This window comes from Diadema antillarum, unplaced genomic scaffold, assembly GCF_040938485.1.
Source record: "Diadema antillarum isolate AM-2024a unplaced genomic scaffold, OU_Dant_1.0 scf00000163, whole genome shotgun sequence".
Classification (NCBI taxonomy): domain Eukaryota; kingdom Metazoa; phylum Echinodermata; class Echinoidea; order Diadematoida; family Diadematidae; genus Diadema; species Diadema antillarum.
In genome coordinates, this window is record NW_027271052.1 from 2,043,827 (window position 1) to 2,115,915 (window position 72,089).

At 37.6% G+C, this 72,089-nt stretch overlaps 1 protein-coding gene across 1 annotated transcript; it reads left to right on the top strand.

Annotated features, from left to right (window-relative positions):
- Window positions 1–28,440: 28,440 nt before the first annotated feature.
- LOC139722312 (proton-coupled zinc antiporter SLC30A5-like) lies at window positions 28,441–54,479 on the top strand. The gene is made up of 17 exons (XM_071633621.1): window positions 28,441–28,573; window positions 29,989–30,091; window positions 34,767–34,889; window positions 35,482–35,548; window positions 37,011–37,096; window positions 38,045–38,132; window positions 38,714–38,798; window positions 40,141–40,217; window positions 42,506–42,676; window positions 43,367–43,655; window positions 45,703–45,914; window positions 46,107–46,264; window positions 47,591–47,720; window positions 48,410–48,758; window positions 50,912–51,138; window positions 51,892–52,020; window positions 54,283–54,479. The coding sequence occupies exons 2-17, from the start codon at window positions 30,048–30,050 to the stop codon at window positions 54,460–54,462; spliced, it is 2,415 nt and encodes an 804-aa protein (XP_071489722.1). The 5' UTR covers window positions 28,441–28,573; window positions 29,989–30,047; the 3' UTR covers window positions 54,463–54,479.
- Window positions 54,480–72,089: the final 17,610 nt, after the last annotated feature.

Genomic DNA, 72,089 nt, shown 5'->3' on the forward strand with positions numbered 1-72,089 from the left:
TCGGACACTGCTTGCCATTACCAGTTGGATTAATGACTCATGCATGATTATGATAATTTATGTCATTGTAATTTGACTTTTTTTAAAAACATGAATATGGATTTTCTGTAACAGAATGTGCGAACAAATCTTTGGGTTATCTTCTACCTTTCACGTAAACAAAGAAACAAGAGAAAAAAAAGAATGCTGAGTGATAAGAAATACGAGCAAAAGAGGATATTGTAATCGTGTGGTAATGCAGAGAGAACATTCATTGCCTATAAGAATCGAATCTTGTTTGAAAGAAGCAGATTCTTTCTTTCTCAATCTTCCATTGGCTCTTTAATAGTTTTCTTTTGTTTTGATAAAACGTGAGAAATCAGCTACAGCATAAAGTCAGCAATTTTGCTTTCACGTTATATTACGTTTTGAGTGTTACGGTCAATCATATCAATTCATATCAAGAAGAGCACGAGAAAGGAAAACATATTTCATTTTAAGTATGATATATCAAATAATATTAGATATATTGGGATGATATAAAATATATTGCCATATCATTGATTACTGACACTATGCCAAGCTGGTGGATGTTGTAACCTACATTGAAATTTGGGTTAATATCATATTTCATCAGGCGGTCTCTGACCAAGGGGGCATTTCATGAAGGAACTTGTCAGATAAAATGTCCGACAAGTCAATTATATCCGACAAGTTCAGAGAAATCAGCCAATCAGACTAAAGAATTTCTCAAAACTTGTCGGATATAATTGACTTGTCAGATATTTTATCCGACAAGTTCCTTCATGAAACGCCCCCTGATGTATCAGATTTATCTCGTTGCCCCTTCACCGTGGACATAGCATTAAATCTCATGGCTGCTACATTATGCCAATTACGCTTTTGAAACAATATTCATTTTTCTTATATTTGCAGCATCACTGACAGTGACATTGTTGAATAATTGTGATATTTTTGAAACGTAACTATTTTTTCTTTAGTATCCATTTCTGTTGTATCTATTTTTTCATTTCGCATAAATGTCACCCATGTTGAAACTTGATGCACTTTTGAACGTGTCAAGGACGTGCTAGAAAAAAAGTGTATAAATATGCTTTTTTTAAAGATGCATTTGTAAAACAACAACAACAACAACAAAAAACAACAACAACAACAACAACAAACGAACATAGATTGAATCGCATTTTTTTTTGGGGGGGGGGATGTTAAGGCTTTGTAAATGACATGGGTTCAGTAAGTGATGTGTATTGGAAAAAAAAGAAGCGTGGAGGGTGTGTCGAACATGCGTTGATAAATTATGATGCATACAGCAGTAGCTCAGATATTCCACAGTCCTCTTTGTTGCTGTCGTTGTGCACTGCTTTTTTTTTCACATGACATGGCGTTTTGGTTATCGGTATGCCTGCTGTTGGTCACAGCAAGTAAATAATCACACCTGCATACACTATATTATGCAACCTGAAATTTCAGTGTATGAACTTGGCTGCCGAGGGTGCTCGTACAGGTTACCGGGCCGGTGTCTTGATTGTTGATTGTGGCAGCTTAACACTGACGTCATCTACCTATAAGGGTGTGGCATTTTTCTTAGCAACTGATTGCCAGCGGCAGACTATTGGTCGTTAAGGTACCCAAGAGATGGGACACTTGATCTCGATTTTATGATGGTCCTCCTAAGTACGGCATGGTACCTGGCCGTGATTTCCCTGTTTTCACATTTTGCCCCACTATTTTTCTCCTGTCTTTATGCAAACAACCTATGCCAAGCTAGTCGATGCAATGTCGTATTTCATCAATAGATTTTTCAGCCGTAGGCATTTTTTAATCAACAATATTCAGCCTTTTCATGGAGTCAACCACATACGTTTTTCTGTCAATATACCAGGAATTTTCAATATAATTTGTAGTGACATTGAATGCATCGAAAGGAAAGAGTTTCATTTGAATTCATAAACAATGTATCACAAGTTCCTCAATTAAATTGCCTTGTCTCTGATAAACTTTAACCTTGATATGAAACTCGGCATTTCCACCGATAAGGACAGATAGTCTTCTTGTTATATGTCACAAGGCCTGAACATATCGTATGCTGAGAACAGAGAATGAGAAGGGCGTTAAGTTGTCTTGAACACTATGGGTTTAGTGGCAACTTAACGCCCTTATCATTTACAACCAATGATATGGTCATTTCAGTATGTAGTCATGCATCTACATTGATCCGGATCGTTTGTTTCTGTGACTTAATGGTCTGCCAAACTTGGCAACATCTGTGAGTCATGAGTCGCCGAACTAAACATAAGCTTGAAATGTCAAATAGTAAGACAGCTGGATCATCATGGTAATTATAGCACCCCATGCCTTCTCTTTGAGTGTTTCCCATGCAAAAATCAGATCGCACAAGGAATTCAGTAGATGATTATTATGATTTGAAATAACACTCTTATCTTTTAGAAAACAGCCAATTAGAATATCACTTTCGTATATCATCATGTCAAGAATTATATTAGATATCTTTTAATGATTTTGTGATAACGTGCATGACGTGCGTATACTGTACGAGAATGAAGTGCAGTAGTAAATGAAAAAAAAAATCCTGAAGCACAAACTTGTGAACTGCTTATTATATAGAATGTGACATATGGACAGATGATGGGGACATAGCTGACATGAGACAGTACATGTAGACAGGGACTATGTTGGTACATGAAAGCAAGCAACTCGTCTCGAGACCGCATTGGCAAACCTGGTAAGCGCTTTAATTCTAGAGCTGCACTTAGAGAATCTGCTGACTTGTGAACGAAACATGCTGCGGCATACACAGAAGTGTGGAATCTTAACTCAACATTTGGTATTCTGCCTTCACGGCATCTAATTCCAAACATCGCACCATTTCCTGGCAACACGCATGCGTACTACAGAGATTTTCAAAGCAAGATTCTAACCAACGCTGAAGAGGATTTCATCATGAGAACACCTACCAGTGCTCGTCATACATCTCACAGTCGTATCACACAGTGTAACCATCAAAGAGGTGAGGACACAGTGTACAATACCTGTAGTAGAGACATTAAATCGTAAAATGGAGAGTATAGATGGTCTACCTGTGATACAATAGGAAGGTGGAATCGGGAAGATGATCTCGACAAATTAATGATCATCCTTTATTTGGAATGGAGAAAAAAAAAATGCTACTAGAATACCTTTTTGTTGGGATTGGTTAGGATGACTTGGGCTTGGTTTTATTTCTGTACTTTTATGTTTATCATTTTGCAGAAGAGAACAGTGTATGAAAATAATGTACAGTGGCTGCTATTACTAATGAAACAGCATTATAGCAAGTCGCAAGTAGCAAATTTCATACTGCGCTATGGCGTTCTGGCGACTGGTATGCCTCCACCCTATCGCGTTGTTTTCTCAATAGGTCTGTGGTAACTCTTGATAGTGTGAGACAATAGTTACATGATTAATTGAAAAAAAAAATGAAATGACGTGTTTGAAAGTTTGTGGCACAAGCCGAAATGTGGCGAGTGTTTAAGCATTCCTTGAACCAGATTTCGTTTGGCTGGCTAAACAACTTGACCTTTGACCTTTGCCTTTGAACCCATGACCCACATCTTTCTTCAAGTAGTCATCAACTGGTATAATAACTCATTTTCACGATAATACTTTGAGTGATTTTCAAAATATGGGAAAGTAGTGACATTTTAACACCATCATTAAAATAACAAGTCCACCTTCATATACATGTGGATTAAAATGCAGCAATATTAGTAGAACACATCAGTTGAAGTTTTGGGGGAAGTCGGACAATCCATTCAAAAGTTATGAATTTCAAAGTAAACTGCGCTGTCACTGCTGGATGAGAAGACTACTGCAGTGTATGATGTCACATGCGTAGAACGATATAAGGAAAATAAAAAGAGAATTTCTCTTTTTTGTTGTTGAAAAAAGTGCACATTTTCTCGACTTGTCACTGACGTATGTTAAGGGTAATATTGTTCCCCCTGTCTCCTGAAAGAGGTAAGTCAAGCGTTCTTTTATTATGCGAGAAAAATGGAAATATGTTGAATTTTCTTCATATTTGCTTTTTATTGTTCTACACATGTGAAATTACAAGCTGCAGTATACCCTTCTCATCCAGCAGTGACTGCGCAGATACTTAAAAATTCATAACCTTTGAATGGATCGTCCGATTTTCCTCAAACTCTCATTGATGTGTTCTACTAATACATTGTATTGCTGCATTCACCCAATCCACACGTCTATGAAGGTGAACTTATCCTTTAAGCTTTGACCCCATGACCCAAATGTTTCCTTCCAGAATCATTGTGCAGTAATGCATATATATAGTTTAAGTAAGTTTATGCAATGAATAATTCTCAGGGTATGGGGAAAATAGTGTAATTCCAGCATCATACAACATAATTTTAATAATTATGTTCACCTGACCTTTCACTCTTGACCTTTGACCCTATGACCGGAAAAAATTCTCAAAAAAAGTCATTGTTATGTAGTACATTCATAATTATATACTACATTTAATCAAGATAAAATAGGCCATATGAGACATGGAGAAAAATGTAAAATGTTTTAAATGCTTTATATCTTTGAACTTTGACCCCATGGTTAAAAAAAACTTTCCCTAGTGAATCTCTACCTGGTTATTAGGTGCCTACATGTATGTAATGAATTTCATGAAAATACCTTCGGGCGGGTGCATTGCAGAGATACGGGGTAAAGTGAGATTTTAAGAATTTGATTTTGACCTTTGACCTTGACCTTGTGCACCCAAAAGTTGATAGGCACAACTTCGTCCATTTATACACACACATATGCAACGTTTCATTTGCATACTCAAAGGTAAGTTATGCTGCCCACAAAATCGATTATGGACGGGGGACGGATGGAAGGACTGGAGATGGAAGGACAGACGGACGGACGGACAACGCGAAAACATATGCCTCCGGCATGCTTACATTTAGTGTGGTCCGGCAGCATTGATGAGTTTGATCAAGTTTAAGTTTATTACATAAAAGATATATGGATACATGTTTGTAAGTGTTCTTGTAATTCTTTCTTTGCATGTTAATAATTTCTTTCCTTGTAATCAACCAGAATCAGTGAGTGGAAAACCAAATGTATTATCATACATTTGTTCTATTTGTTTCTTTGTGAGAACGACGTCTACAGAATTGAACAAATTCAAATAAAGAATACGAGAAAGAAAAGTAAGTACTAGTGCAAAGTTATGTAGTCAATAGATTTGGAGCAGTATTCCTGAAACTCATTTCAGGCTATTGCGAAGGACCATGAGGACAGAAAACATTGCACCCATACCTTGGAGATCACCAAATGTCTCCATCAATGAAGGGACTTATCGATCACATGTCAGTGGTAACGAGGTACAGACCATAATGTTGTTGTTGTTTCACGGTGCAAGATGCCTCATCGCAACATCAATCAGCATCAAATCCACATTATAGCCACAGTTCAATTTGACCTCAACCTCACTGCTCCCATTTTTTCCTCACAGCCGCCTTTACAAATGCATGGAATAATTTGTCGGATACAAGTGTAAAAAGTTCAAATAAAGTCATTGAGTTGAACATGTATCTTTATCAGTGGGAAGCAAACAGGAATAAAATGCCACTTTGTATATGTCTTTGATTTGTTGTCATTCTCTGTAATTGGAAGGAAAATACTAGTATACTGTATGTCTCAAAGTCTCATGGGAATATAATGCTAGTATTAGTAATACTATGTTAAATCATTTTTTTCATGCGATGAAATGATATGCAACTAAACAGACGAAAGCACAAAAGTACACAAAGCCTGCAGGAGACGTACATCCGAAAGAACCTCTCCCCTCCCCACGACTAAAATTGAATATGACTACATACTCTGCAATCAAGCAAGCAATCACATTACGGTCGGTAACCTTCGTATGTCTTTCTTACTTTCGTGACGTAATACAGCAGGTGAAGGGTAGGGCTCAACATCCCGAGAGAGGTCCTCGTGTACAATCGTGATGATATTGAATATCATTGTCAGATTAAAAAACCTCATTATCAATACGTGATTTGACGTCATAAGTGCGTGCTTGTACAAATCACTCCTTCTCATCTCAAACAAACAAACAGCGGCACTACAATTATTCATCATTGTTACACATTAACATGAACTGAACTGTTTACCTGACTTTGTGTCGACAAATTTAAAGTTCAACGAATAACTCTTACAAAAATCAATGACACATTTACAGAACAAGGATAGTCCCTGACAAGATGGAAGTGATAAGTATCATCTACCGTTTGCTGTAATGTTCATCGTGATATTTTGTTTGTCATTAGTATTGCGGAAAGAAGTACAACGACAATTAGTAAACAGACCGGACTTGTTCTCAATTGGCTTAACATTCAGCGATGTATTTAAGTGAGGTATCGATGGCATCCATGTCACACTAAGGCGTGGAAGGTAGATGCATTTTGTCTGGGAATTGAGTTTCAACACACTCTTTATTTTATTTAAGGACACGAGGTCAGTGTAGATTTCACCTGCTCGAGAAAATAAGATGTGGAGGGAAAATAACTTCCAAGCGGCATCCTGAGGGCTTGAATTGACACGCCTAACCCAATACTCAATGATACAGATGTCTCCTGGACTAGTATATTATTATGTTTTGGTACCCTCCATTAAAGATACATAAGTCATCGAAACGTCATTTATTTAGAGAAAATTGTTGAACAGTTCTCACCACCAAGCGAAGCAAGCAATTCAAAAGGAGCATTCTCTGCATAATTGAATTGCTGAAAAGGTGTGTTCCGTCAAATTCAAGTCATGTGCCATGTGTAAAAATAGACACATCTGAAGTGTTTGCTGTCAAAATTTTATCATTAAAGAGAGAGGAAATTCTAAGGGATCAATACCATTTCGTTATGGAATATTATTGCAGACGTCAAGATGACGTCATGTCTCTCCACCATCAAACAGTTCTTCCCAGCGTCTTTGCAGAAAGTAGAAAGATGAGAAAAACCTGACCTGGAGTCGGGTTCATCTTAAATCAGACGAGTAGTCCTGTTAATATCAACCTTACTTATGAGTCAGTAGGAGTAAATATTCTACGCCTCGCATGTAGAATGTTCCACTCATTTCGATCTCATATAGATACACTATCTGAAGGTCTACCGACCTTATCCTGGTTTATGGTCTGTGGACAATGACTTCCGGCTGCTCTCAAGGCAAAGAAGAAAGTGTTGAATGCTTCCAGGAGCTGTATACCTGATGCTCTGTGGTCGCCAAATCTTTCACAAAATGATGCAGTAAGAGTACACTTTCTTGCTTCCATTCTTTAGACACACTTGTTATACTCAGCTTCATATTTCTCATAGTGTACGCCATTTATGCTTTATATTAGTCACATATATTTTCCTGTAGTTTGAAGCTGTGTTGGTGTGTATGTCTAGTGTTAGTGTAGTGTAGTCTTATACATCAAAAGAGATGATTTTCATTCGTTTATACTTTTCTTTTTCATTTACACACCTACATATCCGTCTAACATACAGGCAACAGGCATAGATTATTATTTTTTTATTTTACTTGATGCAGCAAAGTCACATTTAAACCAAAAGATTTATCTCTTTACACAAATTGAATTGTTGATGGAATATAGTACATGTGACGTGTAAGCAGACCTTGATAGAGACGTTGGTACAAATGAAGGAACGAGTTTACTGTGAAGGGGAAACAGACGTATGAAATGAACGTCATGGGAAACGGGCTGAGGATGGCTTCCAATAATTGTTTTGCAGCAAAACTTCTTTAAAATATAAGTAGGCCCCCTACTCGTCACACTATACTCCTAAAGAAATGAAGTCTGAGACAATTTCAGCTAGAAAAGTAACTTTCCTGTTACTCACGGTGGTACAGACAAGTGGCCAGAGGTATTGATAGAAGTCTTTTTCATTTTTTAAATGGTTTGTTGTCGTTGTTGTTATTTTTGATGTAATATTTTCGAGATATTCCGAATAACATTACCTAATCCACACAGTTCCATCTATTTCTTGAGTTTTCCATTTACTTATGAAACCTAATCTTTACTAATTATGTGCAATGTGAAGGATAATGTAGGTGATCAATTACAGGCATAGGTTACTCTTGACAAAGTGAAGAGTTTCCATTCTGCTATAGGCATTGGTTGCGAGGAAGGCAAAGGATTAATTTAGTCTGTATGCAATAAATGTTTGCAAGATAGTGTTTATTTTCGCACCGCTATTTAGGCTGAAATCATATTAAAGCTGAACCACGTTTTCACCACACGTTAGGTCGAAAGAGAACTTTTTAGTGCTCTATATGTATACTATTCACTTTTTCTCATCATTGTATTCACTGCAATCGCTCTGATGGAAATATGAAATGTGTCTAACTACCAAACAATACATCTAGTCACCAACAGCTTCAAAGAAACTGGTATTCTGTAACCCAAGCATTTACAGTGAAGAGAATGTTGAAAACATATCTGTGGTGTTCGAGATGAAAGGTTGTCACTTCACCGTCACTTGGGCAGGCGTGAAGACAGGGGAAGGGGCAAGTGATATCCTCACTCTCACTCGACTATCGATCATTGCGTGAAAGGGTGTCATGCCGCTGCATGAGGTAGGTACAGGTCGCCAGGAGAACCAGTGGAGGTTTCTCGTTACACGTGACCTAATTCAGCCCCTAGTCATCTTCTCCCCCGTAGGGTTACCTCCTGTCTCTTTATCAAGACCAAAGTACAGCTTTTCATCTGATAGAAAGAGTGCAGAGGATGCCCAATTAAAACATGAAATATCAATTGAAATGTGTTATACTATCAAACGCATCTCGTAAATGATTGATATCAGTAAAATCTGACACCTTAAACTGTTCATTTTGATGCCGAGCTCCGGAACAAACGGATAAAAATATTTGCACAGGACCTACCAGCTGACTGATGTAGATATTAGGAGAGAATGCGTGTGAACCAAAATGCTAAAAGAAAAAAAAAACTAAACAAGACAAAGTTCAGATATTATATAGCCATATATACGGCCCAATCACCTAATTTTTTCACGTGGTTTAGTAATTTGGCAGTAGCTTTGAGCAGCTGAAAGCCTTGATTTTCAAAGTAGAGTAACTAGTATACAGGAAATACATTAGCGGGAGGTTACATGTCTCTGTATCCTATGACGGGGCCAGTGATGTGTCAAAATAACGGCTGAGAAAAGAGAACAAAAGCACAATGTGTGTCCTACTCAGAATATGCTCTGTCTGTCTCTGTTCAAGTACATGTCTAGCTCCCCGGTGTCTGGCTTTCACCCCATACAGTCACCTTGTCATATGTGAAATGATGTGTTACCTGATATAAACATGTGAGTGTGTGTGTGTGTGTGTGTGTGTGTGTGTGTGTGTGTGTGTGTGTGTGTGTGTGTGTGTATGTGTGTGTGTGCGTGTGTGTGTGTGTGTGTGTGTGTGTGTGTGTGAGTGAGAGTGTGTATTCGAATGTAAATATCAATGAATTATACTTTGTTATTGGGGTCCATCTTTGTATAAGACAATTAGCTTTCGATGTTAGAACCTTATACATTCTATAACTGTCTCTTTCCCCTTTGTTTTGCTTGTTCTCTGTGTGGGGTTGTATGGCTGAAAATTTGTCAATGTGCTTTAATTTTCTAAACCCTTCATTGCATGTTGTTACGTGAAAGAATTTGAAGTTGAACATTAAGAAAGTTAGACAGACAGAGCACATTCTGAGTACACATATTGTACTGTTTTCTTTTCTAAGCCATTTTTTACACATCACTGGCCCGTCACAGGATACTGAGGATGAATAAACCCTCACTCAGGCAGCTTGAATATCGTTCTGTTCTGAGCTGTCGAAACACAGCGTTTTACATGAGTGATTTTCATGAATCGATGCATAGGATATCATGCAATCCTTTGGAACCACAAATCGATTCTAAAGGATGAACAACATTGTCAGATATGATGAAATGAAGAGTTAGAAAAACAGAGGGATGGGGGAGGAGAGAGAGAGAGAGAGAGAGAGAGAGAGAGAGAGAGGGGGGGGGGGAAAAAAAGGAGAGAAGATACACTACGCGATTAACATAGTGTTCCTATACAGATACCTATTACGCCGTTACTGAATCACGCAAGTGCTACATGACCCTGTAACGTTTTTGAAGGATATACTCTCTAGTTGATGGGAAGAAGGCATAACAGTAAGCTGTCCCAAATTTACCAAATACGTGCAATCTCTGTGTCCCACGACATAAATTATAACATGTCCGTAATGATATCATAATTTCTATCATTTAGACACACAGAAGTTATCCTGCGAATCGAACTCTGGTTCGAACATGGTAGTTTGGTCAGAGGCGAATTGCAGTGCCCATTTTTCCATTTTATTATTGTTATGATGATGATTATTATTATTATTGTCGGAAGTTTTGGAAGGGAAGAGATGAGTCGAGTGATTTTACCGCACACCGCGTTTACCCATCACTGGGATGAGGGCAGAACCTGTGGGCATGACACGCTGTGAACATGAGTAATCCTCTCCACAAGAAGATATACTTATAACGTTGTTCCGTTGATCCGCCGAAAACAGAAACCAGGAAAGAACGTTGTCACAGTTTTTTCTCGCTCTCCCTTTCTCCTTTTCTATTCTTTCTCTCCTCTCTTTATCAACCCTTTGTGCGCCAACAAGTCAAATTTGCACAAATTTCACACACAAACCTACGAGGAGGAAATCAATGTGCCATCTAGGGGGTTAATCTCTTCATTGCCATATATATATATATATATATATATATATATATATATATATATATATATATTGGAATTCTCTCCCTCTTTTCTATTTTCCCTCTCTTAGAAAAAAAGACCGACAGCTTAAGATAAAAAAAAAATATTGCTGCCAGTCATTTAACAAGTCCATCTGTTGGGGAGTAAAGAGTACACAAGGTGTGGGAAATCTAATAAGATATATGTGTGTTTTATAGCTGCTGACCTCTAAGACACATGTCTTGCAATTCGCCATAGGTCACATGAGAGAATTCAGCACAATAGAGACGGCAGTTCAGTCCATGATAACCAAGAACACGTATGCTTACATGCCCATACGGTGTGTACCGAAAAAAATATTTTCGTAATTACAATCTTCAATAAACGATGGAGGTTGACTCGATTATTGATATACACCAGAAAGCCATGCGATTGAGAGATGTCAGTGGTCATGTATTATGTGTATGCTATATGTGGATAACATGACATGTTTTTCAACATGATATTCTTTTGTCTTACATTCTGACTATGAGTATTAGAAGTTGGACGTGGAACCCCTTGATAGAGCTTTCCTTCATACGCCATTATGGCAGCCGGTGACACATAAACTCATCATCTAAGAACATTAACTTATGACGGGAAAAAACCGAGTGACATAAATCACTCGGTGAGTGACAATTCCTGACTCAGTTCAGAAGTTTAAGCATGTTAAGTGCCTATAGTGTCATGAATGTACGTTCATGAGAATGTATGCATGTGCACGTATTGGATTGATCGGAATAGTGGAGAAGTTTTTATGTTAAGCTACAGTATCGATGCATGTGAATTTGGAATACATGTAAACGCATGTGAAATGCATGTAGAAAATGCTAGAAGTATATTCAAGCACAACCCTCGGGGGTAGGGGAGGGGTAGGAAAATTCGCTTCAAACACAGCTTGTAAAAGTCAATACAGTGCATGTTTAATTGTATAGTGTGTGGTCCTATAGGTGTTTTGTTCAGGTCATGCACATAAATAATGAGTCAGGTTGTGCGGAAAGCTTTTGAAGTATAAGAGGTTGGATATCCTCATGGAAAGTTCCAGAGGGGTTGAAGGAACCTTCAGCTGTATATAACCCACAGATATTGTCAAGTTAGGGAGAGTACCTCAAACACCTTTGCTCTGAGAGTTAGGTCACATCTGGCTCTAAAGCGACTTATTAGTCCCACATTACCTGTAGACTTGCTAATTGTAGAGATAAGGCCTGGGGACATAATTGCCTGTTGAGAATTGATTCGTCTTCAATGTTGTGGCCGGCCCCATTTATGATGACATTGCTACTTTGAAGCTCGCTGGATAATCACTGGTTGGATTATAAGTAGCACTGTGAATGGGAGCGGCCATCGCAACCTTTGAGTTCTAAACGTATCACCATGGATTTAGACATTTTGGAGTGCAGCAACCTGTGCGCACTGACATACATCTGACATTATCTGAGTAGATCTTTCATCTGTGCATCGAGCATCATTTCCCGGACATGTCCTGAGGATTACACGATCCATCAGCAGACATCGAAACATGAGACTTTGATAAGGGATCAATTGTATCATGTGTAAATGATCACATTTTAAATATATCATTACATAACTTTGGAAATCAAATAAAAGGGAGGAAAACCAAGATGAAAAAAAAAATAAACTGTGATCACTCCTAGATTATAATGTTCCAACATATCTTTGCTTGCTACTATATTTTTGCTTTTATCTATATTATTCCTATTCAATTTCATGTTTTGATTCTCCCCGTCGCTTTCCATTCATTACTTTTTCATTCAGTAGGCCTAAATGAATAATAAAATAACAATACCATATATTACTATGTCTACATAACAACCCCGACTTTGAGCTTTTATCTGTGTGCTTTCTTTCAATTGTGTTTTTTTCCTGAATGAAGCAATGTGAGAGGATGTCTTAATTTTCTGCGCCAGGAGTGCCACTGTGTGACAGACATGTCACATTAAAAGACTCCATTATTATCTCATCTGCCCCGAAGTGGTCGTCCCGGTCTTCCCTGTCACTGCCTGTCGCCCATGTTGCTAGCCAAATCCTCTTCTGCAGGGCTACCTAAAAATGTCAGATAGAAGCTGCAGCTACATGTTTGTTCTTTGTAAGGAGAGAGGTTGGTGGGGTTTCCTTGCCTCTATCCCTCCCACTATACCTCTTCCAGTTTGCCTTGTCAACTCTTCCCTATCTGGTCCCTTGTTTTTTTTTTCTGTGCTTTTGTCATTTTTAGTTTTACTATTCTTGTTCCCTAAATTGCTCGATTAGGTCGGTGCCCGGACGGTTGCCGCTCGGACACAGAGCGTATTTCGGGCAGCGAGTGAAAACTGGTCGGTTGCCGCTAAAATATTAACTCCGCGTAAAACTTCAGCTGGGACCGACCGATGACTAAAAATCAGTGGTGCCCGGTCGGTCACTGGTCGGTCACCCGTCGGTGCCAGACCGAAAATGGCTCAAAACCGGTCTCCGAGTAGGCTGATTTTGGAAGTTGTGACCGTAGCCTAACACTGGTTGTGCTGTACATAGAGATCCTTCATATTCTCGCTTTTCCTGCAAAAAATTCCGGCTTTGCCGCCATTTTCTTACGAAGATGGGGGGGGGGGGGGGGGGGGTGCAGACTGGATGAGTGATGCGCTTCCCAAGTCTATCATGTATTATACTTGTTCAAATGTTATTTGTGATATTTATCTCATTTTCCTATAAACATGTATTCTGTTTTTGTCCTTATACAGTAAGTGAATCGCTCTTCGGGGGACTTTCTCTGTAGACTAATCTTTGCACGATGACATCATTGCTTAGTAAAACGATCATTATTAACTATACTTTCTCGTCCTTGCTGTCATTCAGGGAGTCTAAGAACACACACGAGTCATGAAACTATGCCTGCAAATCATCATCGACTTGTGAAAAGGACTAAGCTGGTAAACAACTATGTTGACGATGGTGTATATTCCATTTGTTGTAGGCGCAGATGCCGAAATTCGGTCATTCGTTAAAACCTCCATTTTTACCGCAGGCAATAATGCTCACGAATTTGTTGCCTGAGTCTGCGGCACGGCCTACACGCTTCGGCAACCCGTTCACGCCGAGGTCCCTAAACACGGTCTCTTAATTGCCCGAAATCGGCACCATCTTCGTGACTTTGACGACAACCAACATTGTGTGACGAGCACTTTCTACTCCTTTGAGAGTTGGGATCATATTTTGCAGCGGAATAGTTCATGTGAAATCAATTCTAACGATCGAAGCCTACGCTGCGTCAATGATGACGAACTTGCTTGATCATCTACCTCTTCTCTTAGCCTAGCCCCTTGAATGTAATCACATTACACAACCCCTTTCCTTCGTTTAAGAGCCACAATCCATTTTCTCCCTCAGACGGAATGTTAAAGACAGAATTCAATATGTAGACGGGAGAGATGTGCGCTGTGATTATGCCATTATGCGATTATAGAGTACGATATGATTATCTTGTAAGTCTCATAAAATCAAGCCTTGGAATATCTTATTCATTTTAAGATAATGGTACAAAAACGGACCATTCATATTCAAATAATTAGCAATGTTATGCAGAGGGGATTGAGAGGGATCTTTCGACACTATATCTATAAGGGTAGCCAAATAAAGTACACGGGACACAATAAGATGTGTTTATCTTTACAACAAGATTTGTCATAAAACTCGTAAATATTAATGGATTCCCTTGCGTCAGTAGGTTCTACAATATGAAAAGGAGATTAAAAAAAAGCTGTATTATGCTGTCTTTATGGCTGTTTCCAGGAGTTTGCTGTTTTCATTTGTATTCAGAAGTGAATCATGATATCATTAAAGATCTTTGTTCTCGTGTTCAACGCCGATTATGATTTCTAACGTAGTCATGATATCTATAAACAAAGTAATAATGCAAATGATTACTCTAAAACGTTAAATTGCATGTTAGGAACGCATTAGGTGAAAACATTATGAAATAAATACTACACATCAGGTCTCGGTCCAAAAAAACAAAAAAAAAACAAAACAAAACAACAACAACAACAAACAAACATACAAAAGCTGGATGTTATTCAACATTTTCAAAACCTGAACGAAATGACTCCAAATAAATCCAAGACGAAATTGTGATAAAAGACATCGAGTGAATATTGAAAGCATGCAATATGAATTCCAGTGTTGTCGAAAAATCACTATGATGTTTCCACAGCATTGTTTTCGTGACAAAGTATACGAGACCCAATACGAGCACCATACATGTACTAGGCTACTGCCAGCAACAGTTAAAACTACCTAAAGTAACATGAAACTGTTGCAGCTTCAGTTATCAAATCAAATCAAATCAAATCAAATCAAATCAAATCAAATCGAATCGAATCGAATCGAATCAAATCGAATCAAATCAAATCAAATCAAATCAAATAAATCAAATCAAATCATCTCCATGTCAAGACTATTAAGTTTTAACTAAAAGAAAAAGAATTATGAGAATGCAGATGTAATAAGGTTAATCTTCCACTTACGTTTTGATTATCTAATCTGTTCCATGTTCCAAATGTGTTTAATAAACAGTTTATTTTTTGTTGTTGTCAAAGATGAATACATAGCCTCAAACCGAGTCTGACGAAGTATAGAATCACAACGGACTGTCTCGAAGCCTGAATTCAGTGCCAAGTGACGTATAATGAACGGTTACAGTTCGTTATTCCGAAGGTTCGTTAATCTGAAAATGCAATAAGGTTTGTTATTCCGAAGGTTCATTAATCCGAAAATAAAGTAAGGTTGGTTATTGCGAAGGTTCGTTAATCCGAAAATGAAACAAAGCTCGTTATTCCGAAGGTTCGTTACAGACCCTATTTCATCTTCGGATCAACGAACCTTCGGAATAATGAACCCTATTTCATTTTCGGATAAACAAGCCTTCGGAATAGCGAACTATATTTCATTTTCGGGTTAACGAACCTTCGGAATTACGAACGTTCGGAATAACGCCACAAATGTTCGGATAAACGAACCTCTAGGTATAGGGAATTTGTGTATTTCGGATTAACGAACCTTCGGAATAACGAACAGCACCCGCTATGAACACCCGTCCAAATAATATTAGTGAGGTATACTCTGAGAATAAATACCAGTGTACTTCCATGCATAATGTACATTTTGTTATTTCCATTTTCTCTGTTCTTGGGTATTTCGAAGAAGCAGCAACAATGGTCCTATTTGGCTTACAACATCTCAATAAAGTATGTATGAGCCTTCTGATGAAAAGTAGTAGAATTTAGGCATTTGTTTGTGTGTCTACAGAAAAAGAAGTGCACAAAGCTGAATATTATACTGTTGTTATCCATGTTATTGTTCAATATGCATTGAATTTACAGCAGACGCATATACATACGCAACACGTACTCTAAGCTCTATTTTACTTTGTTATGACATTGTGTTATGTTGTTGTTATTCTGTTTATGAAAGTCACGAAATATCCGATATGACAGGAATTCTGCATGAACCATCACCAACAAATGGCGCTCTCCCATGGATGTAACTCGATTCTTGCTGCGGATATGAACTGCACTCAGTTAGAGACGAAAAGAAGAGATGTGCTGTCTAGGCGGAAGATACGTGTTTTATTTTGCTTTTTTTTTCCTCCTCTCGACTTTGCTTTCATCAAAATATGTTGAACTTTTGATTTCAGAATCTCAAAATATAGTTTCAAATATAGTAAAACGATATGATAGGCATGACGTGAGTAGAGACATCACTAGAGAATCTGTTCTACTTGCCGGATTTTGTCACACTGATGACAAACCAATCAATGCTAAAGTCTAGTAACGTGACATTCGACAATGACCTTCTCAAATTTCCTAACGTGATACCAATAACTGCACGTCTTTTCAAATAAAGAACGTCATAGATTAGACTGATGGTAAGTTTCAGCAGATAAAGATGCAGAAACACACAGTTTTCGTATTAAAGATTTGAGATGGCAGATATACAAAAATGTATACGGAAACATGTCGTTTGTAGCACAAACTTTCTTTACTTCTTACTGCACAGAAAATGCATTTTCACGAAATTATGGGCATTGTCTTTCTTTATTCTTCTCTCTCTCTCGTCATTAAAGTTTTTAGGAGGAGGGGTCGACAATGCCTTAATACACAACAAAATATCTTTGATCGGTTTTAAGTTTGTCAAATTTTCCTTCCTCTTGTTTTGTTATTAAACTTGTGCCAGTTACTGCCATGAAAACACGAGATGTGTGCGGTGTGCCCCCTTATACGTGTCTATCTCACATTGGCTATTCTCAATGACATTACTGCACTAACGTAATCTTTGTGCTAATAATTCGCAACGGTTTGCGACGAATATTAAACTACAAAGACCACAACCAACCGACAAATAAAAAGGATAAGGAGTAAGAGGAAATACCTCATGTACCTTTCTGTAACTGATTTTTCGAGTCCCGAAGGCTGAAAGCGTGTCACTGCATGGAATAACTGCAATTCTTTCTTGTACCAATCTATGTTTTTCCCCATCGCTTCAATCTTTTCCCCCATTTTATGAGAGGTGGATGTCCTTTACTACAATAGTACAGTGACATCCCACAGTCGTGTCCATATGAGTTCTCACACGTGTTCTCCTTTACATGGATTGATCCATGACTATGAAGAGGTCTGTAAGCTTGAGTTTTTTCCCTCTTCAAGAAGGCATAGCGATTCATTGGGTAATAAGGAATGTTGTCACATTAAGCGCAGATAACCACATCCTGTCGCTACAAGCACCCACGGACACTCGCATCGATTATATTCATCCAGACCTAGCTTAATACACATGACATTAATTCCCTTACTACTACGAAGTCCTTATGGCTACATCCGTCATGATCAACAATGTAATGAGTGGGGGAAATGCTTAAAATCCTTTGGTATAATGCAAATACTTAAACAAAAATGTTTATTTATTTTTGAAATCGGCATCGCAATTCGTTTTTTTCTTTAAAAAAAAAGAAGAAGAAGAAAAGAAATGGAATAATGTGTAGAGTGGCAATTACGGTTCGAGTAAGATTCAATCTATCTGAGGAAGGCGGGGGTTAGGGCCAGTCTACCGAAACGAAGCTTATACCGTCGACAACGAGAAGAATGAACAAAGAAAATAAACAGGGTTAAACGATTATTTTATTTATTTTTGAAATCGGCATCGCAATTCGGTTTTTTTTCTCAAAAAAAAAGAAGAAGAAAAGAAATGGAATGATGTGTAGAGTGGCAATTACGGTTCGAGTAAGATTCAACAATTATTAATGCCAATGACACAGTTGTTCCTGCTATCTTGTGAGTAAAATGTTTAGCCATGTAGAACAGCGAGGAAAATTGTGTGACTACAACAAATGTTTTGTGTTCACTTACAGCAAAGTCAAACAAAGCTCACACAAAACAGAGAAATAAGATTTTGTTTTTTTAAACAGAAATGATAGTTCAATAATATATTAGATATATCCCTCTGGTACAAAAAGGTCACCAAAGGTAATAATAAAAAAAGAAAATTCTCCTGAGTAAGCACCTATTAGTTTCTATGGAAACGTTTTTCCTTTGAATAGTAGACGCATGACGCCAAATTGAGCCCCTGTTGTATTATCATGTGTCAGTGGTGATTGCAGAGAAAGACGTATAGCTAAGAGTACAATGTAATTTTATCGAAGTAGGCTAGTTGGAGTGTGTCTGACCACTCTGTCTCAGATGCTCCATTCCGGATCATTCGTGTAACTGATTTACAATAAAAGAAAAAGAAAGAAAGAAAAAAAAACCCTTCTAATATACACTACCACGTGATAAGCATTTTATGTGTCATGCACTCCACTCCATCATATGTCTAAGTTGAGTTACACCCACTCTTCAGAGTCATTCCCTTCTCGCTTTCCTGACGAGAAACACAAAAATGGAACAGCCCTCAGCTTTATTTCAGATTGAATGTAATCATTAAGCAACAATGAAATATGACATCTCCATTCTGTGACATCTTTGCTGTGAATGAAATATACCATCATGATCCATTTCCAAAAGAGCCCGAAAGGTTTCAATTCAATTTAATTCAGTTTATTTCATTTTCATATCAATTCAATCTAATTCAATTCATTTATTTTCATTCTTCTTTTTCCAACAAAACATAACACAGAATAAATCAGGAATTGTATCATAAACGTATACATTCGACTTTGCAAAGGATAAATGATACAGATAAAGATATATGCATGTATACTGACAAAACAAAAATACAAAGGTATGCTTCAATTGAGAAAAAAAAAGAATTGAATGGTCCACTAAAAAGCAATCTTATATATTGTGAACCACTCAAAGACAAATCTTGTGAAATATTCATTTGTAAATACCTAGCACAAATATAATTTGAGACAAGACGGAACAAAACATGAGAAACACAACAACAACATGACATGACTTGACAGAATAGATGGAAAGAATGGAAGGAAAGGGGAAAAAAAGAATGCCTACACGCTGACAGGTACAGTCAGTCAACTCAATATCTTTGAATACAGGTAAACTATACACTAGTATACAAGGGGTGGACAGACATGGGTTCTTTGTAGTCCATTCTCTCATATTAAGTATGTACGCAATACTTACTGATCATGACATTGCTATATGCGTTGTCATCAGTAGCCGGTGCAGCCAATAAATGGACCTTTAATGACTAACTCATATCTAAATGTCGTTTTATGATCTTATTACATCGTCCAGCGTAGATGAAACTGTCGCCTCGGATTGTACGGGAAATCTAATGAAAAGTCTACTCCTTGCTATTTTACCATGGTCACAATGTCACTCACCACCTGCTCACATTTGGGCTCGATACTGCCTTGCTCTAGACGCTGATAAGGATAGTCTGACTTCAGATAAAGAAATTAAATTAGCTGATTTTCATATTGAGTAATGAAACATTAGAAAAGTTGCATACTTTTGTGGATTTGCCGGCCTGAACTGCAGGTCCTTATGCTCGCACCAAGTGAACTGTAAGTTATTGAAAGTTTTATCGAGAGTATAAAGCAACGTTACACTAAACAGTTTCTAACATTAAAAAACTAGGCAAATACCAAACGCTAAACTATATTGTCAGAGGTAAAGGACTGTGTCGCTTCAGAAAGGAGTATCAATACTATACAGGCGAGCTATTCAAAGCAAAGAGTGTAAAAAATCAACATACATGTATAGACATGTATTATGGAAACGACTATACCCGTTGCGCATACCAGAGTGCCAGATATTGAATGAAGAGACAACCAAGTTCCTGTCTTCAAGGTCAATGACCCCGTCGCAATCGCCAATAGACAAAACAAGTCGATTTCCACTCTAAAAAACTGAGAAATCAGCGATCATCATGTATTGGAAGGCTAGAATTTGGGAGTAAGAGGAATGGAAAAATTCGTGGGTTTAGAAGTATTACGAATCGATAAAAACAAAAGAGAAAGCATATACTGTATAGGACAATCATCAGATGCGCAGACTGCCGTAGGAGACTAAAATATGTTGGCAAGAAATCTTCGGAGCTGACATTAATTTGAAAAATTCCCACATGGTGCACGTCATCTTTGAGCTTTGGGAAATTGCATGTAATGCCACTTTGACAACACTTTGACAACACAGAACCCATGCTTCGCACTTTAAAAAAAATTGCACTGTAATGCTGTTTAGAGCACCATCGATAATAATCATGCAATATCGCTTGCCATTATTACATCATTAGGTGTACAGCTGTTCTATGATTTAATTAAATGTCATTATTGACGCTGTTCTCACCTTGATATGAACATTGACTATGCCTCACATTGACTCTCTCGAGCGTGAGGAATAATGTCTCTTTGTAGATCAGCGTTTAACACTTCTCATTATATCTGTCTTTATATCAGCATTTTCAAGCACTTAGTGGTGAAAATAATCAGATCTAAGGTTTCCGAGCTAAGATTGATGTCTGGCTGATAGCACCAACAGCAATAACTAAAAGAACAGAAATTTACAAGTAAAGTCACAAGCAAAGCAGGATTATTCCATATTTCTGTCATTCCATTCTGAAATGCAAATGACTACCATCCGAAAGGTCAGTCCTGTCTATAACCCAATAAAATTAATAACAATCGAAATGATTATGAATAGGGAATTACATCGCGGTGCACCGTAGCGTCTTTAAAATTTTGCTTCATGTAAGATGATGATGATGATGATGAAGTCTTGTATAGCGCCGGTATCCGCCAAGTCAGGCGCTCATGGCGCTAGCTCCAAAATAAATACATAATTCAGCTTAAATTTAGATAGAATTAGATAGAAAAACAACCTTGTTTTTAACTTTTCTCTTCAGTGAACGGGGAAGGAACTAGCATTTGATGACTTCCTAACAAAATGAGTCCCGCATCGAAGAAATCATCTTTTTGTTTTTCTTTTTTATTTCTGAAATGGAAAAACAGACTTCAAACCCGAACATCTCTGAGTCGATCGTTCAGGTTCAGGCTCCTTACAATGTCTCGTTTAGGTCGCTTGGTTATAAAAAGTCAAAGTGTATTTTCACTGAAAAGGAATAGTCGGTTGACCAATCTAGGCGTAGGATAATTACAAGAATGGACGACTTATGACCCACTAAGTTATATGTCGTAATATTTCATTATTGACCGAAATGGCCCCCCTAAGTTATGTCATATTTTCATTATTTATAAGCTTATGCAACAACAAATCGTCACTGAAATACAGAGTAATATTTGAATTTCTCTGTGGACAGGGTCTTATTTCTTGATTACTTTCATTAAAGGGGAAATAACCCTCAAAATACCGTCAAGTGAGTGAATGGAACAATATTAGTAAAATACATCCGTGAAAGTTTGAGGAAAATCGGGTAATCCGTTCAAAAGTTATGAATTTTTGAAGTTTTGGTGACGAGACCGCAGGATCAGAAGACTACTACGGATCATGACATCACATAATATGGACTACCATATAAAGAAAATATTTAAAAGAACATTTTTTTTCAAAATTTTTAGCAAAATGAAAGAGCACTATACTTACCTCTTTCAGAAAGCAGGGGGAATGATATCACCCTCATGTCAGTAACAAGTTCAGGGAATGTGTACATTTCATATGAAAAAAATGTTTTGTGGATTTTTTATACTTTCTTTATATATGGTAGCCCATATGTGTGTCATGATCTGTAGTAGTATTCTGATCCAGTGGTCTCGTCAACACATTAAAAAAAAATTCATAACTTTTTAACCGATTGTCCGATTCTCTTCAAACTTTCATCGATGTGTTCTACTAATATTGCTGCAATCCACATGCATATATTTGGGATTAATTCCCCTTCAAGAAAAAAAAAGGAAGAAAAGATTGAGAACTCTGTTGGTTTCACTCGGGTAGGAGGCCGGTGTGTGGACTGTACTATGAATTACCAATCTCTCCAAACTGCCAATGGTATACACTTTGTTCGACAAATTTACTAATTTGTATCTCGTACGTAGGCCTATACCTACCATACGAAGGGTACAGAACCCGCAGTCGCTCACATTCATTTTTATATACCTTTTGTACATCTTTCTCTTCCGTGTGGCATGATATTGTTTGATAACATCTGGAATCTACAGCAATACTTCAATAAGAATAAATGATACCATGCAAATTGATGAAATCATTGGTTATGTGTATATACACTCAGCAAAAAAAGAAAAGAAAGTAAACACTTTTTCAAGTTTATACTTCTCATAGAATATTTGGCTAAAAGTTAATGAATTATATACCATATTAAAGGTAATTTAATTGTTTATCAGCCTAGTAGGTCTATGAAAAGGGAAACTTAAAGCATGAGTGAACATCTCTCTTTTTTTCTTCCAAGGCACAAAAGCAAAAATTGCAAAATTGAACAAGTTGTTATTCATGAGCATGTGCTCTTCCATATAACAATAACAACAAAAGATAAATCTAACACATTAGAATCATGAATTAAGTTGCAAAAATAAACATTTGATCTCTATGATATCTTTGAAGCCCAAATATCAATAAAGGCCAAAAAATAAGGGAGAAAAATGAAGAATCTTTAGGTCAAACCCATATTTCAATGAAATAAGAGAAGAAGCAATATTCACAGAAATGGTAGAAATTTCAATTTGTTTTCAAATTAGGAAAATCGTAAATAATATTTTGTTCTTAAATTTATCTCATGAATCCTTAAATTACTAAATAAGAAGAGTAGAATAAAGAAATTCTGTTTATTTAATCATCTTTATGTCATTACTTCCTATGTCGTTTGAAGTTTAAGCTGACAAAAAATGGTTATTTCCCCTTTAGTTTCCAATTTTCTTTTTGTTTGAAGTTATAAAGAGATAAAGAGAACAAAAACTTGTTTTTGCTATTTTATTCATGTCTCTCATTGTGTTAAACTGGCTTTTTGTTGTCATTGTTATCTTGAAGGGCATTGCCAAATGAAAGACAACCTATCAAATTTTGCAATTTTTACTTTTGTGCCTTGGCGGACTAAAATGAATGTGTTCACTCATGCGTAAAGTTTACTTTTGTATTAAACTACTAACCTGATAGCCAATTAAATTACCTTTAATATGCCATATAATACATTGATTTTCACCAAAATCCTCTATGAAAAATATGACCTCGAAAAAGTGTTTGATTTCTTTTTTTTTTTGCTGAGTGTATAAGCCCTATGATACGCCCCTTACATCTAATGAATGCATTTGGAGTGCTTTGACGAAATGTAACTATCTTAAAACTGAAATAGAACACGGGGAACAAATTGATAACGTTCTCTTCTAGAATGGTTCAAAGATTACCTATCGAATAGAAAGCAATAATAGTTATGTGTACTATGAATATATCAACTCTGAAGTATTACCTATACAATGTGACGTCCCACGAGGATCCATATTGGGACCGCTACTATTTCTGGTGTATATAAATGATATTTCTAACTCATCTATGTTACTGCAATATATCATGTTTGCCGATGACACCAACATATTCTGTTCCAATTCTGATTTTCATTCCCTCCTAAGAACTCTGAATACTGAATTGCCGAAATTATCTACATGGTAAACCATTGCTTCAAAGATTACTTATCGAATAGAAAGCAATATGTGTACTATGGATATGTTAACTCTGAAGTATTGCCTATACAATATGGCGTCCCACAAGGATCCATATTGGGACCGCTACTATTTCTGGTGTATATAAATGATATTTCTAACTCATCTATGTTACTGCATTATATCATGATCATGTTTGCCGATGACACCAACGTATTCTGTTCCAATTCTGATTTTGATTCCCTCCTAAGAACTCTTAATACTGAATTACTGAAATTATCTACATGGTTTAAGAGTAAAAGATTATTACTCAACTTAAAAAAGACAACTTTTATTTGTTTTCATAATAAGAAGCATAGAAATGAAATGCAATATTTGAATATTATGGTAGATGGTATACCATTGGAACAAAAAGAAAGTATCAAATTTCTCGGAATTTACATAATTGAAAATATGAAATGGAACACTCATGTGCAATACATCTCTGATAAAGTGTCTCGCAACGTTGGTATACTCCATAAGCTTAAGTATTGTGTCCCTAAGAATATTTTATTTATGTTATATAACTCGTTGATATTATCGTACATTTCATATTGCACCATTGTATGGGCAACTTCAAAAAGTCACATTGATAATAAAATTACTTCTACAAAAGAAAGCTATACGTATATGCACCAACTCAGGCTATCCGGACCATTCAGATCCTTTTTTTTTGTGGCAGAATTAAAAACACTCAAGGTAAATGATATTACTTTTTTTTTGGTGCAAAATTCACTCTTTATGTTTCGTTTACATAATGGTCAGTTGCCATCTTCTTTCTTCTCACTATTTTAATTATTACCAAATGTGTTTAATGATTTATTCGTATTAAATAGTACTGTTCATGCGTATGATACCCGTCAGAAAAACTCACTGCGACAACCAAAGGTACGCACAACATTAGCCCTGAACTCATTCCAAGTAAAATTCCCAAAACTATGGAATGCTCTTCCAGAAGATATAAAGCATAGTTCTACTTTATCACGATTTAAGCGATTGTCCTTTAATATGCTCCTTCCGAGGGAAAATTGACAAAAAAAAATCTATTGTCATCCTAGTCACACTTGTACTCACATGAATGAAAGTCATTGCTTCCGAGCACTACGTCTATAGTCCATCTATCGCTTATATACTCCCACCTTTCCAATCATACTCACCTTGTTTTCTACTCTTCTTTCATCTCTCCTGGATTTTCGCTGTTGTTTTCCATGGTATCTGTGCATATATATATCTATATATGCATGCTGTTTTTTCCCTTTCCCATTCCCACCAAACCAAATGTACAACCTTGAAATGTATATTCTTTTGCTTGTTTGTTTTACATGTATATTAATATTTAAGCATTACTGGGGCCCCTATTCATGTTAAGCACTGCTTCTCCTTGGGTTCCCACCATCAAGTTTAATTGTGTTCTGCTTTGTTTTTGTCTATTTTGTATAGTTATGTATTTTGTGTATCTTTTTTTATTGTATACTCCTAAATTGATGGTGAATAAACTGAACTGAACTGAACTGAAATGAACTATTTCTATTTAGTGTCACTTACGTACTTCCGGGATTAAAAAAAAAAGTGTGGGAGCCCAAAATGATGACAAATTATGTATTCCTTTGTATGATGCACAAAAAGTGTGGGGGCCCGAGCCCCCACAGCCCCCACGGTTCCGCCGGCCATGTGGCAGGTCTCATTCTACGTTTTGGACATCTGATGTTACCTTAGCTTTTTTATCATTATGATGCATAAATCAGGATACATGATTTCATTTTCATTATCTTATTGCAAAGGAAGCATTACGTTATAAAGAGATTGCTGAAACAGGCGATACATTAACCATGATGAAAGGGCTACCTATAGAACGTCAGCCCCTTGACATAACTTATTATTACTGATTAAAGCATTAGAGGAATGAAGTGAAAACATACAGAAATTCGTGAATTTTATTATCGTTAAATGAATAAAACATTTTTTTTTAAATGAGCACTCCCTGAATTCTTCGTCCTAAATAACACTTAAATTTATACAAACTCTGTTTTGCATTTTATTGTAGTACGGTACCATAGAAATCTAGAGACTATACCCACCTTGGAATCTGACGGTACCCGAAAAAGAGAAGACGTGGAGAAATTCTGCTTGGAAACTGTTCATCTTTAGCCCTTTACTTGAATATCGAACATTCCTTCTGGTAATCGATACAGGATACAATCTGCGGGATTACATTCAAAACGAAACTGGGTGTCATCAGCATTATAAAAAAATCTTTTGAACCCCCAATGAATCTATTAAAGTTCCCAAAGGCGATATGTACAATGAAAACAAGTTAGAATGCCTTTATTCTGGTGAAAAACAAGTATGAGTGTTGGAAATGTGCTGTATACACCATGATGGGGGTATATAAACCCTATCTTTATACTAAATCCTCAAAGAAATGTGGACTTCAATAGGTGAAATGACGGCTGTTCATGCAAAAAAGACACATTTTTCGTAGGATGTACACTGCCCCAACAGCTACGACGTTCAAACTTAGATGTTGTAGCACGTATCAATCATCACGACATGCAGGTATTTATCCTTTTAATGATTTCACTTTTTGCTGGAGAACGTTTATGCTGAGCTGTGATTCCATCAAAAGTTTGTTCACATCATTATTTTCTTTCTCACCTCGAAAATGCAGGATGTTGCGGTTGATTTGGATGTTACTTTGAGTTCCACACGCGCGTATGTATAGGTAAGCTATATACTGCATGTTTTATTTACGACAGATGGAGCCCCTGGCTAAAAGCTATAGGTAATGATTACTAGCCCAGCTTGAAGCTAAAAAATTAGGCAATAATTACTGGCCCATGCAGCAGCTTGAAGCCGAGCTCATAGATCGTGTTATAGGCTCATGGAATCTTGCTACCCCCCCCCCCCCGTTTGTCTGTCTGCAGGTCTTTCTATCTGTCTTTGTCTGTCTGTCTCTCTTTTCTTCAAAGCAATGTTAAATATGAGTGATGGGCCCAAATCACGAAAAGAGAGGAAAAACAGAGAAAACGCCAACGATCCAATAATAATGTCATTACCAATATGGAGCTACAACAGTTTGTTAAATTTTGGGCTCTGATCTTCACCTGTCATGGAGGGCATCAAGAGTAGGATAGTCTATTCGTCTGCTAGCTCACTATAATCATAATAATCTGATTTTTGTAAGCAGACATGCAATGCATAAAGTTGATCCCATAAAATGTATAATGAAATGTAGGCCCTATATACTGTATAGGTCTACATCAGAACTACAAATTAATACCAACATCTGAGGGAGCCAATAAAAGTAATTGACTGTCTGGTGAGCGCCTATCTACATCATACCAACAGTTAGGCCCCTACTTCATTTCACGCATCTCTACCAACTTAATCATTTCGTAAAGTGTCTTTAAGATCCGCTGTAACAACAGAAGTATACATTCACTTATTTCCATGATCGTTCTATGAAACAGAAAAATTTCCTATAGGGCCTAGATAGGGATAAAACTCTCATATCCAATTAGAGGGTGTATCAAGGCGTTTGTATAGGCCTACTATATAATTATTGCTAATCTAGGTTTGCTTGTGTGTTAAGCAAAGATCCTAGGATCTTTGGTGATAGTGGTATACAATAGGACAAAACGAAGAAAACCTTGCTACCTTGGGCATATGTAAAACTGGGCAAGCACAGTGCGCGATGGATAGACTTTTTTTTCCACACTAATGCAATCTTGTGAAAAAAAAAATGTTCATTCATCCGCCCCCACCATTGCCCCCCCCCCCCCCGACTACATGGTAACTGTTATTTTTTTTCAAAACTTTATAAAAGTAATGCCAAAACCTATGAATTTACACACGGGTGACTCGAGATCCAGCAGGAGTAATCATACTGTAGGGCTCACACCTGTAAATAAAATGGAATGTCCGAGACCCCTTCACAAATTCGTACCAAAGATACCAAAATAAATTGAAGAAAAAATCAATAAAAAGTCAGTGATGTAGTTTGGCAAAAAAACTGAATAGCTGTAGCTGTAAATATTGAGTATGAATTCCTCTACAAACTGCACTTTGGTTGGAAGATGAAAGCTTTTCTGATGGAAATTGAGGGGACTAAGGGTACGTGTACGGAAAATAGGTGATTTTTTGAGTGACAAGAACCGTAGTCTGGCTTTGCGGACCCTTTGGACAGAATTTGAGCAGAAGAACCCACCCTGGAAATTTGATGGATGAAAGGATATATCTCACTTATCCAGGTTAGTGAAGATGAAACACCGGAATTTCTCCAATGCAGCTATTTTACAGAATTTTTTGAAATTTGAATGTTAACACACGTCTCTATGGGGAATTACGAGTATTTACCCGTGTGAGCCCCGATCAATAGTGTGAGAGGCAGGCAACGTGGAACCGGAAGTTCCGAGTCCGTATTTGCTCATGTCTACGTCTCTGAGCTAGCTGTGCATGATGTGTTCACTGTACTGCGCATTATGCATGCACAACGTGTATGCGAGATCACATAACAGTGTCCATGTACAGCGGGCCATGGAAAAGTTTGATACCGTATATCATTCCCATAATCCGCACACACTCCGACTTGATCAAGGGCATGACTGAAAGAAGCTAGGCAGATTAATGGTAAGTTCCACTTTGAATGTTTTTTCGGTAAGTGATGATTACTCGGCAAATTTTGATTGTAAGAACGCCTGCTGTCCTGCATAACTTCAACTCTACGTGGTCCCACCTGCCGGAGTTGATGTCCTGTTAACCCCGGCGCGGGGCGCCGTTACCGACTTTGCCTTTGGTACGGGTTGGGGTCGCTGGCCTGGTGCGGTTAATTTAAATTTTATTGACTCCTTCCTTTATACAACTTCAACTTAATATGACCGTGTGTAAATTGATCATTGATAACAAAGAGAACAGTTGGATCAAAGTCTTCCATATCATGCAAAATCTTGAACACTTGAATCATACAGTATCTGAACGTTCACGTCGATACTCCATGAGCTGAGTGAGTCCAAGGATGGAATCCCCCAATACTTGAGTCCCTCAGAATTGATGCCCTTTGACATCCCCTTTAAATATGACATCCCCTTCAGACATCAATTTTGTTGCTCTTCTCTAAACCGATTCAAGCGTTTTTGTCTCACTCTTTGTAAGTTTGTTCCATATGCAAGAGCAATATTCCAAGAGCGGCCTATTGTATAAACAAGGGCCTGATACGGTAGGACAAACACTTCCTGAGTGAGATGAGTATCTGACTAATGTGTGAAAACCTAAAAACAAATTTTATTGTAACGTCCACATTTCTCTGATCTTTTACCTTCTGAATTCATCCTTAGGCAGCTAAGGAGTTTAGGTTTTTAAATCTCAAATCTGTTTTGATGAAATTAGTTTGTAAAAGCTGAAAGTGAAAAGAAACCTTGAAAATCCTCCACTTTGATGAAAATACTGTATAATCCATTGGGCGGAGGTCACGATTTTGAAAAATGTCCTACTAGACCTTTGAGCTTTGACATCATATACAACTTGCTGTAGGGGTACCCTTTGAACATGTTACAAAATGCATTTAGTACATGAGACATCATGTTTTGAAATGACTCCACTCACACCATACTGTAACTCGTCTTCATTTTTGACGTGAAAATCAAAAGATTATTTTGATGACACTTCAAGACCATTTTTACGCCAATATTTCTGTAGGAAATCTTCCAAAGTCGATATGGAATTTAAGTAAATAAATATTAAAATCTGAAGTTTTCTGAGCATGTTGCACTGTGCCGCTGTGTGTAGTACTGTACCTGTGCTGAGCTGTAATTTTCCGATGAAAGAAAATTTGTGTTTTTGTTTTCCTTAATTTTGTTCCTGAAATTTCTGGTTGTATAATACATAGTGTGTAGTAATATATTTGTTGATATACATCAATTGTGTAACAAGTCTATTAGTGAAGGAACATGATTAATCTGTAATTTGCTTTTTTTTTGTGTGTGTACAGGCCTAAGTTGCAAATTAGATTAACCTTTTTAACTTCTGTGTTGCATTTCATATGATAGGAATAAAGCGTGTTGGCAATTTTGAATTTGCTACGTCCAAGACTCAGCAGCCTGCAACCATGCTTGGTTCACAGAGTAGTCTGGGCAGAGTTCAGCATGAAAGGTGAGCACTTATCTGATTTCTTGCTGAAAGTTTATCATAAAGATCATATGTTTGTGCCATAGATAATAGATAACACTTTGTCAGATATCATCAGGTAGGATCACTTTGTCAGACACCATCAGGTAGGGTTGTATTTTTGTATTATCTCGATGAAATATCACTCTGTTTGACTCTTCATTTTTTTTGCTAGTTTTTGTGCAGTATGGTATTGGAATCTAATGAGAAGCACTTGAAAATGTTGTGGCAGGAGACCTCAGCCTGATATATCCATCTCAGTGATCAATAATTATATAATATTGGATGCACTTGAGTGGTATATCAGATATATTGCATTCATCAACATGAATATTGCACGAGTCGAAGACGAACGTGCAATATTCATGTTGATGAATGCAATATATCTGATATACCACGAAAGAAATCCATTATTATTATTATTATACATACAAACCACTTTCCACAACAACACCACATTCAATTTCCCCCCCCCCCAAAAAAAAAAAAAATGAAAAAGGGTTTCACTCACCATTATACTATTGTTTAAAAAATCTAACTTTTCAACTTGTATACGGACGTGTATCTATATGCACAGTACAGTACAGTACATGCATATCAGCGAGCGACTGCCGCAGACAGCATAGACAATTTACGTGTACTCCTATGGCATTTCTCAACCTCATTGCGCATTTCTCAACCTCATCGCGCAATGCCACTGCACTTTGCTTTCTTTGCAAGCGATACTGGGCATGCGTATAAAGAAACATTTGAGTGCGATAATGTCGGCGATATTGACAGCAGAGTACAAGAAAATTATTGGAAACAATATTGTACTCTTTTTCTCCATAGATACGGGTAATGTAAAATGCATAGGACAGGTATTATGCTAACAATATTGTATGTCATTAAGCAAACCCCTTGCAGGAATATTGATACATGGTTTTATTGTATTGAAAAAGTGGCTTGTATTGTATAATAATGAGCAGTAATTTACATCAAGTCATTTGTACACATGACGTACACTGTATGTGGCAAGGACATCAAGGAAGGTTACAAAATGAAAGAATTTGATAAAACGTTACACCAATTTTGTAAACCATGATAACTGTGTTAAAATTGACAAGCAGACGTACATGTACTGATACAGGGCTTTAAAATACCACCTACTGTGACTAAGTTTGACATAATATGTTTCTGACAAGTCTAATATCAAAATACGAATTGAGGCATATACATGTATGATATACAGTAATATATATTTTTATCTTTTTTATACCCCCACCCACACATAGTGTATACAATTGTAGGGGCGGGGGTTATATAGGAATCACTCTGTGGTCGGGTGGCCGGTCGGTCGGTCGGTCGGGCGGTCGGTCGGGCGGTCGGTCGGGCGGTCGGTCGCGCAGTCGGTCCGTTGCAAAATCTTGTGGATCGAACTCCTCTCTCATTTTTTTAGCAATTGACCCCAAATTTGGCATGTGACCACTATCAAAGGTAGATGTGCAAGACACCTTTTTTGTTAGTATCGTATGATACATTGCCATAGTAGCGGCATGTGTTATTATTTTCATAAAAACTTGTGGATTGAACTACTCTCTCATTTTTTTTGAGCAATTAACCCCAAATTTGGCAGTATGTGACCGCTATCAAAGGAAGATGTGCAAGGCACCTTTTTCGTTAGTATTGCATAATGCGTTGCCATGGCATCAGCAAATTTTTAACAAATCTTACAAAATGTGGTGGATCGAACTACTCTAACATTTCTTGAGCAATTTACCCCAAATTTAGCATGTGTGACCACTATCAAAGGAAGATGTGCAAGACACCTTTTTCATTAGTATTGCATAATACATTGCCATGGCAACAGCAAATATTTAACAAATCTTGTAATATGTTGTGGATCGAGCTAATCTCTCATTTTTTGAGCAATTGAACCCAAATTCGGCATGCATGACTGCTATCAAAGGTTCATGTAGATGTGCAAGACACCTTTTTCGTTAGTATCGCATAATACATTGCCATGGTAACGGCATATTTTTACAAAAACTTGTGAATCGAACTACTCTCTCATTTTTTTGAGCAATTGACACCAAACTGGGCATGTGTGACCAGAATCAAAGGAAGATGTGCAATACAACCTTTTTTCTTAGTATTGCATAATGCATTGCCATGGCAACAGCAAATTTTGAACAAATCTTGTAAAATGTTGTGGATTGAACTACTCTCTCAATTTTTGAGCAATTGACACCAAACTGGGCATGTGGGACCACTACCAAATAAAGATGTGCATGACACCTTTTTCGTTTGTATTGCATAATGCGTTGCCATGTGGCAACAGCAAATTTTTAAAGAAATCTTACAAAATGTTCCTCTTTGAGCACTTGGCTTGAAATTTGGTACATATGACCACTATAGTTCATAGATGTGCAAACTTAATCTTTCGTCATTGAAGAACAATGTGTTGCCATGGTAACAGCATTCTTTCACTATTGCGGAAGAAGAATACGTAAAAATATTTTGGATTCAGTTAAAGCCGTCAGTCTTTGAGCACTTAGCTTGAAATTTGGCACATGTGACCGTTATGGTACGAAGATGTGCAAACTTCATCTTTTGTCATTGTTGAGCAATGTGTTGCCATGGTAACAGTATATTATTTTGAATGAAAGTCATACAAAAATACTATTTATTCACTTAACTCCGTCAGTTTTTGAGCACTTGGCTTGAAATTTGGCACATGTGACCGTTATAGCATGAAGATGTACAAACTTCCTCTTTCGTCATTGTTGAACAATGTGTTGCCATGGTAACAGTATATTTTGAATGAAAATCATGCAAAAATTGTGGTTTAGCTAACTCTTTCAGTTTTTGAGCATTTGGCTTCAAATTTGGCACTTGTGATCTTGGTATAACCTAGATGTGCAAAATTTATCTTTCGTCATTGTTGAAAAATGTGTTGCCATGGTACTATTTTGTAACTGCATATTTTGAATGAAAATTATGCAATGATACATTGTATGAATTCAGCTAACTCCCTCAGCTTTTGAGCATTTGACTTGAAATTTGGCACATGTGACAGATGTGATATGCAGTTGTGCAAACTTCATTCTTTGTTATATGTCAAACATTGTGTTGCCATGGTAACAAATTTTTTTTTAAATGAAAAATCATAGAAATTGCCAATTTAATTATCTTACTCCATCAGGCTTTGAGCACTTGACTTGAGAGTGGCACATGTGACTATCAGTGAGCAAGACATGGTTTTGTTTTGTTTTTTCCAATATTAAAAAAGCATACAAAGTTAATGCTGGTTGAGCTAACTCCCTCAGTGTTAGATGGGGGTATTAATCACATTGAGTGATAGTTCTAGTTTTTAATGAAACCTCACATTAATGAAATGATTATATCCCACAATACATAAAGGTATACCTACTTCTATTTTAGATATTAATATGCAGTATAAGTAACAGCAGTAAAATTAGGTCATGAAATTTAAGTGTGAGAACAGTAGTCTGATTGAATTTGGTAGTAAAATAGACTGAGTTTAGCCACAAAGACTAGTAGCAATCTGGCAACCCCTGCCATGGCATTTAGCTGAAAATGAAATGCATGCATTCAAGCTGTGAATTATTCTTCTCTTTCCTGTTTGAGAAAAACATTAAGAAATACACACTGTATGATATACACACACATTTTTAACATACAATTTGTACTACATGTATTTCTATAAAGTGAGGGTAGCCCACCATCCATTGCTGGTGGCCCTGGGTCAGCGGGCCAATGCTAATGTCAATCCTTGTGTAGTGTACTTGTATTGTCATGTCTTTGTATTATAGGTATATTTATACAGCTATATCATACTCTCAGATTTCTAGGTATGCCTTTTTTTAATCCAAATATGGGTTGAAGGTACTGTATTACATACTGAGCTCACTCAATGTTTTTTTGAATATTTTTAAAGCACACAAAACTCATGCAGTTTGCCACCTTGATTTACACCTGTATGACATGATGTACTCAGTGCAGCTTGATAATCTAATGCTCTACAACGTCTTCAAAACTCTGCTGCAAGATTACTGACCTATAGTAGGAAAACTGCTCACATTACACCAGTGTTACGTTCTCTCCATTGGCTTCTTGTTGAAAAACAAATTATTTTCAAAATTGCTCTTTTTGTTTATCATGTGGTTCACTCAGCTGCACCCGAGTATCTCCAGAATTCTTTATATTGTTATAACCCTCCTCGCAGACTTCGATCATCTACTTCCTTTTCATTTCAGATACCAAAGTTAAGCATTCATGGGGAACTCGTTCTTTCTCCCACATTGGACCAAAAGTTTGGAAAGATATCCCTGTAACTGCTCGCCAGTCATCCTCTGTGGAATCATTTAATACATCTCGAAAAACATATCTGTTAAATATGTTGTAGGAAACAAAAAAGTGAAGATGTCATATAATTCCTTTTCTTTTCTTCTTTCTTTCTTTCTTTCTTTCTTTCTTTTCCTAGCCTTAAGACTAAAAGTGCCATGAGCATCTTTTTGATGGACTGTTGCGCTATAGAAGTGTATGTACACTATTATTATTATTATTTTTATTATTATTATTATTATCATTATCATTATTATTATTATTACACTGCACAACACATAGCTGGACTCAATTTTGATTTGCTTCCTGTCAGGTTGGCACCATACATCATTCTTCTCTTGGTCACAAAATGTCTTCAAGCCCTTGGTATCTTCATCTCCTATGATGTCCTCAAGTTGGTTCACCTTGTCATATTTGTATTTATCATCAAAGCTGGGTAAGAGCTGATGAAACACACTCTCACTCTGAGATGCAAACAATATCCTCCTTTTGTACAACTGTACACATACTTGTGTACATGTACGTATTATATATGTAATGCTGTTGTACAGTGTAATATAAGGGGCCAGTATTTTAACCATCTGATTTGCTTTTCCATCCTCCTTGTCTGTAACCTAGATGGTCCCAGACCACTTTATCTTAACCTGCTGTCTGCTTGTGTAGTAACCAGTTTAAAGGCTAATTCCCACTCTTTCCAATTACTGTTATAAATTTGTCTTTGCCCCTTTTCTTCTTTTTATTGCCCCCTGGTCAGACAACTTTCAATTTACAATCATTTACAAAATAAAAGTGTTAATGATACTACGCATTTACTTACTTTGCATCAGACACAGACATTCAAATTAACAGCATTCAAACTAGTCAGAACACTCTGTTTTGTGTTTTCTGTACATTGTGAAATATTTCCTGAATGAATCAGTAGTTGACTGTAAAGAGATATCTAAGGTTTCTGTGACAGAAGATCAAACACAAGTAATGTGCATTTAAACTCTCCCACTCTCTCATGCATGTCTGTGACTAACTTGTAGATCAGGAGCAGTACTCTGTGTACTACAAAGACCGCTTTCCAGTGGACGGAGACTGACCAAGCATCAGGTTTGTTCATTCACTCTTTCTTCATTTGAGTATACATACTGATCATATTCTGTCAAGTTCAGTTAGTGATTTTTGTCATGTAGGTTATGTATCTAGATACACATCTTTACATCAAAGGTTGCAACCAGGAAAGCTGATAAGAATATCTACATACATGTAATACCGTATGTAGTATTTTATTCTTCATCAAATTGCCAACATCATCTCCACAAGACCACTGAGCTTCCGCCTGACAGCAAGTGTTGGTTCTAATCCCTATACGTAGCATGCAGTGGGTACTGCATAATTATTCAAATTCATGAAATTCTTGCATAGAGATGTTTTCATGCAACTGATTGACAAATTGCCTGATGGTCTAGTGGAGATGACGCCTGTCCGGAGATCAGGGGTCATACAATTGTAGGTTCGAATCCTGCTCGAGTATGTATGTACGCTTATGATTTCTTTTATCATGACTACTACTAAAACACTGATCAATTCAGTACTTATTTACACGTATGTCGATGTAGGGCAATTTGTCAATCAGTTGCATGAAAACATCTCGACGGAAGAATTTCATGAATTTGAATGATCTGGGCTCTGTTTCATAAAGCTGTTCATTAAGTTCCGAACGACTTAAGAATGACTGGTGATCAGTTTTGATACCGGTGCTATACTTATCAGAATTTCCATAAGTCAGCATAAGAACTGATCACCAGCTGTTCTTAGTCATTTGTAACTTTACTAACAGCTTTATGAAACACCCCCCTGTTCCTACAATACCATGACACCCAGGTATACATACAATGTACCAATTTGCACGCATTCATGTGCGGCACTTTTTCCAGTCTCATCGACTATGGCTTATCTACTAGAAGGGGGTGAAGTTTATTTTAGGCCCTATAGATATTTACTGATCCTCTTGTACAACATGTTGGTATTCTTTAAGCTGATGATAAAACATTCACTACATGTACATTCTTTGGGTGCGTTTATAAGATTTTTCTGCTGGCCAGAAACAGTGTTTTGAAATACTGAAACACTGTTTATGGCCAAACAGTGATTCTAGCTCGAAAAAAATTCTTATAAACGCTCGCCGTGATTTGAAACAGTGTTTTGAAACACTGTTTGTAAACGCACAAAATAGTGCATTTACAAACAGTGTTTCTGTAGAATCAGTGTTTCAAAAATCTTATAAACGCAACCGCGATCGCAAACACTGTTTATGTGACGTCACAATGCCTTGCGCGCACCCTGTTTGACCTTTTGCCGAGGAAAAACTGCGCAGAGTGAGTTGCGCAATGGCACAGTCTGAGCAAGAGCCCCAACACGCTCGGAGAAAAAATCTTATAAACGCTCTCCTGACGAAAGTGTGATTTGAAACAGTGTTTCAAAACAGTGTTTCAAAACAGTGATTCTAGGCCCGCAAAATCTTATAAACGCACCCTTTGACAGTGAAGTTTATGTCTTATTATCTCCACAGTGGATCAGAGTTACAAGGCATGCCATATTTCAGACCTGTATTTCTGTCCTGTGGATATTTGGTCTCACTCTTTGTGGCCCACTAAGGTAAAAGCAATTGATTTCTGATGACTATAATTTGTATTGCTATTTTGTAGACATGTGATTCTGCAGGCTTGCTGATAAACCTTTACGTAGCTTTAACCACTAAAAGAGAATTGCCCATTTCGACAAGAATGATTTGATTGGTTTTTTTAATGCCTCCACTAACCACTAAAAATTATCGCCAGAGAGATATTATTTTCAGGTTGTCCGTCTGCCCAGCGGTCCCTCTGTCCTCTTGTCCTTCCGTTATTCTGTCAGTAATCAGCTTTGTGGACAGCGTAACAATAAAACCATTTAAGGTATCATAATGAAACTTGGCATAATCGTATATTGAATAGACAAAGTTGTGCCAGTCAACTATTGGGTGCACAGACTCAAGGTCAAAAGTCAAAGGTTAAAGGTCAAGGTAAAATGCTCAAAATGCCACTATTTCCCTCATATCTATGCAATGCCTGAAGGTACAATGTATTTTCTTGAAACCTAGTGTACTTGTATACATGCATGACTCGAGAAAAGATTCTGCCCGGATGTGTTACTATAGACCTAGTGGGAAAACATGCATAATGGCGGAGGCATACCAGTCACCATAGTGACATTTCTACGTTCAGTTTCTCCATGTCTTTAGTTTGCACATATCGAGGTACCAATTCAAATCAGTCCCTGGGACACGATAACAGCCTACCATGCCATTTGTATTCGCAAAGGTGTAAAGGTGTTGTAGCTGTCCAGTAGTGTGTTGTTGCCCTTTTCATTGGTAAAATGACAGAAGAGATCTCTTTCCCGATAAGTGATATAAATTTTGACCTACATATTGTAAAGATTGTGCAGTATGAATAAGGAAAAGTTATTCACCCATGCATGGTTGTACTGTAATCCTTTTGAATCCTCTATAATTCTCCTGTAAAGATTGTTGAGGTATCAAGATCTCTTTCTGTCTTTATTCCTTTTTAGAACCATCCTTCTGTTTGAACACAGTGATATTGTAGTGAGTGGTTTTGTTGCTGCTTTGTTCACAAGTCGAGGAGGTGGCCCAAGTAGGGTAAGCATACAATCTCTTCAACTTTGAACTTTGAATTTATTATGTAGTTTAAAAAACATAACATATACCGCACTGTACTTAACATAAAGAACACAGAAAATTTATCATCACATAAACGGTGAAGCGACTTTCATGCATAAACAAGCATGCAATACATGGCATGATAATGATGATAAATGAAACATGGAAATGACGAAGACCAGAGGTGTTGTCAGTGTATTTCCCAACAGAAGAGAAGTGAAATGATATTGTTTAATAGCTACACCATACATAAAAAACAATGGAAAACATAACAATATCAAATACGATGGAATGCATTATGGTAATGAGGATGTCTGTAAATCTTGCATTACATAATGATTAATCACATAAACCCATAGGGGAAAAATGTGTAAGTGGTCATCAGGGATTCCATGATATAAACTCTAATAATTTAACAGGTGTCTTTGAGGTTCTGTGTAAACTTAATAAAGGTGAGGGAATTTGTAAGTACATCTTTGTGAGACCATATGCATATAATCCCACAACTGAACATTAAATGATGTATCTACAGTATCTTGTGTTGACTACATGTACCACAGACAAGAGGAGGCTTCATGTTTCTTGTAGCCATCCTTTGCCTACTTCTCTTTGATGTGGATCTTCAGCAGACTCAAGAAGAGCACCGTATCCTTTATGTCCTTTTGATATCATTACCTGTCATATTATTTGTGATAAATGTGACCCATTACTATGTCAAAAGCAGCCACAAGCTGCTAGCACCACAACCAAGAAAAATCAGTTTTTATTTGAGGTAATGATAAGAAATAGAACATTTTGATTTTTGGCTGCTTGGAAATTATAGGGTTTTATCTATGAGTACCACTAGCTCAAATTTCAAGGTGTCAAGCGGACCAGAAAAGTGTGGAATATTTGATTATTTGTAGGCATTTTTTTTTTCCGGCTTGGGTCGATTTTTGCTGCACAGCTTGAGCAAGAGCCTTGCGCTGCAATTTCATAAGCTCCGCCCCCTAGCAACTGCTCGAAGCTGATTAGCTGGTGATGACGTAAATTACTGAAGTCATTACTTGCTCATGTGCAAGGTACAAAGCACGATCGATCATAAATGCGGAGCATTATGGTTTCTATTGTCCTTTTCAAATAACGCAGCCTCTGGTGTACCCCTTGTTGTACTGGTGCACTGGAGACCAAGTCACAGACTCGCAAGCAAAATAACATGTGCTTTAAGCTGCTCGAGAATTCCCCCTTTTCTAATGCTAATTATTAAAAGACAGAAATTCTGCTTTAATCTTTCTGAAACTTTATGTGTATGAAGTCACATGTATTTTGACACCTAGTATAAATTTTCATTAGTAATGGTTCAACGAAACTTTTCGTTACTATTAGTTTACATACATATTGTATGTAATACTGCACAAAATTTTCCGTCCGGTATGGCGGACAATCTCGGAACAAAAAAAAAGATGAGAGCCAACTTCAAAAGCAGTTTCTCTGTATTTTGTTGTCATTCGATTTGAAATGTCTCTGGATTTAAAGCGTGTCTTTCAATGAATTATACTTCAAACTAAAGCGTAGAGATTGGACTAACACTATTTTTTTTAAACAGAAAATCTGAAGAATCCGACTTGTAGCTGCTTTTGACATGATGGCTCACAAATGCTCTCAAAATACCAACAACGTCAGCGAAATTTAATACGAAACCAGATCCTGACTGCCTTTGAGTATTAAGGAATTTTATCTGAGCAAAGATTTGCAGACCTTGTATGCGAAGGTTGACAAAAGCTATTTTTGCAGTGAATTGAAAGAGAGAGCTATAGGAAATTGAAGAAATAGCTACATATTGTATGAACATGCATGGTGTGTCAAGTACAGTGTACAATGTATGATAAAAGACACTGATAGGTCAGAAGTGGCGCTTTTCAGAAAAAAAAAAATCAGGATGTTTGTGGTACTGCTGGAAAGAAGACTTGATATGACAAATGTCCATCCTTAATATTAACCTGTGTAGCTGAGGGTCCACATAGAAGTGCCATCACACACATCTTCTACAGAGCAATATCATGGCTTGGTGTCTCGGACCATAAGGTAAGTTAGTATACAAATGATGCACAGGACAGAGTGGATAGGTGAGAATTGGATGTGCGAGTTTAACTTTGGAACTGTTTAAACCCATGAACGTAGCGAGTGGGTTTTAGACTGTTCCAAAGTTAAATGAGAGCATCCAATTCTCACTGATCCATGAAATAGGCCTGTGCATCATCCTGTAAATTCATGAAATATGTACAACCATTTTACCCGTGTGTCTGGTACACCTTCAACACTATACAACGCTTGAGCCATGCGTTCGGATTTTACCGGACGCATGGCTCAGTGTGGATCAGTAAAAATCAATGCATGACAATTGACCAGTCGGATTGCAGAGATTCTAAAGCCTATTTTGTAAAATATCTTATAGAATGGGTAGCGAGAATCCTGCGATCTGATTGGTCGAGAGCAAGAGTACGCGTACTTGTAACAAAAGTTCGCGCACTAAAGCAAGCGTTCGCGCACTCAGCTTGGCCATGCATCCAGTAAAATTGATGCATGGCTGGCCATGCATCCAGTAAAAACGGTAAGTACGGGTATGCATGCCCGTTTATGGCAAGCCAAAAGGAAATGCATCCAGTAATTTCGTCATCGGGTAACACAATAGAAAAATGGGTTTTTGACAAGAAAATTACCCATTCTATAAATCAGATGACGCACATGTCTTTTCGTGCGTCAGTCGGAATATAGTGTGCATGCGGTAACTATGGAATTTAGCCTAAACCCACTCGGCTTCGCCTCATGGGTTAAGCATTCCATAGTTACCTTATGCACACAATTCCGACTGACGCACTCAGACCTGTGCGTCATTTGTATACTAACTCTCATGTAGTCATGTTCTCATGTACACATTGATGTAATGCCGTTTTACATTGTCACAATTCCTCCCTGGGGCTAATGACAGACTCAAAGTTTGGAATTAGATGTACAGTTTTGTATTGTGACAAGACATTTAAATGTACAGTGTGTAACATATCCTAGATAACTTCTTCTGATAGTTGTAGAAATGTTGAAATGTCTGTAAAATGTACAGCTTTCTCTTAATGCCAAGAATGGGCTAAGCATTATCATGAACTGTATTAATTTTTAGGCATTGCGTGTCTTTCAAGCTCTTTTGTCGATTAGTACAATGAAAATTGTGCTTTCTGTCGCTGTTGTGTGTATTATGTGTTCAATGTCATTGTGTATATTTTGCGTTTCGTCTTGTATACTGAATGATTACTGTCTTGTATACTAAATGATTACTGTACTATTTGTGACCCGCTGCAACAAAATGATCCTAAAGTCGGGCGAGGTCGATTATTTGAAAATTGCATGACACAATTCCCTAATCTTTCTGCTTTAAACTGATATATAACATGTCTTATAAAAATAATCGGTTGCGGAGATATCGATGTTTAAAAGAGCGCATGTCAAGACGTCTGGGAAATCACTGTTTTGAGAAAAGCGCCCTAAAAGTTCTCCTTGCGACGCAATCACAATCAAGAGACACTCAAGTCAGTATTCACCTCCGGACAATAGAAGTTAAGGCCTAGCAACCCCCGAAATGCTCATTCAAACACAGCGTCGGCGGTCTCCTCACCGACCAATCAGTGACCAGGATGTCAGGAGAAGCGGCTAGGCATAGCGCAACCCACCTGCACGCACCAGTCAACTGGGTAGTGTGCGAGCTTCACGCTTTGGTTAGCGGCAAGCAGCAAACTGACCAATGAGATCACTCTGGTCGTTGTTAGGGGTGGAGCCTATGTGTGGCGCTCAATCCAAATGTTCGAACCAGTTTCTGCTTCGTTGAAACGCCAAAAAAACATGGCCCAGAAAAATGCTATTTTTTGGTCTTTCCTTTCATCATTTTGCTTCAAAATTTCGACAGATGATAGAAGACACTTATGCACTCTGCACATATACCCCCCCCCCCCCAAAAAAAAAAAGAAAAGAAAAGAAAAGAAAAAAAGATTGTACATTTTTACATGACAACAAAACACTTTGAACTTTAAAATTTAACTTGTAGTGCAGATATGTTCTTTTTGTTATTTAAGGGGTGATTTGCTTTTTTTTAAAGAGAGGAAGTGATAATAAGACAGTTGTATAAAAGCTGATTTCTGTAATTGCATTTATTCTATTTTTTTTTCGTTTATTATTTTTTTTAAAAAGATTTCAGTCAAGACATGATCCTTTCTTTTTTCTTTGCAAACAAGTCTTTGCATCTCTGTGAGTTAGCTCTTAGCAGATTTTTTGAGGAATTTTCTGCATGTTATGTTTTGTTTTCATCTGTCTTTTTTTTTTTCCAGGGTGGAGTCATTCTGTTGGTTGCCTTATTGTTTGTCAAAGTAGCATTCAAGAACACGTCAAGGAAGCTGTCAGTAGATGTTGGAGGTACCAAGCGTCTTCATGCCTTGTCTACTATTGTCTCTGCTGTTGTGTTGCTGCCTTGGACCCTCATTCACCTCTTTGTTCATCAAGTAGGATTCCATTTTCTGTTGCATTTTGTTCTCTCTATGTTTTTCACGTATGAAATAAACTTTATGCAATACCTACATGTACATAACGGGAAAAAAACAAACAAACCAGGAATTGTTGTGAAAGGCCTCATATTTTTATAAATATCAAAAGGTTTTTAATAGTTTGCTGTTATGTCTGTCAAAACAATGGCAGTGCTTTGTTGTGTAAATGGAAGTGAAACTGGCAATTGGGTTTGACACAAATAATTGAGTCATTCTTTGAATTAAGAATATCAGTTTACATTACTTGTAGATACAGGAAGTACATTGTACATATGTATGTCTCTTCACTTACCTGTATAGATTCAAATCCAATTATCCAATCACAGTGCAGTGTGATGAAATTGGAACATGATCTATTTCATACTAGGTTTCCATTGAAGAAATGAATGCTTGTACATGGCAACCATAGGATTAACAGAGTTGTGTTTCCTCTGAAGGACTGACATTGAGGATAAGGTGCCTTGCCTAAGGGAACAACTTCTAGTGAGTGAACAAAGCAGTCATGATGATGGGATAGGATCAGCCTAATGCTGCTAAACAAGAGTTCATGGTCCCCCAACTTCTTACCTATGATTCTATCCTTTAGTAATGTGTGTTGACATGACACAGTTATAGGAATTTTGACCTTGCCAAAATGTTTTGTTACAGAATGGACCCGAGTCCTGGAGCTCCCTTCTTCTGCCCTTTACAGCCCTCATTCTGGTTCTCTGTATCCTCGACTACTACGTGGAGTCTATTTGTGTCAACCATCTAGAGACATTCCGTACAGCACGCTTCAGTGGTTATGCCCTCTTTGTCAGTGGACTTGTCCTCAGCTACTACTGGGCTTCGTCTTACAGTTCAGGAGGTTCCATTGTAGGGAGGGTGGTGCAAGACAAGATGGTGGAACATGCCTTGTCAGGAGGCGTGGTCTTCAGTGCACTGCTCTTTATTTTAGGTACATTTTTTTTTCACTTTTTCTTTGTGGCAGATGTTCTGAACAAGCCTTAAACCCTAACAACACCAGGGGAATGGGTAGCATTCCTTTATTTTTTGATGATTGCATCCTTACCACTGGGAATTTCAGGTTCTCACTTCATTACTTTTTAAAAAACCCATTGAGGACAGTTTGATTCTGCTACAACACGAGTATAATCAGGACTCGTCCTCAACGGATTAAATGAACTGCACAGGTCTTTTGCTTGAGACACTGTGGACAACTCAGGCACATTTATTTTTATGTCAGAAGTCAGGATTTCTGTTTTTATGCCTCCGCCACGAAGTGGTGCTGGAGGCATTATGTTTTCAGGTTGTCCATCCTTCCATCCGTCTGTAATGAAGTTTGTGGACAGCGTAACTAAAAAACCTTTTGAGGTATCCTCTTGATACTTGGCATGTATGTGTATTAGGCGGTGAAGTTGTGCCTATTGACTTTTGGGTGCACATGATCAAGGTCAAGGTCAAAAGGTCAAGGTCAAATGCTCAAAATTTCACTATTTCCCCCATATCTATGCAATGCCTGAAGAGATTTTCTTGAAACTTTTAATAGTGTATGCATGTATTATCCAATCAAAATTCTCTGGTGAAAGTTTGGGGTCATGAGGTCAAGGGTCAAAAGGTCAAGTAAAAATTGTAAAATTTCACTTTTATCTCCATATCTTGGAAATGGTTCAAGGTATCGTCATGGAACATAGTATATATGCATGTACTGACTGGCAGTGATTATCTAGGGAATTTTGGGTTCATGGGGTCAAAGGTCAAGGTTAAAGGTCAAGGGTAACACTTCAATATTTTACCATATCCCTCATATTTATGCAATGCCTGCAGGATTATTTTCTTTTTAAACTTGGTGCATGCATGTTTAACCCAATAGAGATTCTCTGGGAAGTGTGTGTGTTTTTTTTTTGGCCAAAACAGTCAGTGGTCAAAAGGTCAAAGATCAAGTGAAAGTGCTGAACTTTACTTCTTCCTCCATATCTTGGAAGTGGCTCAAGTTATCTTGAAACTTAGTACATATGCATGTTCTCCCTGACAATGATTCTCTTATGAATTTTAGGGTCAAATGTCAAGGGTAAAAGGCCAGACGAAAATGGTAACAATTTACTATTCAATACAGAAATTGCACGTTTTCTCCGTACCTTGAAAATTACTCAATGCATAAACTTGGGAAGGGGTCAAAGTAAAGTAAAAGTCCTAAAATCCCCAAATACATGCTCTTTCACTCATCCAATTAAACCTAGATCAAGGAAGGTGAACATTCAACACATTTCTTACGAATGTGTCATTTCAATATTTTGCCAATTTTGTGAAAATGTAATCACACATTGTCCACATGTACTACATACCTATTAGGAGAATCATGCATTATGGCAGAGGCATACCAGTCGCCATAGCGACATGTCTAGTTTTGTTTTGTTTTGTTGTTTTTTTAGAATGGGACACAAAATAAATACCGCGGACATTGCTAGAAGCTGAAATAACAAAGAAAAAAAATGCAAAGAGAAATAAAAGAAGAAACGGAAGAAGAATTAGGTGAAGATAAATTTACTATCATATCTGTTGTTGCATTAGTAACAAATTCAAGTTATGAGAATAGGTGCAAAAGGATTCTGAGACCAGAGGCAAAGCAATTATACACTACAAGTAAATCTGTCATGCATAATGTGAGGAAAAAATAGATAACAGATCAATGCATTATGAAGAGCAATATGTTGTTATGATATTCCTTAAGTCTTACGTAGCACAAATTTAAATGATTTCCATCTTTGAAGAGGAGTCATATTTTATCACGTTCCCTACATTACATTATTCTTATTCTTTCCCTTCGTACCATTCTTTACTATCATTGTTATCTTTATTGGTAGTAATAGAAGTATAAGTAGTAGCATAATCATGATATCAGTATCATTACTATTCCTTGCATTGACTATTGCTCTCTCCTGATTTTTGCCCCTGCTGCTTTCTTTCAATACTGCTATGGTTTTCTTTTTCTGATTATTTGACAGCCACTAGGATTCTTGGCTATCCCATCCCCAAGGCATCTTCCAAAGGCAGCCTGGTTGGCTACACAGCTGGTGGTCTTCCTCTCTATACGTTCACTGGAGACTCTCTTCAAAGGACATCTCAATCTCTCATCTCATTGGCCAAGAATTTCTTACGTCAGATTTTGGAATCTTATGACTCCAGACAAATCTTCTACTACCTTTGCATCAACCTTGTGAGTCTGTGCTAAGCATTTGTTTGCCTTTCAATCTTTTTTTTTTTTTTTTTTGAATCATAATTATGTTATGTCAGCTATTAGTATGTGCATTTGGTTTTAGACTTTCTCACCCAATTTATGTATGTTGTAAGTTCGTGTTTAAGATGTCATTAAATGATGATGATTAACATGTGGCTATCATTTTCACAGGTGTTTACCTTTGTGGAGCTGTTGTATGGAGTATGGACCAACAGTCTTGGGCTAATCTCTGATGGTTTTCACATGTTATTTGACTGCACAGCCTTGGTTTTAGGGCTGTGTGCTGCGGTCATGTCTCACTGGAAAGCCACCAGGATTTACTCTTTTGGGTGAGAGTATTTCAGATGCTTGAACTAGCCATGATCTTTATTCTTTAATTCCCTGCCAAATCAACAACATAAGAGAAGAGATTTTGGTGGAGTTTGATAAATCCTTAATCTGTTGAGGACGAGTCCTGAGTATACTCAGGCAAACGTGTATGGGAAACGCGTATTGTAGCAAAATCAAACTGTCCTTAACGGGTTAATACATAATCAGTAAAAACAAAGTGCTCAACATTGTGATGGGATTATGTGCCAAATGAATAAATGATAGATTTCATGTTATACTTCCTTGAGAGGGGCTTGCATTTGAATGAGAGCATTATACAAAAGCAAGACTACAGTTACTACAATACTTCTGTCAATATCCTGACATGAGGGTTGATTTTTCTTTATCTCCACCCATAAGGGTGCCAAAGGCATTATGTTTTTAAATTGTCTGTCTGTATATTTGTCCTGCCAAGTGTAATTTCAAGATTTATGAAAAGAAATATGTTCAATGGATTTTCGTATTCCCTGGCCCCCCAAAATTCTTCAAGGTCAAACATAAAAAGACTATTAACTGAACTTTGACTAAAATGCCAATTTTCAGCATTAACTTCAGCTAGCAATGTTCAGTTGTGATAGGGGAATGATATCAACTTGATTGATATGAAATTGTAAACATTCACTACACTCTTTCCCACCCCCCCCCCCCAAAAAAAAAAATAAAGCATTCTGAGCTATATCTTTAGTGAGGAATGTTCATTGGTAATGACAGTTCAAATGGAAGGGTAGAAATTACTTGCATCATAATACTTGTGTACAGGTAAAAGGTCAGGGTGAAAGATCACAATACTTGCATGAAAATACCATTTTCATGTATAATGTTTGCTGGATTTGTCCAACCATGATTTTAGCTAGAAATGTCCAATGGTAATATCACGGGAGAAGGATGATAGATATGATATGAGGATATAGGAATTTCAAAAGGATGTTATGACACCAAAATGAGAATTTAAGAATCTGATTGAGACAAAGCTGAAGATTTAAGAATGTAGTAGGGAAGGGATTAACACAAAGACAAACATGATTAATTGATCTGATAGGGAAGGATTTTACAGTAAGTCTAAAATGATTTTAGAATCTGATGGAGAATGATTTGATGCCAAGTTAAAAATGGTATAAGATTCTGACAGTGAAAGGTGTATTCAGAGATAAAAGGATTCGTGCAAAGTTAAAAAGAATTCTGATATTGAAGGATTTAACACAAATTTGAAAACAATTTGAGAATGAGATAAGGAAGGGTTTTACACAAAGATGAGAATGATTTGCTCCCATGTTTTTAAAATGCAGGTTTGGTAGAGCGGAGGTTCTATCAGGCTTTGTGAATGGACTCTTCCTCGTCGTGATCGGCTGCTTTGTTTTTACAGCAGCGATAGGTCGGCTGTTGGATCCCCCTGATATTAACACAGATAAACTCATGGTGAGCATTGAAAACTGCAACTTAAAACTATACTACCAGTCAATCAAACAGTCTTGTGTGGTTCCATGTCCATTCTAAAATTTGAAGTGATTTCTTATGATGTTTTGATTTCTATGTCCTCACGACACACACATTGTACTCTGTACATCAAAATACACATAGATTTAAATATAATGCACATAGAAACACAATGTGAAACAAATGAAGTGATGAATTAATATACAACGTACATAAGTGTTACATCATGAGTGAGGCTTGATTTGCTTACAACTCTTTTGACAGTGTCACAAATCATACGAAGCTGATGTACTACATAGTCTTTATGTGTTGGTGAGTTGGTTTACAGAGTAGGTATGTAGAGGAAGAAGGAAAGAGGAAAAATGTGTCCTGTTTATGTCAAATGAAATGTAGGATAAAGGAGAGGAATTTGCATAATGTGTTGATGGATGTACATTTTTCCTCAGGCTCACATGTGATTGTACACATTTGTATCTGAGCAAAAACATGTAACTGCCTAATTGTATAATGTTTACGGTATACTGTGTATTGTATAAGATAACTTCATTTTTATGTATTAAAGCATTTTGCAAAGGGGAATTATAAGTCTTCAGGCTTTTCACCCATCTCCATGCTTTGATGGCAATAAACCCAATCTATTTTTGAGTATTATGTTATCTTTTATCTTCTAGACGGTGTCTGTGGCAGGGCTCATTGTCAATCTTATTGGTATCATGGCCTTTAGCCACGCCCACACTCACAGTCATGGGGGTGGAACAGGCTCCAGCCATGGCCACTCCCATAGCTCCTCCTCAAGTCACCATGGCCACTCTCATAGCTCCTCCTCCTCAAGTCACCATGGCCACTCTCATAGCTCCTCCTCCTCAAGTCACCATGGCCACTCCCACAGTGGGAACCAATCAAGTCATGGTCACTCCCATCATCATCATGGTGTGTCTGCTTCACAAGACTCTCATCATCATGGACAAGAGGAGAAGAAATACTCCAGCCCATGCCAGGCCAAGAACACTAACATGCAAGGTACATTACCTTCATTGCACTCTTTGGCAAAGCAGTATTGATACAACCAGTTCTATAAATCCAGAAAGTCTTGTTGGCATGACACTGTTGTGAATTCTATAAGGAGTCGAGATTCTTGGTAGGAAAGTGCCCCCCAAAAGGCTTTTCTACATGATGCATTGAATGCGAGTGGCAATTCACTAAAGTTTCCTGCCATGAACAAGGCTGTCAGTTTTACAGTACTTCATGTTCAGCTTTATGTACAGGTCGTTTCATGTGGAGTCTGGAAATAATACCTAAATCAGAAAAAAAAATGATGTTTGCGCAGGCCTGCTAGAGTAGAATTGCCTATCATCAAATATGTTAACTGTGTGTTCACATGTTAGTAACTGTCAATTTGCATTGAGATTTACTGGCTGCATATAAAGCTATACTCAATACGTTTTGTGGATTCCGAATATGTGACCCTGCACCTCAAAACAAACAAAAAGTTGCCAGACATTAATTTTTAGTTAAGACCATATTCTGAAAGAGCAGACTTTAAGCTTTAAAATGATGTATAACTCAAATCAAATGGACTCTCCTAGCCTATCTAAATATTGGAAAGAAAGCGCAAACTCAGGAAAAGTGTGAACTGAGAAAAGAGGCTCTGAAGTACAGTGTCTATTCAAGCGCTTAATCTTTACCAAACCTTGCTGGCTGTGCGATGAATGGGACAAAAAACAGGAAGTAAACCACCAGAGTAACAACAATGAAGGGATTATTAGATTAAATTGAAATTAAGCATGCCTCATTAACACATTCTGTCCATAATTAATGTCAACTTTCAAATTAGTAGCCCTATCCTTTCAAAAGTAATTAGAGTTGAAAGTGAAGAGTGTGGACAAGGTTTTTTAGAAATGAAAAAGGGATTCTAAAGACACACCTAATCACACTATTCTACCAAAAATGTTCGAAATAAACTGTTAAAAAACACACCTTCCTGCCCGTTTTATGATACCAAATTTTAGCATAATGTAAAAGAAGACCCGCTCTTTCAGAAAATATGAAAAAGTCAAGTTCGGCTAGGTTGACCCATTTCACTTATTTTCAGTCCTCACGCAAAATCAGTGTGTGCGACTTTATGTTCGTTTTGAGGTGCATGGTCACATATATTCAAGTTGAGCCAACCTTCACAATACATAGTATTCCTAGTCCCATTAAACACAGTCAGTGTATTTGCTGCCGTAGATTCAGCATACACAACTTTTTCCACTGATGAATGTTATAGATAGGCCTACAGCATGGTTTATGATGTGATGCCTCATCTGTAGTAATCATCAAAACATGTCATGTTATTCACGTAAGCCATTTTGATCTTCATACCAAATGTACTTCTTACTTCAACCATATTTTCTGACACATCGGTATTCCTTTAGAGAGTGTACTGTAAACACAAAGCATTCACAGCATAATTTGGATCTGACAGCCTTTTGTGCGGCATAAAAATTGTCTGTTCATTCACTTCAGCACTGTACATGTATGCGATCAAGATCAGGTGTGTTGTTAAATTTGCAGAAATGAAACCATCATGAAAATGAGAAAAGCACTTTATAGAGAGCACAGACCATCGCCAAGTGCAATGTAACTGCTCATTTTCCCCCATACTCCCAAGCTGAAAATCACTTTACCTGTATATCCAATGATAAAGAAGCCGTTTTAGTGTCACCCTCATCAGCTTCCTGCATGCTGACCCCTAGTGTGTGTTCAGTGCACATACAGTACGTACATGTACTTGTATATTGTGTAAAAGGCAAAATATGCCCACCATCAACTCTCCTCGTTTGTTGGCCCATTTGCCAAATAAAATCCTTTAAAAAACACAAAACAAAACTTGAAATATATATTGTGGATCCAAACAGAGATCTAGATCACTACCAAAATTTAGTCATCCATTTCTTGTACCCTTATCAACTTTTTTCTGTAAGTTTGCTCCATCTGCTCCATGTCTTTGTACAACTCTGAGTTATTTTGCATACAGACAGACAGACAGACAGACAGACAAACCTTCTTGGTGGAGGTAATAACAGTTTTTGCAGTATAGAATACAGTCAAATGATTTAACACTGCAGAGGCATCTCTTTTTACAGTTCTTTGTTTTGATTTTTTTTCTCTTTTTTACTTTCATTTCTAAGGTGTGTTCCTGCATGTTCTAGCAGACACTATGGGCAGTGTAGGTGTCATCATATCTGCCTTCCTGGTAGAAAACTTTGGCCTCCTCGTAGCTGATCCTATCTGCTCCATCTTCATCTCTATCATGATCCTCATCAGTGTGGGTCCGTTGCTAAGGGATACAGCAGCCATCTTGCTCCAGAGAATACCACCAGAGCTTGAATCAGGATTGAATGAGTGTTTATTTAAGGTATACATGAAGGAAAATTTTACATATATTCACTTTTCTCGTGTAATAAAAAACAATTGACTTGCCTCTTTCAGAACAATATCACCCTTAACATACATCAGTGACAAGTCAAGGAAAGGTGCACTTTTATTTTTTCAAAAAATTAAATTGTGTGAAATGTTCTTTATATTTTCCTCATATTGTTTTAAGAATGTGACATTATACGCCATAGTAGTCTTCTCAACCAGCAGTGACTGAGCAGATACTTTCAAAATTCATGACTTTTGAACGGATTGTCAGATTTTCCCAAAACTTTGCTGATGTGTTCTACTATTAAATATTGCTGCATTCACTCAATCCACATGTACAGTATATGAAGGTGGATTTGTCCTTGAAGCCACCATGTTCACATAGGTAGTGACATGTGAGTTGAACTTTAATAGCCTGGTGGTAAAGTGTCAAGACTAATTTTGCCATAATTGATGAACACTAAATCCTCACATTTTGTGAATGAGATATGGTGCACTTTCATTACCTCAACAACCACTGAGGTCGAAGTTTTCAGTTGTGCAATTTTGGCTGAAGATGGAATAAATTCATGTCTTTCATGTAAAAAAAAAAGGAATATGCATAAACAGGTGTCTCTCTCAGTTAATATCGAGGAGGGTTGATCAAAATGTTTAGCCATCTTTTATGAAGATGTCATACCTCTTTTATGAAGATGTCATAATGTCTGGTGCTAATCATTTCCTTATCATGTACTAATGCCTGTAGGTGCGGTCAATACAGGGTGTGCTGTCCTACAGAAATCCACATTTTTGGCGTCATACTGGAGATCTTATCACAGGGACACTACACATACAAGTTGAGCAAGGAGCCAATGAACAAAAGATCATTCAGCAGGTTTGTCTGTCTACAGTCTACCTTTCAATGTAACAAAGGAATATTATGTAATAGATATATGTACATGATACACGTATGTTCGTTCTGTGGAGAAGTCTTGAGATTGGCCAGTACTATCCTGCAGACATGCAACAAAAGATACAAGTATCATTTTTTCCCCTTTTTGTGGTGTTTTACAATGTATGCCGTACATTGCATCAGCACTCCATACACACTTAAAAAATAGAAAGTTACATTTGGGAGCATGTTGGCCTCTGCTTAACCCTAAAAGGGCCGGGGGGGGGGGGGGGGGGGGGGGGAGGGTGGGAATCTGCCCTCCCCTTGACATTATGCGCTATAATTCTGTAACGCAGGAAGGCCTTGTTGCAAAGCTTCTTGACTTTCTCTGTTCAAGTCAACATATGAGACCAATTTGCAACATCTGCGTGTACTTTTTGTCGAGCCCACCGGAGGTGTGGTGAGACTAAGGGATCGCCTGCGGCGTCTATCCATCCGTCGTCTGTCCGTCCGTCGTCTGTCCGTCGTCCGTCCGTCCGTCGTCCGTCCGTCGTCCGTCCGTCGTCCGTCCGTCCGTCGTCCGTCTGTCCGTCCATCGTCCATCCGTCCGTCCGTCCGTCCGTCCGTCTGTCGTTTGTCCGTAACGCTACAAAAACTTGAATAACTCTCTACTGAGGATTTCAATTTTAAGTATGTTAAGTTTTTAGGGCGCGTTTTGTTTATGGCTCGTAACTTTTGATGAATCTGTCTGTTTGTGACCAAACTTAGATGGTAGATGTCCCTTGGGAAGTTGAAGGTTACCACCAAGGTCAAAGGTCACAGACAGGGGTCAACAAACTTTTAGGGCCCAATGTTAAGTTTTTATGGCGCGTTTTGATTATGGCTCATAACTTTTGATCCCTTTGTCCGTTTGTGACCAAACTTAAATGGTAGATGTCCCTTGGGAAGGTGAAGGTCATCACAAGGTCAAAGGTCACAGAAAGGGGTCATCAAACTTTTAGGGCGCAATGTTAAGTTTTTATGGCGCGTTTCGATTGTGGCTCATAACTTTTGATCCCTTTGTCCGTTTGTGACCAAACTTGGATGGTAAATGTCCCTTGGGGAGTTGAAGGTCACCACAAGGTCAAAGGTCATAGGCGGGTCAATGAACTTCTGGGAGTTAGAAAAATATGAATTTCTTGTACGCGAATGGGGGAGACACAATTTGGCACTTGCCTTGTTTGAAGCCACGTCCCATTTTTGTAACATCATGTCACCCCTCAGTAACGGGCACAATTTTGTGATTTTGTGTACATTTCCTGTGGAAAACGGTGCTCTGTTTTGAAAGTCATAAAAACGTGATTATTTCTACGATTAATCACTTTGATTGATTGATTTTATGCTAATTATGGTAGAAAAGTGGTTAGTGACAATTTCTGATTAAAAACAGAATTAAACAAAAGTCCAAATACAAGGAAATACATAAGAAATTCTGAAAACCGTTAAATACATAAGAATTGTAATGACGTTTGGAAGTTTTATGATGTACAATTTTTTAATATGCTAAAACAGATTTACAAACCAAAATGTAGATTCTCAATGCTCTTAATTAGGCGAAAATATGATCTTAAGCTTAATTCACATAATTAATTAATTAATTAGAATTAGAAATTGATTATTTCAAAAAAATCTGTCAACACAGTCGTGTAGACTATGATGTGGGTGTCACGCATGCCAAATTTTGTCGCGATCGCACCACCGATGGCCGAGATCGGATTCCTCCCCCCCCCCCCCCCCTCCAGTTTTAGCATAGCCAAAATAGCCCAGCCAGATTAGGGTGAAGCTGACATTGTTTCAGCCATAAAATTTTGTAAATTGACCCAATAAATATTTTTAAAAGTTTCTTATGTTACTCTGAAAAAGTATTTGAGAAGTTACTGTGCAAAATGCACTTAGAATCAGTATCAATCGGTATATATTAAGTGTTATTTATTATGATGTATTGCAATTGCCAGTAAATAAATTGCCTGTATTGACATTTGGACTAATACAAAAGCAATACATTGTATGCAGATACACTATAAACGTTCATGAGATCATGTCAAATACATTATGTGGTTTGTGTGTGTGTGTGTGACACACACACACATTGACCTGATATAGACCTGAAGGATGTAAATCAATTTGGGAAAAAATGTGAGGGATCACTTAAGTGATAATGTCAAGTTCTTATCTTCCATTGATGATATTCTCTCTCTCTCTCTCTTTTTTTTTTTTTTCTGGCAGGTTACAGCCGTGTACAAGGAGCAAGGTGTAGCTAACCTGACTGTCCAGGTGGAGAAGGAGGCATTCTTTCAGCACATGTCTGGTCTCAGTGCCTCCTTTGACCAAGTTCTCAAGATGAACTCAGAGATACAAGCTATTGGCCACCAGGACAATCAGCTGTATGACATCAAGGCTGTTTGATTGCTGACAGAACTTCAAACAAGGCTTTCTTATTTGGCAGTCTTCTGTAGTATTTTTTAAGACTTTGTGCAAGTATGCATGAGGATGATAGCAATCACATCCCTGGTATGCACATGACCTAACATCTTAAAGTGACTACAGGCATTCGTGCTTGACTTGATGTGCTACACTTGTGCTATGCATGCTTAGTTTGTTGACAAAAAAAAAAAAGAAGAAGAAGAAAAACAAAGTCAGACAGTGTAATGGGAGAAAGAGAGGATAGGGTTAGAAATGCTCTGGCAAGATGTCAAGATGCAAACATTGAATTGATATTACATGTTACGTTAATGATGTGCCAATGGAATTGTGTCATTGAAATGTGTTGCGACTATTGAAAGATGGTCAGAGCAGCAAGGTGAACGTTTCTATGGAGACAAGAAAGAAGCCAGATATATCATTTGGTGGACCTGTTATGTGTGCTAAACAAAATGAAGATAACTGCAACTTGTTTTCAATGTCATGTGCAGAAAGCAACCATACATTGAAGGAATTTAAATCTGAAGACTGTAAGACTAACTCCTACAGTGCAAAGTAGAATTCACTCTGTTACTAATATAAAATTGCAAATTGCAATCCACAAATGATGATGGCAGAAATTTGAATATGAGATGCCGACACACTAGAAATAATGAATGTGTGCATGAGGACAATTTACTTTGTTGTCATATATATATATATATGTGTGTGTGACCGTGCACCACAAAACCAGCAGAAAGATGCCAGGCATAGGTTTTTAAGTTAGGACAGATTCTGAAAGAGCAAACTTTAAGCTTTGATATGATGTATAACTCAGATAATTCAGATGGACTCTTTTAACCCATCTAAATATTGAAAAGAAAACATACCGTGGAAAAGTGTTTACTGAGAAAAGAGGCTCCAAAGTATAGGGTCTATTTATGCACTTACTCGGAGCAAGCCATGTTAGCTGTGTAATCAGTTCGACCAAAAAAAATCTCCCCCAAACCAAAAACAAAAGCAAAAACAAAAACAAAACAAAACCAAAATACAGGAAGTGAAACTCCTCAGCATAAACAATGAAGGGATTATCAGATTAAGCTTAAATTGATCATGCTGTATTAACCCTGAACAGGCTGAGCTTTTTTTGGCTATGCTAAATTTGGGGGTGGGGGATGGGATTGGAAGGGGGGAGCCTCTGAGATTTTGACCATCAGTGGCGCGATTGCGACAAAATTCAGCAGGCGTGACACCCACGTCAAAATCGTAAAGATGCCTTAATTTTTTTTCTTAGATTATCATTTTTTCAATCATCAGTAATTTCACTTGATTATGCAGATTAAACCAACATTTTATTTTAGCCTGTTTGTCATTGAAACTTCCAAAAGTCATTTAAATTATCATGTATTTTATTGTTTTTGGAATTTCTTGTGTATTTCTCTGTTGTTAACTTTTGGTTATTCTTATTTTTTTTAATCAGAAATTGTCACTAGCCACTTTTCTACCACAATTAGCATGAAATAAATCAGAGTGATGAATGGTAAAAACATTAAGTTTTTGTGAGTTTTATGACAGAGCAGTGTTCTCTATAAGAAATGTACACAAAGTTGCAAAATTGTGCCCATTTTGGGGTGACATGCCATTATAAAAATGGCTGTGGCTTCATTATGGTCCCAAAAGTTGTGGAGACTTGAAAGCAAAATGTAAAAAAAACTCATTACGAAGTCCTCTCAAATTGCACAATTATTGCACAGAAGCACACGTTTATAAGAGCACGGTTATAATGAAAATCTAGTAACAACAAAGTAAAGATTCAGCTCCCAAAATTATCTGCTCTTTATTCTGTATTGTTTTATTTGTTCAGTTATAAAGAAATTTCGATACGTTGTACTGTATAACAAAGAAAATAGCTGGTCCAAAGGATTTCATTATAATGTGAGTCCACTGTTACACAGTACGCATAATGAATATGTTCTGTTTTTATAGGCTGATTTGTATTATTAGATACACTGTATACGAAAAAATGTTCACATGTTATAATAGAAATATTCACTGAATCAGTTATCTTTTCCTCTGCTCTATCTTTCTAATATCTGCCAGATTTTGTTTGAATGCAGCATGTGATCAGGGTCGCACTTAACTTTTTTTTAACTAGCCAGGCGGACTACTTAGAATCAATTTTGACACTGAAGCAATATTTTGGCTAGCCAGACGGACTAGTTACTTCAGAATTTTGTGATTTTTAGCTAGTCCGACATGATTTTGGGTGGCCAATGGCCAGCGGACCATCGCCAATTTCGAACCCTGGTGATATGTATCAGAATACATGTATGGAGTTCACAGTGTATTGAATACTGCTGTGTGATAAATTTGAGTGAAGACATTTATTCTCCCTTCACCTTAGAATGACAGTGAGTCAGTCATCTTCCAGTTGTGAAGATGAATGGAATACGTGTATATGAATGTATAGTGAATTGATGTCGATATGCCTGAAATGATAGTGTTCATCAAAGCCAGAGATAACTTACTTTATTTAAAACTTATTTTCGTGTTGTATCATTGTCTGTGAATGTCATTTTATGGTGATACACTGTATTTTGTGGCAAGAATGATTGGAATGAATAAAAGCAGTGACATGAAAGGTCACCAAAGTTGAACTAAAGACTGTCATTTTCTAGCTGTGATTTTAGGTAGGAAAGTCTTGTGACCATGTACAGCATGTATAGATATGAGTTAGAAATACAGTCAAGTCTGTGCAAGTGGATTTTGACGGGACTGAGGAGACTGCATCAACTTTGTTGATATTCAAGTTTTGCATGTAAGCAAGAACAACTCATTGATAAACTTCCTATACTTTTCTAGTCAGTTTCCCTAAAAATTGGATCCTAGAATTCTCATTGACTTTAATAGCTGAATCGTCAACATAGTGCCTCAGTGACTTGTGGAGAGTTGACTGTATTTCATTTGTTGAAAGAGAATTAACCCTTTTAACCCCCCCCCCCCCGACATTTCAGGCCACGATTTTGCAACGCGCAAAGATTTTGCCGTGTCGTTTCATTAATTTTTTCATATAAGTCTCAGGCATATTTGAGACCAATTTTGCAACGTCTGGGTACACCATTTGGAATGTATTTAATATTTTGCACAAGCATGTCAACCCGGAAACAGCTCAAATTCATGATATCGTGTGCAAATCCAATGCAATTTTTTTTTTTGTGGTTAAATTGATATGAATTAGATTATTTCAACTTTTAACCATTGAAATTAATCAATTCTAATGAAGATAAGCTCGAAAAAGTGCCTGAAACAAATTTTGGCAAGAAAAAAACAACAGAAAACAAAAGGTTCAAAAAAACAACAAAATACATAAATTAACAAAACAATAAAAAAACGAAAGAAACTGATTTTGATTGTGATATCTTTTTACAAAAAAATTGTTCAATGTGTCTTGAGGAACACTGGCACAAAAATTTAGCAATCCTTCAGTCTTTTCGATGGAGTTATAGGTGAAAATATGATTTCATGCCTAAATTTGCATAATCAATTTATCAAAAATATAAAATCAATTTCTATCTTACATGTATGACCATGTAATCTTGTAGTTGACATCCGGCCCTATGTTCAGGCAAGATTTTACGGCGATCGCACGATCGGCGGCCGTGATCTGAAAGGGGGGGGGGGGGGGGGGGGGGTCAAATTGAGGTCTCAAATAGCCCAGTTAAAATAGGGTTAAAGGTTAATTCTTGAAGTCAGTTGCAAGATTAATGAAGTTATATAGCAGCATTTGAGTGATGATCCATATATGGCAGATTATAGTGATTGCATGAGAAAGTAGAAGTGTAACAATTTTGCTATTTATTAAGATGTTCGTGCGGTTTGGTTTATATTTTCTAGTAGTAATGATGAAATTTACTTCCCTGATACAAACTTGTACAGTTAAAACAGATGTTAGTGACTGCATAGACAAGTTTCAACTCTGCTTTGTAGATTATCCCTGTGAGTGAACAGCTGAATTACTCCACACAAGATTGCTCAGCATGTTGGCAAAGCTTCCCTAGGAGACATTGCAGCCCTTTGACCATTTCTTTGTACATGTACTGTAGAATTCAACGGCAATATTCATGAATAAAACCCTTGCTCATTTAATCATGTGAACACTTTTTCGTTAATTTGTTTCTATATTTATCTTCCATTCTTCAATAGACATAGAGGCATTTTTCAGGGTTTAGTTTTGTGTAAAACTTAAAACAAATCTGAAATCGACGTATAAACTTTTTCTTTGATCAAGATAATAATAATAATGATAATACTGATAATAATGATAATAATAATACTAATAATATTGATAATAATGATAATAATGATAATGATAATAATAATAATAATGATAATAACAATAATAATGATTATTATTATTATTATTATACGATATATATATATATATATATATATATATATATATATATATATACATGTATATATACATCTGTTGATACTTCCTACATAGCACGCCTGAGTGACCCTAATCTTTGTTCTCTTTTCTGCCTTTTATATGAAACTGCACCTCCGAATTCTTATTTCAATCACTTTTTGAATGGGTTAGAATAGTCAAATCACAACAAGTTATTGTTCTAGAGCTTGCTCTACCTATCTTGAGAAATGAAAAAAAAAACATTAGGTTTAGACCTAATCTGATCCAGGTGGTCACACATTCAAACAGATACCATGTCTCTCTGGATGTCCCCAAGCTCACCCCATGTTTGATATGTTTTGTTCTTCTCGGGTATAATAGTCTGCAGAAATGTGTCGAAGGTGAACTTGCGATGCTCATGTGAGCATTAAACTGCGCCAAGTGAAAACACAGCATCTGCCATGTGATTGTATTGCAGATACTGCATTTTTCCTTGGGAGCAGTAGACCTCTTAGGTCTCTTGTTACATGTAGGCCTCACAAAATGTTCATCTTGTCAGGGTAAACATGTACACTCATGAAAGAGGTTTGCTAATTAAAAGCAAAATGTAGCCGATGTAAAGTAGATATCAGTCACGACGCCAGAAAGAATTTTTCCATGACTTTAAAATACAGTTGTATCTCATTATTCTGATGTTAGGAAGAATTTAAAGTCTTCACAATATCTTATTACTCCCATAATAAGATATTTTGAAGACTTGAGATTCTATATCAGTATGACATTTTACTAGTATCTTATGTACATTAAACACACACATTGACTTTATAAAAGTCATTAAAGACAAAAACAAACGTCACAGCTTGAATGTCGCTTTATTCTGTTTCCAGATTCCAGCCTCTTCTTTCATTGACAGTCTACACGTGGCAGGATTTTTATACACAGTGTTGCATCTGTAGGAAGGTGCTCTCTTGCTGTGTATAGTCAGTGCACTTTTTTTTTTTCATTTTGCAACATTGATAGAACGAAATGACAAGAAGGAGCATCGACATAGATAATGAAGTATGAATAGGATATCTTGGGCAATTAACAGACATGAACCATATGAGTCATAAGCCATCCTTGATACAAGTGGCCTTGATCAAAAGAAATGCAATAACAATATTGACATTCAGCACATATAGCTGCATCCATATAGTTCTCTGGCTTAAGCTGGAGTAGATTTTGTAAGAACGAGCGGAACAGGTACAGTTTAAATATATGTGACTTAGTCATTACCTGACACTTCAAGGTTTGTTTGGTTCCATCTGTTCAAATGCAATGTATTTGTTTTGGCCTGAAGACGCACTAGATGAGCCAGGGCTCAAGGGTCAAGTTGGCATAGAAAGGCTAATTTCATGACAACCAGTAGGAGACTCTGAGTGAAGCTCATAAAGCAGCTTTACTTAAACAGTAATTTTACCTCAGTGTCACTTTATCCGAGATCAGGATTGGAAGTCTTGGATGTTTTGGGCTTGACTAAAGTAAATGGAATACGATGAGTGGATTGGTTACAGCTCGTTATTGCGAAGGTTCGTTATTCTGAAGGTTCGTTAATCCGAAACACACAAATTCCCTATACCTAGAGGTTCGTTAATTCGAAAATAAAATAGGGTTCGTTATTCCGAAGGTTCGTTGATCCGAAGTGATATAGGGTCCGTGACGAACCTTCGGAACAACGAGCTTTGTTTCATTTTCGGATTAACGAATCTTCGGAATAACGAACCTTATTTCATTTTCGGATTAATGAACCTTCGGAAAAACAAACCTCATCACATTTTCGGAATAACGAGCCTTCGGAATAACGAACCTTCGGAATAATGAGCTGTAACCGTAGTCAACTTGGGCAGACGGTGGACTGTAATTTTTGATATTGGTTTGTTTGTTTTACTGCAGGCCCGTAACTAGGATTTTTATGGGAGGGTTCAGAAGTAGAAAAAGAAGACCTTTTGAGTTCAAGTTTATGTTCAGTTCCGTTATTTTACACATTGGGGGCTCAAAGAAATATTTCTGCGACTTATTTTTCACCTTCTTATTTCGAAATTAATAAATCAATTAATTGTTTTATCTATTTATTCATTTTGCTGCTGGCAAACGGGTTGGGGTTGGGGGCGGGGTGGAGGGTTCGCGGAACCCCTGAACACCCCTCTCCCCCAGTTACGGGCCTGTATACTGGCTAAACTTTATGGCAAGTTTTGTTGATTAGACTTTTGAGATGGTTTTTGCTGCTAAACGGTCGAACAAAGCAAAGGCCACATGACTTAGCTACATGGAGGTAAAACACGCAAAAATGGAAAACAGTTAATCGCGACTTGTAAAATGTTAATCACCTAAAACTAGGGTTGTTCCATGCCATTCAATTGAGTGTCATCAGAAGCTGTTGGCAAACTTTTCTTAATTGACGTTAAGAGGCAGCAGTTGCACTCCAACAGGAGATGGAGCCTCTTCCAGCAGGGGAGGCTGGGCCACCGACTCGAGAGTGGTGCAGTTTTCCAGGGTGTATTCCTGGGCCTCCGATAGACCTGTGTCATGGAATGCAATGGATAGCATTGAAGACAGTTAATATAAGTTACCAACAAGTGAGAAAATCTATTCCAGCCTTTCAGATCATTGCATTAGCAAATTTTTTCTTCAATGAACTAAATTTGCACACAAGCTTTCAATTAATGCACTATGTCACTTGTGAACAGTTTGAGTGCAGCAGAGCTAGTATATGATCATCTATAGGGATATAAAGTCAGAAGTAGATTGTCATAAATTCAAGTAACAGTAGTAATCCTAGATTTCAATCATATGAAATCAGTATCTGTCGATGAGATGTCAACATCTCGGGTGTCGTAAAACTGTGTTTGAAACCAATAATATTCAAACAACCTATGTGGCTACTAACCTACCACTGTCTTTGTAACTAATAATATTCAGACATCCTATGTGGTTACCTACCAGTGTCGTAGTAGTCATAGACCGTAATCAGGCCTGGCTGTGTTCTTGTGACTTTAAATGCTTTGTAGATATCCACGTCGAAGCAAGTCTCGTCTGATGTCAGCTGTACAGAACATTTGGAGTAATGGCACAGTGAGACTTTATTTCAATTTCTTTTCTTAATAAAACTAAATCCAAGGCCAATTGTCATCTCAGTTGTTATTTACTGCCAGGGGTGTTTCATAATGCAATTGTAGTGTATGGGGAGGGGGGGGGGGGCAAAAGTTAGGGAAACTATTAAAGCAAGGGAGCGGAGCGGCCGGGCAGGAGCTGGATGCGATATCCCTCCTCCCACAAGAGTATATTTTGTATTTTGGATCTGAAATTTCTGGTGCACACTCTGGTGCACACTGTTGAAACAGAATATGGATATTTTTCTTCATACCGAAAAGTAGAAAAATAAATTTCAGGGAAACATCAATGGGCAAAAATCGCGGTATTTAAGCTCTTGTTCGTTGTCATCGTGCGTTGTGAAATCAGTGATCTCATTTGGAGAAAAGGTAAAGTGGTGGAAATGAGCGATTGGGTTACGCCAAGGGAGGAGGTTGCAGTATGTTTTCATCGGCGTTTGTTTGTTAGTTTGTCTGTGTGCCAAATAACTCAAAAAGTTGTAAATGGATTTGACTGAAACTTAAAGGAAAAGTTGAGAATTGGACAAGAAACAAAAGATTAAATTTTGGTAGTAATCCGGTAATTTTTATGGATTTTATGAAGGATTTTCAAAATGTTGGCAGGTGGGGTAAATGGACTATAGAGTTCAAATTGCGCATTTTTATTTGTTGGGGTTTGTAAATGCTCACTAAGTCCGTGCTCTAGTTTCTGCAAGGGCGATGAGCGCCTTGCAGCTGGAAGTTGATATCGTAATAAAAGGCTTTATTGGGATATCGGGCAATATTTTCAGTATTCATACGTATGCGTGGAAATCACTGATCTCTATGGAAGAAAACGATTTTTTTTTTGGACGTAAGCTGCTTAGCAGAGGTGCTTCTCTAGTTAAAATTGCAATGAAAATATGTCCTACATGGGTATATTTCGCATTTTTAGAATAGAAATTAAGCGATCTGGTGTGCAATTTGGGTGAAATATTTGGACAATTTTTTGTTACAAAAAAGCAAGAAAATTTCCTACAATTTGGGAATCATGGGGGGGGGGTGATTATGCTAATGTCGGAGGGGTATCACCCTCCTATGCGGGGGAGATCTCGTGTTTTCAGAATTGAAATGTAATGATCTGGTGAGAGCTTTCGGTGAAATACTTTGACAATTTAAAATGGCAAAAGAAGAAGAAAATTATTCTTTCAGAGCAAAATTATATATTTGCCTAATACTTTTTTTTTTGGGGGGGGGGGGGGAGGGAACAATTGCCCCTTGCGCCCCTGAATCGACGACCTTAATTACATCAGATAAGTTGTATGAGTCAATAATGATATTCTTTATTATTCACTTATTCTAAAACACATTTGGCACACTTGCTTCCATTCACTCATTCTTTTCGAGTGGCGTGATCTTCAGCTACATTTCTACATCTACTTGTTGAAACTATCAAAATCGAACAAAGAAAGCATAACTTACATCAGTACTATCGCTGATGTGCAAGACAGCGAACCTGATAACAGCTAGCTGTGTCCCGTTTTGGGACAAATTGCAAGCTACAAGAATGTGGCTGACTGGTTACCTTCTGGTAGTAGATGACCTGTTTATTGTCTCCATCTTCGATCCTCTTGATGGTCTCCCCTCTGATGCCTTTGACGGGCGAACCACCAGCCTTGGCTTTAGGAGCAAACCCAGATATCATCTTCAACTCCACCAGGGCCATGTTGGACTCCTTGTCGTCTCCAAGGTAACTGATAATGATCGGTCAAAGTGCATTATGCAATATAGCCTGAAATGAACTTTACTGGCATTAAAATAATACTGTTGTACCTGGATTTATATTAGATAAAGTCCCATTTTAACAGAGCCTTTCAAACCAGAGTTAGTGCAACATTTTTTTTCCTGGCTCTTAAAATGGTCCCAGCAAAATGTTGCTCGCACGCGGTGATGCGGTAATTTTTGCCAAATTCTGCCCTATCCAGCTAAGCTCATTACCCCGACAACCTGACAACCCTTTTGATAAAATATTTTCCTTTTAACATTCATTTGATATTACGCATGCACAATAGGCCAAAAAAAAACAACAAAAAAACGACAAACAAAAAAACGACACATTGCTCGCGAATTAATTGCATGGATTGTATTTGTAACACATGGACGGGTAGGTTGTTATGGAAACCTACTCGCCGGAGGTTTTCGGTGCGTGTCTATCATAACGGTACCCCTGGCTCTCTCTTGACGTTCTATTGCCCGAGGTGAGGAATTTTGTTCTCCGGACGTCGCGACGTGTCGTCCCGACGTTGCGGGCAGGTCTGGTAAACCAGGGCTTTAAATTTCGTAAAATATTTTGGTTGCTTTAAGAAAATGATGTAAGTTTATCATTACCTGACGCATATGCGAATTGTGAAAACGTTTGTGCACGAACCCGGGCCACCATCCCCTGTGACGTGGTACCGTAATGCAAAGGGAGCGGTCTCTGGAGCACTTGGGTGAATGTTATATCGCATTGTCACCTGGACGAGAATAGAAGGAAAGCTTTGTGACTCGGGAACAGCGGCCTAGACATGCTAGATAGAGGAAGAACATGTCATCATGGTCTTGAAAAGACGTATAAATAAACACAAAACCCCTCCCAATTGTCATGTCAAAAAGCATTTCTTCCTTATACAGCTTATAGGATACATGCACACATAACCACACACTCACATGTAGACACATATACACACATACACACACACATACACACACACACAAACGACCGCTCTTCGAACTGCCAAAGCACGATCGATATTAAACATAGGCCTATGTCCGCCACCCCTGGCTTTTCGCACCCTTGTTTTTTTTTTTTTCATTTCTTATTCAATCATTGTTTTTTACTTTGCAAAATGATGAATGAATGAATGGATGAGTGAATGAATGGGTGAATGGATGAGTGAAAAAGAAAGTTCCAAGGGAATTCGTGACAATATTTGAATTGTGTATCAAGGCTGCACCAAATCGCAACTCCTCCAGTTTCAATTCCTCCTAAATTTCACCCTGGAAATGTCTCATGGATGATCTTAGAGGACACTAGGAAAGGGTTGGATGCAGTTGCATCAAATAAAGCACAGCTGTTTTGATCAGGCTCTGGTATCATAACATCCCTACAAGTCTAGGAAAATTGCACGTATAGCTCGATCCACAACGCCTAACTCAGATAAGTAAAGTGTTGTATAGAGCAATAACATAGGCTCTACTTTGTTTTGCTATAGCTTGATTAATAAGGTCCCGCACGCATGCCAAGATATCGTGTGTCAAGTTCGGAAATTCTTTATAAGTGTGATTCACAGACATGTACTGCAAAATCGACCAACTTTATACACGAAGTAATGTTTCCAGCCTGTCCCAATGTTGACAGCTTTCTTTACAGTTTTCCCTGATCACCAAAGAGTCCATTCTGCCCCCCCCCCATGTGATGCCATATTGCATAATCATGATACCCAGTGATCATAATCATTGACTTTCTTGATGGATATTTTGGGTGTGATGATGGTACAGTGTATAATAAAAATATCTCACCATATTTCAAACCTGCAATGAAGTGGAAACACTGACTGGTAACCGACACGCTCTTGTTTTTTGTTTGTTTGTTTGTTTTTTTGTTTATAACGAAATCATGACTGGAAGGAAAGTATAGAATGGTCGCAGTCTAAATCTCATCTTTATTCATAGATACAAGATTTAGTTATATCTTACTCCAAAATCTAAACGAAACTATAGTCAATGCTAATAATCGAGGTAGCACTTGTCTTCTTCCCTACAAACTACCAGCTCACCTCAAACTTAACTTTTGTCCTCTGAGAGTTGTATTTGAAGGGCTTTACTTTCCTTCCATTTTTTCTTTCCATCTTTTTTTTTTTTTTCAAACCTAAGGGAACACAGCAAGACATCAGCTATAGTCTATATTGTGGTCAAACTAGCAGCTTTCAGTCGTCATAACCATAGAACCAGCCTCAATCTGGTAACCGAGTCGTCAATAGTAAATGATGATCGTCTTAAGACTATTCGTTCTATCATCACTCAGTGCCTTGCCATGATACCAACAACAGATGATATTAAGCACACGTATTACTGACTTCAACCTATCCTATAAGAACTTTATGTTGGTGAATTGTAGCGTTCTGGTAGGATGTTTAAGTACATGTAGTTTCTAGATTGTCGACAGAAAATTTAGCACTGCCCCGTATCATCACAAACAATTCACGCCATTTGTTATATTTACCTGTTGAATCTACCATACGAATCTATTGCATCGCATGTATGGTACATGATAATAGAATGAACTCACCAAATCACAAATATCATTTTCGCTATACTCATTGTTATCTGTAACGTGCTATTGACAAGGCACTCCAGAGACTACTGTATTATGGTCTGTAAGGTTTTGCTTTGTTATTGCTCTGTAACCCCATGTCTGAGGAAATTCATTACGTTTGGCATGATGGCGACACGTCATTTACTCCAGTCTTATTTCCTCCAAGGACTTAGGTTTCGTGTTAGGCTCGTGATAGGGTTTTGTAGATTTAATTTGGTGTGAAGATTAGGATTAGGGTTAGGTTAATGTTTGTCAGTAGATCTTATCGATGTTTAGCTCAGCATGCAGATATCTCATGCGAGAAATTGCCGCAGGAGCAAATGGCATGCAACCTGGCATACGCCTTGTCTCAAAATGTGGCTTAGAATACCCAAAATATTTTACCGAAAGAAGAGCACAGCCTCCCCCTACGGCCCTGAACTTGATAGCCTCAGGGTAGTCAGCAAGATCTCTTCTCTGTTGTACGAGCCGGTTTTCTTCCGTAACCGTCATCAAGGTCTGGAAAATTTGACCTGGGTTGGTATGGATAGACATGGCCACGCTAGACCCCTTTCCAAAGATCAGCGTTGCGTAGGTAGCAAGAGCATGAATTGCCACCACAGTATCCTAATATGTCGGATGAGAAACGTGTATCACATTAATCATTTTAGTCGAAAAGTACACAACTAAACATAGGTAAACCCATCAGGAACAAGAACAAGCCTGTAATTCTTAACTGAATGCTTTCTCTCACCATTAGCGTATAGGCGCTCCATGTAGGGCGCCAAGGTGAGATGGCGACATTAAACTCGCAAAACGGCGATGTCTCTTCTCGTTTTATTTTTCTTTTCCATCTGACCCAAGGCACCAAGACAGTTACCTTCTCTGTCTGAACGAGGAAAGTTTCAACAAGTCGCTTTGCGCCGGTATGGAAGTTTTGAAAGATTTCTTTCCATATCCAGTCTTCTCTCAAAAAAAAAAAAGAAGAAAAGGAGGAGAATTCAATTCAGAACAGTTCATCAACTTCAATGCAGAAAGATTAAGCTGATATATTCTGTGAAAGTTGGATGATAGTAATCGTGGAATCCTCCCATTTCTTTTTTTTTGTTGTTGTTATAAGTAAGCCGATTGATTAATTCCATATGTTATGGCACTGTCTACGCGGGGAGTCTAGAAAAATAATTGCGAGGTCCCATAAGATACTCGCAATCCAATATCACATGTTACATTCTTCTTTTTTTTGTATGTGTGTGGCTTGGTGCTGTGTCTTTCAAAGATGTTATACTAATTTTAGTGCCACATCAGATAGAGCGCAAAAACCTGGCTTTCCTTCGAACCTTTCGTTGTTGTCGGTTAAAGAATTGTCAAACCCTTTTTTAATTACCAATTTTATGACTGATTTGGAAATCCGCCCCACATGTCGGGATATTATGCATTGTTATATTCAGTCTCAAATTGGGTGATTTTTTTTGGATATCAAAGATTTAATAGATCTAACCAGATCCATGGAATATGGGGTATGCAATGTAAATTTAAAAGTGCGAATCCAATGAGGATTTATGCCATGGTTATTTCTACAACATAATTCCCTCAGAAGTCAGAACTTGGTGAATGAAGCAAAAAACACCTTGGCTAATTGCAGAATGTCGCTCTCTCTCTCACAGCAAGGGCACTTGCTTATTGTGCTATTTGAACTTTTTCGACCGTGAGTGGTTATGATAATGCAAATTGTTTTGTGCACCTACTCATATCGGGCTCTTGATAAATTTGTCATTCGTATCCATGAATCAACGATTTGACCATGCTGATTATCTCCATTATCTCCTGACATGCAGTCAGGGTTTGCATAATAAATACGGATTTTCATTGACACATATTGAAGAGGCGTAGATTCCGAAGTGTGGCCCCCATCTCACTAGGAAGGCGACCATGACGATCTGTGGAAAATTTACAAATCATGGCACGATCGCCGTCCGTCTCCATTTGTGGCCTCCGAGGCGACTACACTACTGTTTCTTCACGCTCAACTTGCGCTGTAGGCGATAGCGCCACGATGATAATACTACTCTGCCACGTTGTTGCCGCATTTCCAGACCGACGAAATGTGCTGCTTCTGCGATCGAACCGACTGTGTTGCGATATTCGTATGCTTATTTAAGACCTCGCTACAAGAGTGATACGATCGGAACGACAGTGATACGTTTACGCCGGGCTCATGCTACGATCTCAAGCGATCAGGGTATAAAATGGGTTTCATGATTGAATTTCTTCAGGCAGGTGTGGTGTCAAACAAACATGGATATGTAGAATATGGTTTTACCCTTACATCTTAGCATTCTATAACACACCAATTAGAACTTGATGTGACATTGCACTATTGGTTATGTCATCCATTCAATTACAAGGGTAAAATATGTATATAATATCAAAGAACAGGCTTACGAGCAAACTACAAAGCGTATCCTACAATGAAGCAAATTATGAAGATTTATTTGAAAAGATTACAACTTAATTTACTTTCATTGACTTGCAATGGTATATGACAAACAAACAATTTGATAAACAGAGTAGAATCGTACTGGAAAAATGAATTTTGCACGTTTTTCTCGACGTCCACCTTCCTGGTCTGTGTATCACTTTCTTTCGTTCATGGTTGGTTCCTGTTTCGTAATACAGAAAAAATGTTGCTAAATTGACACAAATTTAAATGAATTAGGTCAAAATATCACAAAGTATAACAAAGCGTGACGAAGTATGATGAAGTAAGCGATAAACTGACCAGCTTGTATTGATTCAATTGGATTATTTCGATGATTACAATATGTTTCTAATCCCACTTATTCAAATCCATTTTCTGTGTCTCATATTTCTTTAGGGAGTCATCAGGACCGAAGGAGAAGTCAACTATGTATTCGCCCTAATAGAACATGGGATGCGATGCGGTGAGGACGAGTTCAGCCATTTCACGGAAGTAATACCGCCACGTTGTCTAAACTTCCTCGAAGTGCACTCCGGCCTCGACCTGACGATGACGGATGGACGGATAATGTTAAATGGCGAGTTACAAAACACCCTTCGTAAACAAGAAAGGTTGTTCCAACCGAAGGCGGACATGCTAGGAGTTACTGCAATCCTGAAGGTGGCGACAGATGGCTCCATCATTGACATTGTGAGTAAATATTCATATTTAATCATTTTTTCTAAAGTTCAAATTAAAAATGCAGGTATTCATTTATCATTTTGTTGAATAGCAGATGGGAGGTATGGAAAGAAATTTTAAAGACGTCTGGAACCAATACTAATTGGAATTAAACTTTGAAATTCACATATAACATACTTTACTCATTGCTTAAAAGTTCCCTTAAATATGAATGCTTAACAACGATTAGTCTTCCTTCCAGCCGCCTTCAAATTTCATGTACAAACTCTAAGGGTTTTTCGACTTAGAATATTTTTCGACTTCTCCATAGGCAATGTACATAAAATTTAAAGACGCCTGGAGCGAAGATTAATTAGAGTTACAATTTCAAAGTCCAATATATTGGAGCTGACACCAGACTTAACATTTTCCTAAAGTATGAATTCTTCAATACAATTAGTTCTCCTTCCAGACGCTTTCAAATATTTCTATGTACAAACATATGGTAACTTGAAAGACGGCTGGAGCAAAGATTACTTCAAGTTAGACTTTGAAACTTATACATTTTGGACTTTGTTCCCAACTTAAGTTTTTTCTCAAGTATGAGTGCTTAACTTAGTTTAGTCTTCCCTCCAGGCGCTTTCAAATATTGTATATATACTACAAAGGAAAATTTTCACAGACGCCTGGAGAGATGACTAAATGGAGTTAAAATTACAAATTCCAATATCTTTGACCTGCCACCGGTCTTAATATATTTGTCAAGTATGAGTCCTTCAATACCATTAGTTCTCCTTCCAGACCCTTTCAAGTTCTATGTACAAACATACGGCAACTTAAAAAAACGGCTGGAGTAAAGACTACTTCAGGTTAGACTTTGAAACTTATATATTTTGGACTTTGTACCGAACTTAATTTTTTTCTAAAGTATGAGTGCTTAAATAAGTTTAGTCTTCTTTCCAGGCCCTTTCAAATATTGTACATATAATATATATCAAAAAATTCAAAGTCGCCTGGAGCGAAGACTAATTAAACTTACACTTTCAAACTTCCATATGTTGGACCTTCAAGCGGACTTAACATTTCACCAAAGTATGAATCCTTAACTATAATTAGTTTTTCTTCCAGACGCATTTGATATTTTTTATGTACAAAACAAATGGTAACTTTAAAAACGGCTGGAGCAAAAACTACTGGGAGTTAAGATCTTAAATTTAGGAATTACCTTAGTCTCGATAAGACCTATCTACACTATTAATTTCAACTCTTAACTATATACTTCATATACTGCGGAATACCCGTAACTCTAACCCTAACCCTAACCCTAACCCTAACCCTAACCCTAACCCTAACCCTAACCCTAACCCTAACCCTAACCCTAACCCTAACCCTAACCCTAACCCTAACCCTAACCCTAACCCTAACCCTAACCCTAACCCTAACCCTAACCCTAACCCTAACCCTAACCCTAACCCTAACCCTAACCCTAACCCTAACCCTAACCCTAACCCTAACCCTAACCCTAACCCTAACCCTAACCCTAACCCTAACCCTAACCCTAACCCTAACCCTAACCCTAACCCTAACCCTAACCCTAACCCTAACCCTAACCCTAACCCTAACCCTAACCCTAACCCTAACCCTAACCCTAACCCTAACCCTAACCCTAACCCTAACCCTAACCCTAACCCTAACCCTAACCCTAACCCTAACCCTAACCCTAACCCTAACCCTAACCCTAACCCTAACCCTAACCCTAACCCTAACCCTAACCCTAACCCTAACCCTAACCCTAACCCTAACCCTAACCCTAACCCTAACCCTAACCCTAACCCTAACCCTAACCCTAACCCTAACCCTAACCCTAACCCTAACCCTAACCCTAACCCTAACCCTAACCCTAACCCTAACCCTAACCCTAACCCTAACCCTAACCCTAACCCTAACCCTAACCCTAACCCTAACCCTAACCCTAACCCTAACCCTAACCCTAACCCTAACCCTAACCCTAACCCTAACCCTAACCCTAACCCTAACCCTAACCCTAACCCTAACCCTAACCCTAACCCTAACCCTAACCCTAACCCTAACCCTAACCCTAACCCTAACCCTAACCCTAACCCTAACCCTAACCCTACCCTAACCCTAACCCTAACCCTAACCCTAACCCTAACCCTAACCCTAACCCTAACCCTAACCCTAACCCTAACCCTAACCCTAACCCTAACCCTAACCCTAACCCTAACCCTAACCCTAACCCTAACCCTAACCCTAACCCTAACCCTAACCCTAACCCTAACCCTAACCCTAACCCTAACCCTAACCCTAACCCTAACCCTAACCTAACCCTAACCCTAACCCTAACCCTAACCCTAACCCTAACCCTAACCCTAACCCTAACCCTAACCCTAACCCTAACCCTAACCCTAACCCTAACCCCATGTACAATTCCTATGGAAGAGTGCAAAAAAATTCTAAGTCCGAAAATCCCATAGGCTTTGTACATATGTACTAAGCCTATGGGGTTTTCCCACAAAAAATTTGTGTACAAAATCTATGGAAAATTTTTTTTCCCCAAAATGTGTTTTTTACACGTTTCAGACAATTCTAAGCATTTTTTAAAAAAAAATTTTCTTTGAA

Excerpts from the sequence above, each read along its gene's own strand:
- LOC139722312 (XM_071633621.1), top strand. The coding sequence starts at position 30,048 with ATGCTTGGTTCACAGAGTAGTCTGGGCAGAGTTCAGCATGAAAG. Across the intron at positions 35,549-37,010 it reads GGAGACTGACCAAGCATCAG|TGGATCAGAGTTACAAGGCA; the intron begins GTTTGTTCATTC and ends TTATCTCCACAG. Across the intron at positions 43,656-45,702 it reads TGCACTGCTCTTTATTTTAG|CCACTAGGATTCTTGGCTAT; the intron begins GTACATTTTTTT and ends ATTATTTGACAG.